Raw genomic sequence first — 67,003 nt, 5'->3', positions numbered from 1 at the left:
ATGAAATCTTGCCATTTGTGGCAACATGGATGAAGCTTGAGCGCGTTATGCTAAGTGAAATAAGTCCTAGATGAGCACTGTATGATCTCTCTTATACATGGAATCTATAAAATAAACAGCAATGAAAAACAAGCACATAGATACAGAGAACAGTAGGGGTTCAGGGTGGGAGAAATATGTGAAAGGAGTAAAAAGGAAAAATTAATAAATAAAGATGTTGCATTACTAATCAACAACAGCAAAACAAAGAGAGTTTCACTCTGGCTCAAATGGTTTGTCACATGTAAAAGCAATTGATTTTCAGTTGTGTAAGTACCCATATATTATCTATCTTGGGGGAAAAAAGTGAGAATAGAGCCTGGCTCATCCACTATTGGGACCGTATAAAACAAGTGTGGTCAGATACATGAGGAGTAGGTACATTTGTAACAATTGATCAGGGGCCTGAGGTGGATACAGAGGGGAGGCAAGTAGAACAGTTTCGGTTCCATGTGTGGTCCCTTGAGTCTGCGGTGACTTCAGCACCTGTCTGCCTACCTGTTCCCTTTGCAACCTGACTCTTCTGTTGGGCTCTTCACTCATATTGCTGCTTTTCCCTCATTAGCAGAAACTGGCTTTCTTTTAAAGCTATTCTTTAAAATTAAAATTCCCTTTTCTTAGGTCTGCTAAACTATTTGCTTTTCTGCTTCCACAAATTTCTTACTCTTGCTTCCACTTCTATTCTGTTTTTGAGTTTATGCTTTTAAGAAGTCCCTTTATTGTAGTTTTTGAGAGCTTTTGGGAGGGATTAAGTGTCAACACATATATTTAATCTGCTCACTTGACTTGGAAGTATGACAGCCAAACAAGTAGACACAATCTAAATGACCCCCGATATTTGGTTGGTTAAATAAACCACAAGGCAGTCATATAATAGAAAACTTTTCAATCATTAGAAGTGATTTCAATGAATATTGTTATTGACATGGAAACATTGAATTCCATGTGGAAAGTGACAGGTTAATAAACATTAATCACAGTGGCTAACAGAGCACTTTTTCTGTCCTCATCATTCTGCTAAGGACTGTAATAGAGTTTTCCATATATTCTCTCTCTCTCACACACACACACAATTCTGTAAGGAAGCTACTATTTTATACATTTTATAGATGAGGAAACTGAGGCTCAGAGAGATTAAGAAATTTCCTCAAGGTCACAATGTCTTTGGTCTTGATTTGAGGAAACTAAAATTGGGTTCAAAACTGACAGAAATAGAGCATATAGGCACTAATAATTTCTATTCACAAGCTATATCATACATCAAAACAGTATGAGAACAAATATTGACAAGGATGCTCTGATCAAGCTTAGCCTCTGGTGCTCCTCCTCTTCCCCCAGGAACAACACAGTGGTCAGCAGCTTAAGAAGGTGAGAAATCTGACAAGTCTGAGAGGCTCAGGGCAAAGAGTGGTCAGGCTTGTTTTCTTTCCTGCTTTTCAAGCTGATTCATGGCCCAGAAATGTATCTTTCCATCCTGTAACGTAAAAATTCTGTAAATTAGTAATTCTGTGGTCTGGCTGTGGTCTGGCTTTGTCCAGGTTCTGGATCCAGAGATGCTTTTTGCGAAACACTTATGCGATTTACTTTATTCTACACCTAAATTATGGGAATCTTCCATTGATGTGCGTTTAGTGGCTCTCCACAAGCAGGCTGGCCACAGCCTATTTTAAAAAGTTGATAGGCAAAATTTATAGTGTATGATTTAATTTCTGTAAAATAAAAAGTGTATATCCATAACCCATATGAAATTCTCTTCTTTGAAATCCCAAGGAACATGTCACTAGTTCTCCTTGGGGGTTGCATTAGGGTACTAGAGACAGTATTAGCAGTTTCCCCATTCCTGGGGATTGTTCTCTCTAGTCTTGAGCTCCACAATGTACACATTTACCAATGTCCACTGAGGAAGGAAACTCTTCCCTTCCTCTTTTAAGTAACCCTGGCCACTGGTCCCTAGACTGAACATACATATGGATTTCTGGTAGTTAATTCAAAATATACAGAGTAAGGTTAGTGGAGGATTGAAAAACAGGCTGCATGTAGGTGTATATAGTTGCCTTGTCTGCTTGCCCTGCAGAAGAGAACTGGCTGCCTTGCCCAGACGAGACATGGCTCCCTTTTGAATTCTCATTAGACTTCCAAAGGCTTTTTCAACTGTTCCTATTTCTTCAGCCTCACCTCCTTTTCTCTCTACCTCTTACAGTCTACTCCTCTTGTAAACTCCATCTCCTCACCTGAAGTTCCACTCTTCTCTCCATTTTGGGAACATTCATCTTCTTGCTCTGAAATCCTCCCATTCCCATTTCAGTCTTTGTCTTATAAATTTCCTCAAGCTCCTGACTTTTTTTTTGCAGGTCTCAGGCAATCTCTTCTCTGCCTTTTTTGATACTGGGTTCTAGGAAAGATGGGCCCACGTCCCATTGCTGTGTGTGAAGCTAGGGTAGGGGGTAAGGGTTGCTGGGATTGTATTTGGAATTGCAGAATAATTTTAAGTATCCAGAAGGAAATCATAGAACTGCTAGGATTACCTTCCTGCCAAAATCTCTCATTGAATCTCCATAAGAAACCTATCTTCCTCTTGTTAACTTGATTTTTAAAAAAATATTTTATTTTTTATTTATTCATGAGAGACAGAGGGAGAGAGAGAGGCAGAGACACAGGCAGAGGGAGAAGCAGGCTCCATGCAGGGAGCCCAATGTGGGACTCGATCCTGGGTCTCCAGGATCACACCCTGGGCTGAAGGCGGCCCTACACTGCTGAACCACCCGGGCTGCCCTGTTAACTTGATTTTATTATGGTACCAGAACTGTCTGCTTATAGACTGTAGGTTACGTTACAAACTGCTCCATCATTAATCTGACTTTGAAGGGTACCATGGCCAGTTGCTTCTCTATAATTTCTGGGCTTGCTTCTGCATTTGAAAAAAAATGAGGGACTGTGTAGACACATCACTCTTATGAATGTGGCAGGATGAAATTTTGAGACACTCACTTCCTCTCCAACTTAGTCTGTAACAAGCATTGTTTCAGAGAGTGTAGGATTTTATACCAAGAACACAACACACACAAATCAACAGTCAGTGCTCGACTTTGGAATCTTTAGAAATAAAGTTTAGGGGGTCCTGGATGGTTCACTTGGTGGAGTGTGCGACTCTTGATCTCAAGGTCTGATTTCAAGACCCATGTTGGACATAGAGATTACTTAAAAAATAAAAAAGAAATTAATAAAATAAAATTTAAACCTCACTGCAGAGAAGGTAATCAGTGAAGTCAAGGGTATTGAAATTCAAGATTCAGGGTTTTTGTTTTTGTTTTTGTTTTTGTTTTGTTTTGTTTTGTTTTTGATCTTCAGAAGTCCAAGCCCCAAAGGAAGTCAGGCATGAAATTTGTACTATAAACAGTGGAATAGAAAGAGAATAGATAGAGAGTCACAGTGCCTTATTCTGGAGACCAGGTGAAGTTTGCCTTGACTAGGAGGGGACAGGTCACTCTGAAGAAAGAGCAACAGTAACATACGGACATAGGACTTCAGCTCCTGTCCCCATCAGACTAACAACTAGGAGAGAGAATGGGTGACTGAGATTTCCGTCATTTTGGGGACTTAAGAGTAGAGTCAACATTCTAAATACTTAACAGCCAGAATAGCACAAATATTGGCCAATTAGAAGAGATACCCGGGGATCCCTGGGTGGCTCAGTGGTTGAGCATCTTCCTTTGGCCCGAGGCGCGATTCTGGAGTCCCGGGATCGAGCCCCACATCGGGCTCCCTGCGTGGAGCCTGCTTCTCCCTCTGCCTGTATCTCTGCCTCCCTCTCTCTCTGTCAATCATGAATGGATAAATAAAATCTTAAAAAAAAAAAAAAAAAGAAGAAGAAGCGTTACCCAATCAATCCAAATGATCATTTTGGTGCCTGTTGGCTGAATAACAGACCTGGACAGAGACCTGGACGGACCTGGGTATTACTGAGAATAATGCCTCGTTCCCATTTGAGAATTCAGGGTGATGGCACCCTTGTACATGTGTTTCACAGGACAGTGGTGAGGGAAGAATTAAATAAAATGAGCCAAGGAATAAGAAAACATGATATACCCCTGAGTTTCTCTTAGACTTCTGAAAGTGTGCAGCCCCAAGGGGGTTGGAAGTAGTTGAGAGCACCAGTGGACTCTAAGAAGCTTGAACCCCTGTTAGGATCTCAGCGGTGGAGGTAGCAGACATAAGGACCAGCTTCCAAGGGGTAGATGAGACAATTTAAATAGCAGCTGATGCCAGCAGAGAGCAAAGAATGCCTATTGACCATATATACTCAGTACACACGGACACCCCCCACCCCACCCCCCACACCTGCACAAGCCCTCTTTGGAATTTAAATGACATTTTGGGAAGAAAATGGAGAAGGGTAGTATCTTAAAAACTACCTGAGTTTGAAATTAAAATAATGGAGCCTTAATTTTACTGAGTTTACTTGGGAAAATGTGATCAAATTTTTCTGCTTTTAGAAGGAAATGTGGATTTATGATAGAAAATTACATTATTTTTTGTTAAATAAAGCTGTATTTTACCTATTAGGTGCCTACTCAGGGGTGTGTGTGTGTGTGTGCATGTATGTGTGTGTGTGTATGAACATGCACATGTATATAAAACCTGGGTGTGAGTTGAGGAGTTCCGTCCTTTGAGATTCTAATTAAAGTGGCTCAAATGCTGTCCATTGGGTGGTAGATCCCATATCCTTTTCCAATCTCTCCCAAAAAGACTCAACAAGAAGTTGAACCCTGCTCTATGAGAGCAGCACATTCCTGCATCATTGGTTTTTGAATATTTTAAGCAGTAAAAATTTTGTTCTGGATGGAACACTCATATATTAAAAAAGATTAAAAAACCCTAAACAACCCAGGGCCATTCTGACTGTGCAGAGGTGCAGGGCCAGGAATCAGCCCAGAGCTTCTCTCTGAATATTTTCATGGAATAAGAGTGCCTTAATAAAGAAAGCCATTTTGAAAACTATTCCTCTACTTACTGCGACACTGGGTGTGTAGGCTATAAATCTTAAAGGCCTAAGTTTAACTCCAAATGGAACAGGAGAATTTGTGCACAAAATGTCTCTGTAATTATTTCTCTTGGGCTTTTGATTGTATCTGGTTCCTTGCCTTAGTAGACTTAAAGAAAGACAAGCAAATAACCAAATATTTTACTCTGGCATATGCAGACCAGACAGCTGTGCAAAAAGCAACTGCCTATGTTTCATTCATTCAACAAACATTTATTATGCTTTAATCAAGTACCAAGCACTGTGCTAGCTGGAATGCAAACTGGTTCCCTGTCCTCTATTGACCGTGACATCTTTACATGAATTCTTAGAACTATAGGTTCTTCTGCTGCTTTGATACCTTTTCACATCAGAACAAGCTGTGAATGTTTGGATGTGCTTCTCTAAGTGTGCAAACTCTTGAAGTTCTGGTGGATTCAGTCCCCTCCAGCAGAATCAACCCAGAAACTCTCAATATCTAGAGCCTGCCCCAGTTACTACATACACATGAAGGAGAACTCTGGTCTAAGACACAGGGACACAAAGGTCAGTCACATCACTGATCAGAAAAGGTGGGCCAGCAGAGACCTTCATAGACTTTCTCTTTGCTGCTTAACTGAATCATCTACCACTTACAAAATGCAACTATTCCTTAGACGTAGGCCCTTTAGATAAATAGTGAAAAAAATGGTACCTTTAAAAATGTCTAAAGTCTGATTTGTAGCAAGTTGTGTACATAGATAGATCAACTACCTCTGCTTGCTAGACTTGTCCTGAACAGCCCTCCTCCGTCTATCCCCATTCCTTCTCCTCCAAGACAACCCTTTCTACGTTCTCAGCTTTTAGGACTTTTTCCTTCATTTTATTTCCATATCTCTGAAGAATATTTTCTTTTTTCTTGATGTTTTTCAGTTTTAAGCATTATCCGCCCTAAAACGTCTAGCTCTCTAACTACCATTGTACTCTAGCCAGGCGCAGAACAATTAGGTCATGATCCTATTTGAACATACACTCACGATCAGTTTCCATGTATGGACTAAGTAAAGTCTTTTCACACCTGACACGTGTTGTCCACCATGATCATCTTTCCCTTCTTCTGCACTTTGTCATGTGTTTTCTTTGCTTAGTTTTTTATGTGTTTATCACCATTTCATCTCTAATTTCTCCTCTTGTTATGTTTAAATACACCAACTAATCCATTAGTCTTATCTTCCTGGGTACATTCTCCCCTAAGCCTCTGGCCTGGCCCGTCTGGACAGGATATTGTGCTTCATGCCTGGTGCACCTTAGTGTACCTTCATCATTATCAGGGATTCTCCTCACCACCCTCTTGAGTTGGAACCAATTTTCTGGATCCTAAATTTTCTGCCCTCTTGTTTTTATAGAGTATTTCTTTTAATAGAGTTTTGAAAATGGGTATATATCTACAAATGTCTTCAATCTACTTTCACATTTGACTGAGAATTTAGTTCCATGTATAATTACCTTTGGAAAAAAATTTCTCTTGGAATATTGTAAACGTTGCTCTATTGTCTTTCTATTGTCAGCCGTCTTGTTAAGAAGCTCAAAGTTACTATGATTCCTCTTTATTTTCTTTGTGGAGGTCTTAAATTTCTTTTTTTTTTAAGATTTTATTTATTTACTCATGAGAGACACAGAGAGAAAGAGAGGCAGAGACACAGGCAGAGGGAGAAGCAGGCTCCATGCGGGGAGCCCGACGTGGGACTCAATCCCAGGACTCCAGGATCAGGCCTTGGGCCAAAGGCAGCGCTAAACCGTTGAGCCACCTGGGATGCCCCTGCCTTTAAAAAAAAAAAAAGATTTATTTATTTATTCATGAGAGATACAGAGAGAGAGAGGCAAAGACATAGGCAGAGGGAGAAGCAGGCTCCCTGCAGGGAGCCCGCGGGACTCAATCCAGGATCCTGGGATCACACCCTGAACAGAAGGCAGATGCTCAACGCTGAGCCACCCAGGTGTCCCTTAAATTTCCTTTTTAAAATCATCCCCAGTATTCTAAAATTTCATAATGATATACCTCAGTACAGGCCTATTTTCACCCATTGTGCTGGATATTCACTGTATCTTTGAATCTGGAAACTCATGTCCTTCAGGAAATCTGAAGGATAGCCTAGAAATGCATTTCCTTGCCTTTAATATTATTTGCTCTCTTTTCCTGAGACTTCTGTTACTTAGATCTGGACCTCCTGGACTGGTCATTCTTATGGGCAGGGATTATTTTATACTCAGATTTTTTTCTCCAAAAGATCATATAGAAATACCAACTTAGAATGGCTTTACATTAAGTTCTTATAAAAATTTTTATTTTATTTTTTTAAAAGATTTTATTTATTTATTCATGAGAGATAGAGAGAAGCAGAGACATAGGCAGAGGGAGAGGCAGGCTCCATGCAGGGAGTCCGACATGGGACTCGATCCCAGGACCCCAGGATCATGCCTTGGGCCAAAGGCAGACGCCCAATCGCTGAGCCACCCTGGCGTCCCAAGTTCTTATAAAAAATTTTAATGTTTATTCTTATTAAAGTATAATGAATATACAGTGTTATATTAGTTTCAGGGGCAAAATTTGGTTCAATAATTTTATATGAGTCAGTGCTCATCACGAGTGTACTCTTAATCCCCTTTATCTATTTTACTCATCCTCCCACCCACCTCATATTCATATTTTTATCTCTTTGAATCCCAGATACCTTATCCTTAGCATTTACTCAGTCAATAATGTTGAATCAGACTAAACTGAGTGAATTCACATTAAGAAAATCCTCTCCTTCTGGGATGCCCTTCTATACCAGGTTCATTTACTGACAGTCTCCCCATATTCTAAAATCTGACCTATTGTCCTCTCCCCTGATTCTTCCAGTCTTTCCCTTCATCACTCTAGTGCATCTATCACTTACCTCTTTGGTATTTATTTAATTGATTATATGAACTCTATGTAATTTTATTTTATTTTAATTTTTTAAAGATTTTATCTCTTTATTTGGAAGAGAGAGAAAGAAAAAAAACACGGAGAGGGGGGAGGGACAGAGAGGGAAGCAGACTCCCTGCTGAGCAGCCATTCCAGGACCCTGGATCATGACTTGAGCCAAAGGCAGAAGCTTTAACTGACTGAGCCATCCAGGCTCCCCACTATGTAATTTTAAACTGTAAACTTCTGGAAGGTAGGGATTTAGTCACAAGCATCTTTGTCTACTACCTACCACCCACATATTATCTCCAATAATCTAATCCAATGCTTACCACTACCTAATTCTTAATAAAAGTCTGTTGAATGAATTAACGAAAGAAAGTAAGGAAATTGATGTCTTATTAAAAATCCTGTCACAGAAATTCCAAGTAGCTAAGGAATGACTTCAGCCAATGGGCAAACATGACCCTCAAGAGTTATAAAGAAAAAAAGCAACCTGTTTATTTCAGCTCGGGAAGAATGAATACAGAAAAATAGGCCTACAAGGCATGATGAAAATAGGTCCCCAAAGACATTGTTTCTGAATCTCAAAACACAGCAGAAACAGCTATTTAAAAATGCCATCTGAATACTTGCTTTTCTGTTAATTTTCCCTGCAATGTGTATATACAAATCCAATTTTGAATCCTATTGGCATTGACTCAAGCAGAGTTCTTGTATTTAAGGAAAATTTATAAGCAATTGTCCAACAAAATTATTTTCCGGATTGTTTTTGCCACTACCTATGTGTGATGAAGCTTAACAGAGTACTTCTAAAGAGGACTGTAAGTAAAGGAAACTGTGAATTGTAATACTTCAGGGAATAAAATTTCTTTATGAAATCAAGAGTGGAACAATATGAAAAGGAAAATGATCCTGGGTACATCACAATAATGCACCAGTGTAGCTATGGAGGTATTTTGAGCATTACCACTATAAAGCGCTGTTGGAGGAGACTCACGTGTGGTTTTTACTATTAACCATGACAGTCCGGGCAGTGTTTTAGCTAAAGTCTGCATGTGCAATTGTTTCCAAAGTGTACATGGGATATGATTCATTGACCTTTCAGGTAATTTGCCTCAATCAAAAGTTTTGGTATAGTGGCATTATCAGAAGAAATGTTTTGGCATCAAATAAAAACCTTAAATCAAAAAATAATTCTCCTTTAATATTCAAAAATATCCTTGAAATGAGGACGGGCAAAGCGGTGTGTCTGTTGCTCCACACTAGTGCTCTATCCATGCTGCCAAAGAAAGAATTTCAGAATTATCCAGATGAATCAAGACAAAAACAAGCCCATACAAACTGGTCTTGGTTAGTTCTAATGAGCAAGTTTTAAAATCTGGAATGCCTGCATAATTTCCTCAGTATTTTTCTCTATTTCTCTATCCATGGAAATGATTTTTTGACTTTGTCTAATTCTCCAAATGCAATTTTTTATTTCTCAACTGTAATATAACATAAAGCCTTAGAACTCTTGTAGCTTATGTGTGTATTATCTTCAAAATAGCTCCAAATTATTGAGACCCTACTATGTGATGGCCATAATTGTATATGTTACCTAAGTACAACATTCCTATGGGAAAGGTATTATTAGACCCATATAACAAGACAAGGAAACCAAAGCCAGAGAGATGAAATAACCTAGCCAAGGTCTGAAACTAGTGAATGCCTAAGCTTAGATTTGAACCTCAGTTTAAAGTTAGTTCCCCTTTAAAAATGCTATATTGCTGCTTTTAGGTAGTTATATATAACACAAAAGAGATGCTGATGCTTTGCTGTCAGTAGTCCCAGCACTATGATTTTATTGTCTAGGAGTTCAGCTATCTCACTGTGCCTGAATCTTTGTAATCACAAGAACATTTTGCAGATGTCTGGCAAAGGCAGGGAAGCAGTTGTGGTTGTTGACATCAAGCTGGCACTTATGGGGTGTCTATCTTGTTCTCAGCTCTGTGCTGAGCTTAATGGGACACACAAAACACTGGAAGATCTAGTCCCCTTCCTTGATAAACTAAACAGATATTGTTTCTTTGAAAATCTTTCCTACTTTGCAAGCATTTCACCAGTGACAGTTGAAGCGATTTTAGATTGTTCGCCAATTCCTGAATTAAGTGATATTGAATTTTGATGAGAGTGTATTCCCTTTTCTATCCTTCAATAACCATCAAGAAGAATGGCTCAGTTTGGTGCTAGTATGTTTTTTAAACTCCTACTAATCTCTTTCGCCAATAAAATGAAAGCAGGTATTTGGCTCAGAGGCTTTAACAAGCAAGAGAGCATTTACTTTATTGGTATCCTCTTTTTATGACATTTGATGCTAACTTTCCATTTACCATAGTGATATAAATTGTTTTTAAATGAATTTAGGCTAAAGAGTAAGTCATTGAAATAAAGATAATAAAAATCTAATAATACGGACATATGCTAATAATAAATTTTAAATAATAATACAAGGATATGGCAAGAAAGCTAACTTTGAAAATCAAAGAGAATTGGTAGGATCTTAGGCGGGTCATCCTGCAGCATGCCTTGGATGAGCCTCTGGCCCGGCTCAATTGCAGGGGAAAGCTGTCTCCAACTTCTGTATAGAATAAACAGAAGTGGAAAATTATTTTTCATAGTAAAGAAATTGTACATTTAAACAATTACTCATATAAGCCTCATTCTCATTGATTAGGTGCTATCATAAATAGAGTGACCGATAAGTGACTTTCGTTGTAGGCAAACTATAAATAATCTCTGGAAATAAATTCAAGTTGTTTATAAAAAGATACAGATAATAAACCTTGACATCATGGTTCTAGCAATTAAAAGAGTTGCATTTGAGGAAATGTAACCAGAATAAGCATGTAATATATCTATTATTTAGTTATAACAACTAAAGAGCATCTTGCCTTCTGTACCAACTTTCTCCTTAGGAAGCAAATCCAGACAACTTAATGAGAGCCTTCCTGCCCAACATCATCCAAGAATATATACCCCACATGAAGCAAACATCCTATTGTCTGTCTTTAAACACTTTCTATATGCTAACACTCCTGTGTCAGTTCTGTGAGGATGGGATTTTTTTTTAAGATTTTATTTATTCATGAGAGACACAGAGAGAGAGAGAGTGGCAGAGACCCAGGCAGAGGGAGAAGCAAGCTCCATGCAGGGAACCCAATGTGGGACTCAATCCCGGGACTCCAGGATCATGCCTTGGGCGGAAGGCAGGCGCTAAACTGCTGAGCCACCCAGGGATTCCCCAAGGACGTTTTTTTTTGTCTCTTTGCTGGAACATGTGATAAACAGTCCTGCACATTTGCTGATTGAATTAATGAAAGCTGCCACTTAAGCTCCTGATTTTATATAATCATTTCAGAAAGAAATCCTTCTGTAATGTTTTTCACTCTTCATCGCTTTCTCTATAGCAGGACTCAACATTACCTCCATGTGTCAGGGTTGTCACTATGCAAATTAAATAAAAACAGAATACTTAGCACGCTGACCTCCTCAGGTGCTAGTGAGCATCATGAAGCTGTTAGCCCATACCAAATAGTCCCAGGTTAGTAAAACTTCCAAACTCTTGCCACTTTTACATTTTCCCTTCTCTTCCACTGTTGCAAGACTGTCAACTATCATTACTGTTAACTGTCAAAGTACCTGATTTTCACAACATCCTGTAAGAATTCTAGGATGGCTGCATCTGGATCACCAGACTTAATAGAATTCTGAGATATGTATGTACACATACAAGTATATGCAATAAATATATATTTTATGAATAAATAAATACATATTTTTTTCTGCTTGGAATTGAGTGCTCTAAAGAGCAGAGGGAAGCTTTTCAATGATATGATTAGTGGAGTACTATATAAGCTTAATACAGGAGCTCTGTGACATCTGTTGAGATGCCTGTGACATCTGTGAGCTGCTGAGAACTATTTTCTTTATGTTTCTATTCCAAGTTATGATCAGTCTAGTTGGAAGTTTCCAGATAAATAACCTCTGAATAAGTAGGGGTGCTGGAATAAATAATAAATAAATACAGCCTAATAATATCTTAAAGCTCATTCATTTTCCACAGTTTGAATTTAAAACTCTGTAAAGATATTTTCTAAGACAGAATGTGTTTTACCCAAGTATATCATTTCAGAGATAATGGGGTCTTCATGTTCTCATCTCCATGTACTTGGTTGATTCCTTTCATTTTGCCATAGTTAATTCTTTCAATTAAAAGTTTTGATTCCTCTTAACATAAAAATCCATCTCCACCAAGAGAGGTAACATTAACTCCCACTGGTGAGTTTTAGTTTAACTTGAAATGTTCTGGATCCTTTTCCTGAAAGCAAGGTTTGATGATTATTATGGACCTATTATATGTCAGGTGGGCCTTCACATGACCTCGAAAATAAAGCAGAAACCCTTCCTGTAACCCACAACAGCCTGCAAGATTCAACTTCCTGCCTCTCTTCTAATCTTCCCGGGCTCTCTCCTCTGGTTCAGAATCTCCCAGCCCCCTTGGCCTCCTTTTATTAGTGCCTCAAAAGTGCCAAACTCCTTTGCATCTCAGGACATCTGTCTTGATGTTCCCTTAGCTCACAGCCATCTGCTCCCTGGCTCTTCCCATAGCTAAGCTGTCACCTCTTCAGAGAAGCCTCCTTTGAACATCTTATTTAAATTACATCTTCCCTCCATATCATCCTCTCTTGTTGAAAATTCTTTTTATCCATTGGTTTTACCATAATTGTAATTATTTATTTGTTGATTTGTTCTTTTTTTCTCTCTCTCACTTCCCCTATGCTTAAAGATCTGTGATGGTAAAACATCTGTCTATTTAGAGACCATCATAAGTCCATCATCCAGCAGAGTAGGCCTTAAACAAATATTGATGGAAGGAAGGAAGGATAGGCCACTAGACTCCTGAAGTCTGGGGAAAGGGAGGGAGATTCAGGAGCTTCTTCTTCTTCTTCTTCTTCTTCTTCTTCTTCTTCTTCTTCTTCTTCTTCTTCTTCAGAAGCTAGAAATGTAAAATTTCATGCGAATTCAATTGATGTTAATGCTGGCAACAAAGTTGGAAATTTTAAAACTTTTTGGTGTCCAGTGTCTAGTGAGCTAAACACACCTATCTAGACTGCCACACTGACAGAAATTTTCATTCCCTTTTCAGTTTTCCTAAAGGCAAAACCTCTTCCAAGTATGTGGTAGTATGTGATAACTCCCTAAAATTCACTCCCATCACGTGGAAATCTAGGTGGCTTAAAATTCAATGTTTCCAAGACAATCAAGATCATTGTTCTGAGTTCTGTCTTTTAAATTCATTTTGGTTGTAAAATATCTCTTTAATATACCTAACTCAGTCATCAGAAAGTTGAGTGCCTAGACAGGCCACTATAATTTTTCTCTTTGCTGGGTTTATAACTTATTTGTGCAGCTTACAGTTGTGTTTTAAACTTAATGCATTTCATCTTTCTTATGTTACTGATTTTCCTTTGGAAAATTGATTTAAAATAACATATATATATATATTTATAGGAAAGGAAACATCAGAATAAGTCTTATTCCTTATTTTCATAGGGTTAATGGCTTGTTAGTAAACTATGCACCAAGTGCCAAATCTGTTCACTTGCCTGTTTTCATACAGCCTGAGAACTAAGAATGGTGATTACATTTTTACATAGTTGAAGCACTGAAAGAATAATAATATTTGGTGACACACAAAAATTTTATGAAATTCAAAATTTAGTATCCATAAATTGTATTGGAATGCAGTCACTTTCATCTTTAATGTCCTATCTATGGCTGCTTTTGCACTACAGTAGCACAGCAGAGTAGTTGCAAAATATACCCATATGGTCTACAAAGCCTAAAATATTTATTGTTGTCCTTTATAGAAATTTTGATTTAGAGAAGTAATTACTAGATTTTGGGATTTCATGGATCAGTAAAATGAAAGAGGTGGAGAGGAGATTAAACAAACACAGAGCTGCCAACTTTCAGTTCACTGCCAATAAAAACACTTAAACAAATGTTGTCATCACCAGAGTTTAATAAAAAAAAAAAAAAAGTACAAAGAAATAAGAATGGACATCCTCTCAGAATAAAGGGAAAGCTGTGCATTTAAGAGGATGGGGCTTTCAAGTTAAACCTAACAAGTTTGAGTACACGGTCCAGTTTTCTCTGTCATGAAAATGTGCAGATTAATCCTTTATTAGTATTATTTTAATAAACTAGCAAGTTTCTAGATTATCCCATTTTCCCGTTTTTTCCTTACCCAACCCACACTCCTGGATCTCACCCTACTGAGAATACTTGTTATGTGGCAATGCATCTCACTTTTTTAGCTTTCATTATTCATCACCTTTATTTATGCATTCCAAGTATCAAATTAGTTTTAGTACCTTTGAAGGCAGAGGCTACAATTTGTCATTGTTTTTCACCATTTTAACATCTAACATGATATCAAGAATATAGTTAGTGCACCTGTACTTTATAGAACTAGTCTCCTTGATGCAGTTCTCCTGGCTCCCACATTGTCTCTTCTGATTTATCCATAGAAAATACTGATGTTGAGAAACAAATAAAATCATCAGTCTTTTCTACCTATGAGAAATAAATGGTTGCTTTCCAAGACATTAGGATGGTCCACTGTTGGCAATACAAACATGGAGAAAGACTCCTTATAACCTCTTTTTATGTAATTCATTTCTCTTGTGGTCATATGATACAGATCACAAGTTCAAGAGCATTTTGCATATTATCCATGTGGCTCAAAGTCACGTAAGGTCCCTATCAAAATGGGTAACTGAGTTTAAAAGCCTGTGACCATCGAGAAAGAATATCAAGAGGAAACTTAATATAGTAGTTGAAACATATAATTTGCTGGCTTAGAAAAAAAAATAGGCCATGATGGCTCTTTAAAAAAAAAAGAAATTAGTGATTATAGGATTCAGCTGCTTAAGCTTTGATTCAGAATAGGACCAAAGAATCCTCAGGACTCCTGTGGAGTTTTCTCTCTGCCTCTCTGCCAGAGCTAACCCTTCAAGGTAATTAAGAAATAATTTCATAGTAGCCACACATGTAGGCAATCAGGCCCAATATAGGAAACACCTGTTTTTACTTCAATTCTGGCCTGCTTACTAATAGGGCATATTTGTCTTGGGACATTGTGTTTGCTTGTGTAATTGTGCATAGCACATTTTCAGATTTTACCACAGATGGATCCTGAAAGCAGTTCTGAGTGAGTGTGTCTGGGTAAACAAGACACAAAAAGCCTTCCTCATCTTCTGTACAAACAGACGCAAGCAGAACGAGGCCCTGCCCTACCCTCTGCCCACACTGTGCATGGCAAACAGGAAGCAGTTGGTGAACAGCTTTGGTCTTTCCTGGCTTAGCAACCAGGTTTCTTTTGTTTGGCTAACAACTCCAGGCCCATCCAACCAAAAAGAGTGGAAAATATGCAGGTCAACAGCCAGACAGTGATAAGTGCTGACGAGTAGCCTTGTCACAGAAGTAGAAGAAACTCTGATCCAGTGGGAGGATGTGCTTCAAGTGTTTAGAGTTTCAGTACTGTGCGTAGTAGCTGCACTTTGACGAGTGTTCTTATGACCAAGGCCCAGAGAAGGATGTTCTGAGAGTCACAAAAGAGTGGGAAAAGCTATTCGAGAACATGGAAAACAGAGAGATAAGGAGAATTGCAAGGAGAGCATGGATAGAGGAGGTTCCAAAGTCCAAAGAACGAGGTCAGAATGAAAAGTGGCGTTCTGTTGCTTGGTTTATATATATGAATGGAAATGAGGTGGAGAACAGGGGCAGTGAAATGGAAAAAGTCATGTTTGCAAAACGTAGATGCATATTTATGGTAAGGGTATTTTAGGCTTGAATTATCTCACCCTTTCCTCAATTTTATACTTTGTTTTGGGTGGATGGAAATAGAGGAAAATATTAACAATATTCATGACTTCTGTATAAATTGTGTCCCTAGACATAATTTTTTAAATAGTAGTTTTTTTGAGGTATAATTCACAGACTGTAAAATTTACCTTTTTTTAAAGTGTACAGTTTAGTGGGGCTCTTTTCATATGGTGCCAGAGTTATGCCCCTAGTTTTAGAACATTCCATCACTGCCTCCCTCAAACTCTATGCCCGTTAGCAGTCACCCTCCGTTCCTCTCCTCCCCCAGCCTCTTCAACTCCTAATCTGCTCTCCATATTTATGGCTTTGCTTGTGGTGGCCATTTCATGGACATGAAACCATACAATATGTGACCTTTGTGGGTAGCTTCTTTTGCTCAATACAATGTTTTCAAGATTCATCGGTGTTGTAGCATACAACATTACTTCATTCCTTGTCATACCTAAATAATTTTCCACTGTATGTGTATCTCACATTTTGTTTAACCATTCATAAATTGCTAGACACTTGGATTGTTTCCATTTGGGCGCTTTAGGAATAATGCTGCCATGAACACTCAGGTTCAAGTTTTTGTATGAATGTACATTTTCAATTATCTTGGGTATGTAGGTGTGAAATTGCTAGATCATGTGGTAGCTGTGTGTTTGGCTTTTTGAGAAACCACCCAGAATTGTTTTCCAAAGCAACTGCCTGATTTTCTGTTCCCTCCAGGAATGAATGAGGGTTCTGATTTCTTTGCGTCCTCTCCAATGCTTGTTATTACCCATCTTTTTGATTATAGCCTTCTTACTGAGTGGTCAATTATGATTCTGAATAGTCCTCCAAAATGGCCTAGCACAGGTGAAGCAGGCGTGGGTCTTTTTTTGAGTTTTATAACATAATCCATATTATTTGGGGGTTGTAGACCAAGTTACTTATATCAAGAATATACATTTTATCCTAATTTAGGGCTGGTTTTACCCTCTGTCAGTAGATATCACTAAATGTAGGTCACGTTTTAGTAATTACCATGGGCACAATATGCAGGTGATTTTATTTGTAAAGTTGTGTTTTGGGCTAAGTGCTGATGTACACCAAATGATGAAGCCGATACCCACATTGATGTAGATAAGTACTCTCTTTGCTGGGACATGACCAACATTGGCTGTAACTGCATGGTACCCAAACAGAATAGCACAAGTAGAAACCCTAGAAATGTCTGATTAGGCCTTTTCCTAATGGAGGTACATTGAGGCAGTACAGCCTAAGGTATTGAAAAGAGGGCTGGCCTAGCAATCAAGGGATTTGGATTTCAGCTATGTGAATGAACTGTACCCGATCTTGTTCCCTGGCACTGACTCTTTCTTACCAGATGAGATGTGACTGTTATTGCTCACTAGAGTCTCTCCCTATATTTCTACTGAGTGCACTTAAGAGTTTTTACGTTATTGCTTCCTTAATTGACTGCCTTTGTCCCTCGACTGTAAGCTCTATGAAGGCTAGGGAATCCCTTCCTTTTCATTTTCAGTGCTTTAGCTCAGTGCCTGACATAAAGTAGCTGGTTATTAAATATTGTGAAGATCTTATACAAGCAATGAACTACAACTGTAACTTGACATTATTATAGAGTGTTATTTACCTAAAGAGTACCTCCCTCTACAGTTACTTATTTGTAAAATATAAATTGGGAGTATTTGTAGTATCTACCTCTCTGTGTTGTTATGAGGACCAAATTAAATATAAATTAGTGGCACACATAAATATACATAAATATCCTTCTTTTGATTCTCACTCCCCACTATCATTTTCTCAAAAATTAAAAAGAGTTGAATGAGAATCTCATTGACATGCCTCCCATTGCCAACATTCTGTTAATACATTTGCTAGCATGATAATCTATTTGCACGGTGTTTATGAAGATTCCATTTATAGAGTAGGTGATATGGTCTTGACACATGTATATAGGAGCTTGATAACAAAGAAAGTTCCTGATTTCATTTATGGAGACAAAATTACATTTGACAACTGTATTTTTCTCTATAGCATTTGTGGTTTGAAACTCAGCTCTCTTTTTCTCTTATACGTTGACGATACACAGTAAAATATTAGGGTGGGTTTAGAAAAGTTTGAGAAAACATCGTGTCCTTTGTGATGAAATAAAATCCTGTGGATTGGTTGTTTTTTGATTTAGAAAAGGTCATCATTATGGACCATTTCAAATTTGCAAAGTAACTTTTTTTTTTTTTTTTTTTTGCAAAGTAACTTTAAGGGCACTCTGCTTCTCTGGGGGACCACATAATGGGGAAAACACTGGCCCTTTCTGGTTTTGTAACTATGTTCTGAAACTCCAACCTTGAATTCCTTATCTCATCCAGGAGGAAAACACAATATTAGTTCCTGCTCTTCTGAAAATATTTTCTTTAAAATAACAAACCTCCAGTTAGGGAAAATGGCCATTACTCAGATTCAATCTATTTATACTGATACTGATTTGTGTTGAAGGACTATCTAACTGGCCTTGTCAGTCATAGTTGGATGAATGGAGCATAGATGATTCGTACCCTGCTTAAACCCCACAGGTAAATTTTACTCCCTTCAAGCTATCTTTGAATTTCCCCTTCCATCTTTCTCACCCAAGACTAAACTTTCCATGTCTCTTCTCTTCTATCTTTCTTGGTTTTACCTTCTATAATCACTAAATTTTTAGTTCACCTCCATCTTACTCTTTTTCCAACACCCTGAGGATTCTGAGGGCTCAAAAAGTAGTAGCATAGGGGGAAAAAAGTAGTAGAATAGAAGATGAGAAGAGAAATCTGAAGGAGAATGTAGAAGCAGAGTTCATTGCAATTGAAGAAGATAAAATGAAAGAGAGGACAGGTTACCAAAATACTTCAAGAAGCATATGGGATATGTTTTCCTGGAAGCCTTGCAGCTAAAAGGTTTAAAGAAAAAGCACCAATGCTGGATATCAACAGTTTTACTGACATTGAAAAAAAACCTACAGAAAATGTTCTGGTAAAAGGATTGTGCTATTTGGCTTTTTAAGAAAACTACTTCCTCTTTAAAATAGGCAATTGTAGACAAAATATTTTTCTAGATTGTTTCCCTTCTATTACTACTTGAGAACTCTTTTGTTCAGCCAAAAATGACAGTATTTACTATCTCTGACATGTTTAAATAGGCTTTCCTGTAAAGAGCAGTTATTTAATTGAATTCAAGGACCAGGCCCAATCTGTATATAAAAGAGAGATTTTAGTAAAAGTCCTAGTGTTTACATAGTTTATTCTTACAAGATAATGTCACTATACTTAAGATTTCTATAGTTCATTCTACTCAGGTCAAGGAGCATTTGGCCAAAATATCACTGAGCAAACCACATATTACATGGCTTTGAGCCATTTGTAGTCCAAATACTTAATATCCATTAATAAATCTTGGGTGGAGTGACAGAATGACAAAAAGTGGGAACCTTTTTTGAAATCCCCTTGTTCAAATATTATTGTGAAATGTAACTCAGTAGAAAGTTTTCCAAAATAAAGTGAGGGAATCTAAATGAATAAATTAATGTATGTTAAGTATTCGTGTAGTTGTTACATACATCAAGAAATGCAACATTACAAGCTATAGATTTATAGGAATCTTGGCATTTGGCACAGTCTGAATGTTTCTGTCTCCCCTCCCTTACCCCTCCCCTGCAAATTCATATCCTAATCTCCAAGGGTGATGCTATTACTAGGTGGAGGCTTTGGAAAGTGATTAGGTCATAAGAATGGAGCCCTCATGAACGAATTAGTGTTCTTATAAAAGATCCCACAGAGCTCCCCAGCCCCCTTCCTCTATATGAGGATACAACAAGTAGTCTGCAACCCAAAAGAGGGCCCTCATCCAACCATGCTGGCACATTGAGCTCAGACTTCAGTCTCCAGAATTGTGAAAAATATATTTCTGTTGTTTATGAGCTCTCATATATATATATATATATACATATATATATATATATATTCTGTTATAACAGCTCAAAGGAACTAAGACAACATCCAATAGAATAAGTCCTCCCAGCTTATTCTTCAGGAAGGGCTTAGCTTTTCATCTTTTGTTATTGCATTTACATTTTAGAAAGAGATTTTTACGTTCTAACAAAAATCCTGCTGGGATTTTCATGAGGATTGCATTGGATTTCTAGGTTAATATAGAGAACAAAGTATATTTATCAATTATTCATTTAAGTCTTATTTTTAATAAGTTTCATAATCATCTCTATGACAGTCTGGCATAAGCTTTAGCAGATTTACTTCTAGGTATTAATCCTATAAAGATTATTTCATAAAATTTTATAATTATAAATGCAAAAGTTTTTAACTTACTGTGATGGATTTTTTTGCCTAGGTATTTGAATTTATAATATTGTAAATACTTTCTCTATTTAAATTTTACTCTTTTTATATTTTATCATTTAGAAAGAAAATTAAGTTTTATGTGTTGATTGTCTATACTGCAAACTTGCCCAGTTGTCTTTTTAGTTCTAAGAATGTAACTGCAGATTCCTTCAGTTTTTCTTTTTTTCTTTTCATTGATTTCTAGTCTCATACCATTGTGGTGAGAAAAGATGCTTGGTATGATTTCAATCTTTTTAAATTTACTGAAACTTGCTTTGTGACCTAATATATGATTTATCTTAGGGAATGTTTGCTGTGCACTTGACAAGAATGTATATTCTGTTGGTTTTGAATGGAATATTCTGTAAATATCTATTAGTCCATCTGATCTACTGTGTCATTTGAAGCTGCTGTTTCCTTGTTGATTTTCTGTCTGGATAATTTATCCATTGATGTAAGTGTGGTGTTAAAGTCCCCTGCTGTTATTGTATTAATTGTCAGTTTCTCCTTTTATGTCTTTTGGTTTCTTTAGATTTTTTAATTTACAAAACCATATATTTATAAATAATTTTTGCTCTTCCTTTTTAATCCTTATAATACTTTTCTTACCTCTACAACACCATCTAGGCCTTCCAGCACAATGTGAAATAGAAGTCTTGATGTCAGACATTCTATTTTTTTTAAAGATTTTATTTATTTATTCATGAGAGACAGAGAGAGAGGGGCAGAGACACATGTGGAGGGAGAAGCAGGCTTCATGCAGGGAACCCAACCTGGGACTCAATCCCGGGTCCCCAGAATCACACCCTGGTCTGAAGGCAGCACTAAACCACTGAGCCACCCAGGCTGCCCAGATGCCAGACATTCTGTTTTGAAAGAGAAACTTTCCTTATTTTTACCATTAAGCATAGTCTATATTATAGGTATTTATAGATAATCTTTGTCCCATTAAGGATATTTTATTTTTTCCTCAGTTTACTATGGGCTTTTGTTTTTTAAACATGATGGATTAGAATCTTGTCAAGATCTAGGTACTCATTGTTATGAATCTCATTGCTTTTAGAGCTTATTAGTGACTAGAGCTAGTAAATATAGGTATGGATACAATCATACATATACATGAATATGTATTTTGTTTTTTTTTTTGTTTTGTTTTTTAGACTTTATTTATTTATTTATTTATGAGAGAGAGAGAGAGAGAGAGAGAGAGGCAGAGACATAGATGGAGGGAGAAGCAGGCTCCATGCAGGAAGCCCGGCACGGAACTCGATCCCGGGACCCCAGGATCATGCCCTGGGCTGAAGGCAGTGCTAAACCACTGAGCCACCTGGGGTGTCCATGAATATGTATTTTGATATCCATCTGTGTGTGTGTGTTCCATTGCAACAGGGTTATTCTAGCCTTTCTTCTTTCCTTCTTTGCAGTTACTTTCTCTATTGAGAGAAACCCAGATCTCATTATCCAGAATATATTTATATACTTATGTATTTTTTTCTCATTCTTAGAATACATAAGGTTTTAATTTTTTTTTTTGAGAGAATGAGAGAAAGAGAGAGAGAGAGAGAGAGAGAGAATGCATGAGTGAGCAGGAAGGTAGGGGAAGAAAGAGAGGGAGAGAGACAATCCCAAGCAGGTTCCATGCTCAGTGCAGAGCCTAATGTAGGGCTTGATCTCACAACCCTGAGATCATGACCTGGGCTGAAATTGGGAGTCACATGTTTAACTGACTGAGCCATTCCCCTAGTTTTAGAATTTCTAACTCATAATCCTGTGAAAAAAAATTGCTAACTAGAGTATTATATTTTTATAGTTCCTTTTGTTCTCAGCCTTAGAATTACTGTGACTATATTGTTTTATAGTTACTTAGGATGCCTTTTCCCCCACCCTTTTCACTGTGATTATATTGTTGATTTGTATTGCAGTTGGATATGTTTATTACTATTTACATTCCACTTGGCGTTTGCAGTTGGTATATTTGTTACTGTTTATATTCCACTAGGGGTTGCTTTCACAATGTAGATGAATTTATTTTTTTATTTTGAAATTAAATTAAAATAAATTAATGTTTATGAAACATTACCATGGTTCCACAAGTCAGAACTTTATAAAAAGGTACCCTCAGATCAGTGTCATTCTGATCATCCCCCTTTCCTGTTTCACTGCTCCCATTCTTGTCACCCCATTCCCACCTAACCCTTGTAGGTAACCTATCTCATTATTTTTTGTTTTATCCTTCCTGTATTTTTTTACATAGATGAACAGATAAATATATTTTATCTCATATCCTATTTCTATTACAGGATAGCATAACAAGCTACTCTTGCATTTGTTTTTTTATATTTAATCTTATATCCTAGAAATCATTCCATTTCAGTTCATAAATAACTTTCATCCTTTTTATTACTGCCACATAGTACTGTATGATTTATTTAACCACTCTCCTATATGTAGAGATTTATAATGCCTACAACATTTTGCAATGCAAATAATACAACAATGACTAACCTTGTATGCATGTATTTTTGTGTTGTTAGAGGTGCAAATTCCTAGGTGTAGGTCAATGCATGTGTAACTTTGTTAGAATTACCAAATTCTTCTAGAATGGTTGTACCACTTTACATTTGCATCAGCAGTGTAGGAGACTTTTTCCCCACAGCCTCATCAAATGAGTGTGTTTTCAATACATTCTTATAGTTGCTGATCTTAGAGGCAAGAAATATTATCTCAGTATTTTTAACTTTATCTAATTGTTAGTAATTCTGAACATCTTTTGACATACTTAAAGACTATTTATATCCTTTTTTTTCCTGTAAACTATATTTTATATCTTTCCCGTTTTTCTATTGGTTTTTAATTTTTTTGTCCTTCACATTTTAAGAGTTCTTTGTACATTAGTCCTTGGTCTGTGATAAATGTTGATAATATTTTCTCTTAGTGTATCAGCTCTCCTTTGACTTTGATTATGATGTGGATTTTTTTTGCCTTGCACAAGTATTTATTGTTGTTTTCAAATTTATTAATTACTTATTTTATTCCCTTGGGATTTTAAGGCATAGTTAGAAAAACTTCCCTTACAATAAGATTAAAGGGAAATTTACTCATGGTGTTCTAGTATTTGTGTAGTTCCATTTTCTACATTAGGTCTTTAATTTTCTTACAGTCCACTGTTGTGTGTGGATCAAATTTTATATTTTTCCAAATGGCGCCTAATTTTTTTCAGCACCATTTATTAATAAGTCCATCTTTCTAAATGCATTAGTATCTGAGGCTCTGTGTCCTCTTTGGTAAAATGTGGATAATACCTGTTTCAAATCCTGGTGTAAAACTTAAATGATGTAACTTATACACTATGCCACCATAGTTCCCTAAGTGCACCGTAAGTGCTAGTTCTCTTCCTATTAAACAATTTACTACCAGTTGATTTAGTATATCAGGATGAAACCTGCATCTGTCTAGAGCAGCGGTTCTCAAATAATATTGTTCATAAAAATCACCTGGGATGCTGCCTAAAATGCACATTATTTGGCTCTGTCCTTTAGATATTCAAACTCAGTAGGTCTGGTGTGGCTCAGAAATCTGCATTATAACCAGGCCCATGTGTGATTTTGAGACCAAAGCCTGAGAAGCATTAGTCTGAGGGATGTGCCTATTTTATCCAACCTCATAGTAATAATTGAAAATATGCAAAAATTATAAACCACCTAGGGCAATAAATCCCTATATTCATAGAACTATTTTACATCAGTTACAGAGCAATTTGTGATAAAAATACTGAAGATTTCAAAAGTAAAAGTGTGATTAGAGTTGATTTTATTTCATTTAAAATAGGTAATTTTTTGAGAGAGATCATGAAGAAAATGAGGAATGTGGATATAAAGGGAACAGTTGCGTTATGTGTTTAGTGACTTTCAGTGTGTTATATGCTGTCCGCCTCTAAACATCCTCCCTTAGAATCTGACAACGTGGGGACACCTGGGTGGCTCAGTGGTTGAGCCCCTCCCTTTGGCCCTGGTCATGATCCTGGAGTCCTGGGATCGAGTCCCACGTCAGGCTCCCTGCATGGAGCCTGCTTCTCCCTCTGCCTGTGTCTCTGCCTCTCTCTGTGTCTGTCATGAATAAATAAATAAATAAATACATTCATACATACTTAAAAAAAAAGAATCTGACAATGTAGAGGAAATAGATGGAAAGATGTATTTTGTACTGGTTTTTCAAGGCTAATTACAGAAAATAAAAGACAGAGGAAATCTCTTCTTGAGTAGATATTTTTTTTAGTTCCAGTTAAGCTAAAAATAATGTGTGCTTGACTTAAACATGAACTTAAATTTTATGCCAGAAAATCTCTCCCTAGCTACTTACTTCAATAAATAGATTGATGCTAAAAGCACATTTGCTGTTTAGAACCCATTATAGAAGAATGCTGCCTCTGTGTCTCTTACTCCATTACTGATATATGTAGCAGGTGACAGGGAGACCATAGCTGTGATTCATTTACGAGTATTGTGTCTAAAAGTAATTTTTGTGGCAGCTCAACCACTGAGTGATTTCAGATTTCTAAATAGATGGTAAAGTACATCAGCGTGATTAAACGCACTCCCACAAGAACAAGTGTTTGTTCTCAATATCATCATGTAGCCTGTACAACTCTAATTTGAGAGTCTAGATGTTCAAAAACACCTGTCACAGTACATTGTACATGATTATGTTTTGTGTGGTGGGATGATGTGTGACAAGCTGAGTCTCTTAACTGAAAAGTAAAATATGAGGCGGCCTCCTTCCTCCAATAAGGCTTCAGCTGCCAAAGTGATTTTTTTCTATTATCAAGGAATTTTTAAATATTAGGTACCAACTTTGCATATTTAGAAAACTTACTTTTTTTTCAGTTGGATGATTTCTCAGGTAGGTGATTTTGAGGAGTCAATATGATTGAGATAAGGACTCCCCTTGCCTCATTCTAATAGGGCAAATAGAACACATTGAAAATCACTCAAGATATTGTACAAATAATATATTTATGTATATACATATGATTTATATCAGGTACTGTTTTCTTATTTGGCAATCATATTGTGGTCTGTTGAAAAACATCTCTTTAAAGGAATATACCTCACATAATACAAGGTGCGAAAAGGGTAAACATATATAGTTTATGTTTTTAGAAATTTCCCAAGGAAAATAATGCTTAAATGATTTTTTTAAAGATGTTATTTATTTATTCATGAGAGATACACACAGAGAGGCAGAGACACAGACAGAGGGAGAAGCAGGCTCCATGCAGGAAGCCCAATGTGGAGCTCCATCCCAGGTCTCCAGGATCACGCCCTGGGCCAAAGGCAGTGCTAAACCGCTGAGCCACCCCGGCTTCCCTGCTTAAATGATTTTAACATTATTACAGAGATGATGTGAATTAAATGTAAAACATGAGTATCATTTTTTATAAATTTATTTTGTTCTATTTCATTATATCCAAATCTGTATCATTGTATCTCAGACTTCTTCAGTGTGTCCTTTTTTAGCAGGACCCAAAATCCCATACCATGCCCAGCATGCCACTCATTTCCCACTCAGTAAAGGAGAAAAGATCTAGGTGAAGACAGGAAAATGCATTACTATATAAGTACACATAAACACAGACACACACACACACACACACACACACACGCACATCACAGACACATGGAGAGAGAGAGGAGCACTTTAATTTAGGAATGGCTGAATGGATTCTTCATACTGAAACCATATAACATAGACACATACAATCTAGTCATTACAGAAATTATGGGTCATAGGCCAAAAATACTGTTGATGCCCATATGTATGACCATGTACTATATATAGCATTTACCATGCTTCCACAATAAGTAGACAGATAATAAGCTACAATGAAAGACAAAATGAACAACTAAAAATGAAGTTCATTTTAACACAGTATTATATCAATACCTGATTTCTGGCATTCAAATTATGTGTAAGAATGAAATAGTCAAAATCTACCACATTTGACAACATAGTGTATGTCAGCTGGTCTTCAGAGTAGGATACTGAATTTAAGTGCTCAGTGTGCTCAGGTAACACTAATTTATCTTGCAAATACCAGACTTAAGTAACTCTAATAGCTCACACAATAATTTAGTCATAACTTTGAGTCCTAAGTGAAAATAAGAGTCTGTGGATTTGCATTTCCCTCATAGAAGAGCCAAGAAGGGATTTTCATTTTGAGAGAGTTGTGAAGTATATTGGTAGCCTGCTCTGACCTTGGAGCTTACTTTAAGAGCCATTGGTTACATGGCAAAGGGAAAGTGCATAGTTTTTTAATAGCCATAAATTAATGTATGCAGATGTCACAAATTATTTGGTTAGTTTCACACTGTAAGATCTTAATGAGATTCAGTGCCCAGTGTCACTGGCTAGGCTGACCTCAGGGCCTTTTCACACAAGAAAACATGAAATTGAGAAGGGTTTGCAGGTCAGCTAGAGCAACTTTCCTCCCAATCACTCTGCAGCTGGATTAAACACACTTGGAGGTCATTGTAATTGTCTTAGGACGTGAGGGTTACAGTAGCTCTAAATGACTTGACTGATGTCACAATCCAGACAGGTCAAATTTTCACTGTTCTGTAATTTCCAAATATCACATCAGTAACTCCCAGACTCATAAACCTCAGATTACCAACTGACAGAGAATAGAATATTTGCCAGAATATTTATCAGAAAATTCATGCTGAAGCCATACCTCACCTTGAACCTAATTACCCCTCTGAGCTACCATTATATTCCCCAGATTTCCTCAGTCTCCAGCCAAAATTATGATCCATTTTCTCTTTTTGCAAATGGGTTACAATGAAGAAAATAATTTTATTTTTTTATTTTATTTTTTAAAAGATTTTATGTATTCATGAGACAGAGAGAGAGAGAGAGAGAGAGAGAGAGAGAGAGGGAGAGAGAGAGGCAGAGACAGAGGCAGAGGGAGAAGCAGGCTCCATGCAGGGAGCCCAACGTGGGACTTGATCCCGGGTCTCCAGGATCACGCCCTGGGCTGAAGGCAGCACTAAACCGTGAGCCACCCGGGCTGCCCTAATTTTGCTTTAAATAGCTGAAAAAAAGACCTCAGATATGGTCAGATGAGGTGATATAATATGAACTGAGATGTCTGGCATGTTGATATAAAAGTGCCTGCTCTGCATAGACTGGAGAATTTAGGATTATCACAGACAATGAAATTTTATTAATATGGAAAACAAATTGGCTACACATCATCTGTTTCCAGTCGGTTCCTGACTCTCACCAAATTTTAGAACAGGCTTGATTGAGATCAAGGGAGCACTTTAAGTTAACCTTTCAAATTGAGAGAGAGAGAGAGAGAGTGTGTGTGCGTGTGTGTAATTTGTATTTGCATATTGGAGTAGTTAAATCTTTAAATTTAGCTTACATTTTTTTCTACTGTCTCTCAGAAGTTTAGCAAAACATACTTTTAACCCTATACCCTCTTTATTCTGGACAAACTATCCTCAGCTATTTTATTATTTGTCTAACACCTCCCAACCTCTACCTTTACTGTCGAATGGAGAATAAAATTTTTTCCTTACTGATGTGCACTCAGAATTTCTTGAGACTCTGGTTTAGACAGGAGAATGTCTTTACCTCTTCCCCTGGGCTTTAGCATCTGTTTGGTCTACCAATAAAACTTACCAACCTTAGTATTTCCGTCTCAGTCCCTCTCATCAAATGGGTCTGGCTGTGTTCTTCCAACATTGTAATAAGAAAGAGCTGCCAATAGATGTGAGTGGAATGAGTTGTTTATAGGAGTTCCAAAGAAGAGAGACACACAATTGTGGTACTGCCAGAAACCCAATGCTATGACCACATGCAATCTGGAAGGATAGCAGATATAAAGGAACCTGACTCAATTCCTCCCTCCCTGTTTATGGACAACATCTTTAATCCCTCACAACTCTCTTTCCATTGCCAGCTCTATGGTGACAGGGATTGATTGATTGATTTTGCTCTTTTGTATGTGGTGGATTTCTAGGACCCAGAATATTACCTGCTGTATTCACATAACATGCATACTATAAACAACTGTTGAGTAAAACGGCATGACTGGCTCAGATGCAGCTTCAGAATCTTATGCAACATGATACTCTAGACAGTCAAAATGAAATCTGCTCACCACCCTTGAATTCTGGGTTCTTGCATGCCAATTTCATTGTGAGTATGCCAGGACACAGATTAAGGAATCAGCAAATTGTTAGCTCACAAAGCAGGTATCTCTAGCACCTCTTCTGGGTCTGATTTATCTCACATTATGGCTCTAGGGAAATACTAAGGTTGGTGACTCTAACATAAGATGGCATGTTTCCAAAATTAAACAACACGGGTGTGGTCACTGTGTCAGATTCCTGGGACTTCCATAACAAGTCTCCACCAACTGCAGATGGTTAAAAAAAGAAAAGAAACATATACTGTCTCGTATCTGGAGACTAGATATCTGAAATCAAGATGTCTGCAGTACCATACTAACTGTGAAGGCTCTAAGAGAGAATGCTTCTTCTCCTCTTTCAGCTTCTGGAGGCACCAGGTATTACTTGGCTTGTGACAGCATAATTCCAATCTCTGCTTCCATCATCACAGTCTTCCTTGTGTGTGTTTTTGTGTCCAACTCTCCTTTTCTTTTCTCTTATACAGACACCAGTCATTGGATTTAGGGCCTACCCAAATCCAATAAGACTTCATCTTAACCTGATTATGTCTACAAAAGCCCTGTTTCCAAATAAGGTCACATTCACAGGGACCAGGGGTTATGATTAGAACATAACTTTTGGGGAGCACAGTTCAAGCCACTCCAGTCACTGTGTGAGCTCCTCCAATAGGAGCTTACAGTTGAGAGTAAAGTTACAGATGAGTAGACAGGAAATTACAGCTAGGTGATGTGTTTTCATAAAGGAAGCATGTTATGAGGGCAACTAGAAGAAATGTCTAGCCAAATTGCCTAAGGGGCTCCGAATTGCACACAATAGCACATAACAGAAATCTGATAGCAGTGGCTTAACTAAATGGGAACTGATTCATATTATGTAACAAGAAATTGGAAATAGGCAGTTCACATCCAGTGCCACTGTTCAGGAAGTCCTCGAGAACCCAGGTTCCTTCTGCTTTCCTTCCCTTCCACTGGGGCTTTGGTTCTCATAGCTACGTAATATTGGCTTCGATGCCAGACATCAGGTCTGCATTATAGGAAAAAATAGAAGGGAAAGAAGCACTTGTGGGCTGAGTCTTGTATAAGAGAAAAAATAGAAGGAGAAGGGAAAGAAGCACTTGTGGGCTGGTGTCTGTATAAGAGAAAAGAAAGGGAGAGTTGGACACAAAAACACATGCAAGGAAGACTGTGATGACCCTTTACATCCTGGAGGCCCTACCCGGTAGACTTCTACTGGTAATTCATTGGCCAGGACCGAGTCACATAGACCTTCATAGTTTCAGAGAGACTAAGTCAGTGAATGTTACTAACTGGGAACATGCTGGTCTTTGCAAAATTGGAGTTCTATTAGTGATGTACAAGCGAGGAGGGCAGCTAGTGGATTTTGCCAAAGAAACTGTTGCAATGATAGAGAAATGCCAAAACTGAGACTTGAAGGTTACTAAGGGTCTCTCAAGGCCGAGGGCTGGGACGGGTTTTCCAGGTAGAGGGCAGGGAGTATTTATACAGATCTGAAAGTGAGAAACGCCAAGAAAGAGGAGTTGACAGACTTTTTATGCTGAATTGCAAGAAGTGAGGTAGGAAGTCACACTAAGAAATGAGTCTAGGTAGGAAAGTAGGGTCCTGTAAGCCATATGTATCATGTAGGGCTTTGTATATAATTAAAAACCAACTTTGGCAGAAGTCTTGAGCAGAAAATGGAAGCATTCTTGGGTAGCTCACACAATTTTCCAGGACTACACGACCATATATAGTGCTGCGCTGCCAGGAAGAAAGTCCAAATTATAATGCAGAACTGATCGTTGTTGATGCTGCCACTGCCACCACTGCTAAGTATTGACCCCAATGGATTCAGGATATTATCAACAAAACCCCACTTCTGAGGCCTGAGAACTTGCCCCTCCTAGAACTTCCTTATTACCCACAACTATATCACCTCTTAAATCAAACTCTTGGAAAGAGGTCTTGATGAATGAAGCTTCATGTGCCTAAATTATAGCTTGCAAGGAAGCTAAATACTTGGCATGTTTTACATCTGACACAAGAAGTGCCTCTTTCTCTCACCAAGAAACTCCCCGAAATATGGAAAGAAGCTTCAGATGCCAGGCAACTAAAATGGCCAAGGAAATCTATGAGGTAACAGAAAGTGCAGGGAGTATGTGGGGAAAAAAAAAAAGACTATGGTCAAAAAGGGGGATGTTTGAATTTAAGATGAGGAACCAGTCCTGAGGTATGACTAGGGTCTTGTTTCCAGGGAATGCCTTTGAACAAGGAGATGGTATCAATAGTGAGATCAGAAACTGTGTTCTGGATTATACCAGACTGCCTCATGGAATGAGACAAATAACTATGATATTTTGTCTTTCTCTACCTGATTTATAAACAAGAAGAAGAAAACTTGTGTTGTTGGGTGAAAAGAAGAGTCCAGGAGTAAGCCTTCCCCTTCCTCTCTGCCCTTTGCACCATGCTGCTGGACCAAAAGCAGCAGACATTTACTTCCCATGGCAGGACAAGTGGTCAGTACTCCATCTCTTATCCTTGTCCTCAAAGCTGTCACAAATAAAACAGGCCAGTGGGGAAATGAAGCAGGAGGACTGAGTGAGTAGCTGGGGACATATCCCAGATCACACCTCCCCAGCTTTTCTCTCAGAGAAGCATCTGTATCTCACATGAGTTCATGAGGATTTATTACCATGGTACTTTCCTCCCTCTTCCCCTAAGGAACTGAAATCTCTAAATCCCACTAAGATTAAGCCCCAGCTCTAGTTGCAGGAAGACATAAATAATGAAAATCTCTAGATCTTCTCCTCTCCATCTTCCACCAAATCATAAGAAAGTAGACTGGGTATTAACTTCCTCGCAGGTTTCAGGCCCAGCAGCTTTTCCTGTTAAACAGTAAGCGAATGCTGCGAAGCAGGCCAAAGGGGCCAAGGGCTCTAAGGTTGCTGGGCGGGGGGGTGGGAGGACCTGCAGAAAAGATCAAGGGGTTGCCTGATTGACCACACAGATTACCTTGGTATATTTACTTGGCCCCTATGTGATAAGAGGAGGCCTGAAAGTTCCTGCACCCTCTAGGAGAGGCATATGGATTGGCAGGAGGCTGCTGCAAAAGAAACTATGAAACAGGGGGCATGTGCCTCAGACTACAACTCCAAGAGTAGGAAGCTGAGAGCTCACTTTCTTGAATGGCCAAACTGAACCAGTTACAGCACAAGGGTCACCAGTGCAGGGAAATAGCAGAACAGGTGCCACAGCAGTGAGAAGGGAGGATCCAGGGGACAGCCAGTGGATCTAAGACTCTGGCTACCCCTGCCATAGGGACACAGTTTCCCTTCTATATACCAGAACGCCATTGCTTCATCTTGGGCAAGAAAAGCGAATCATCCAGAAGGGGCCATTTAAAAAATCCTTCTTTCTTTGCTATTGAACATTAAGAAAAGAGACCTTTTAAACTTTAAAGGAAGCTAAAATACTAATGACTAGCAAGTCTCTTCCCAGGTGGTGGGGGCCTCATAAGGAAAATCAGTTCAGCCATAGGAAATAATGAAGCTGCTTTTTTGGTGCACATTTAGTGAGTAAATTTAAGATGCCAATACCTTTTGCATTAAGTATTATTTTTGTTGATGCCTGTCATGCCTAGTGCTTTTTGTTTTTATTTGTAAGTGGCACCAAATTTACTTTTCCCCACGTTTGTGCTTGTTTGCGTGGCTTGATGATCTCTTAACATAGAACTGATAACTTGAGAAAGTTATCAGTTATATGATGCTAGGTTGACCACTTATCATCACTCCCAGCAACATTTCTAAAGTGATGCCAGCAAATATCCAGGAAGAGATTTTAGCCAAGGCCATGGTCAGGAATTTCTAAAGCCAGAGACAGAAGAGTATCACTCTTTGCCTCCTCATTTCTTATTCTTCACCATTGTTCCCAAACACTTGGAACATTTTAAAATGGAAGCTCCAAGGAAAATTATAAACACATTTCAAAAATATCATTTCCTTGGCTAGCCCCTTTTCTATACTTAGTCTGAAAGACTACCCATATGGGGATCCCTTGAGACAGTCTTCATATCCGTGGCAAATTAGTCCAACTTCCAATAGACAAGAAGATAATTATGCAATTTGATACCTTTCTTTCCTTTCTTACTCTGTCAAGCACGCACGCAGACACTCTGACAACACATCCTCCTGCATATATACTTCACAGTTATCTCAAAATAATTGGACAGCACTTGTCTTAATGTAGAAAGAAACATTTTTAATGCCAGTCGTGATGTGGACAGCTAAAAAAAAGCCTATTCTCAGAGTCCTTTTAATTATGTCCAGAGATCTCAGCTAGACTTCAGTTCTCTATTTCCTTCACAGTTGTTGATCTAGTAACTGAAAGATCAATGTGTCAAAAAAAGCAGACGTTTTCAGTCTTAGCAAACCCCAAAGACTACTTTTTACATTTAATAAGGCAAACATGCACAAAGTCCACTGATAACTTGCAAGACTTCTTTAATCTAGGTAGGATACTTATTAGTTTAATGAGAATTTTTTTTTAGCTTACATCAAGTGATAAAGATATAGAAGCAGAAAGAGAGATTTATTTTTTTTAAAGACTTTATTTATTTGAGAAACAGAGAGAGAGGCAGAGACACAGGCAGAGGGAGAAGCAGGCTCCATGCAGGGAGCCCGATGTGGGAATTGATCCTGGGTCTCCAGGATCACGCCCTGGGCTGAAGGCGACACTAAATGGCTGAGCCATCCGGGCTGCCCAGAGATAGAGATTTAGATAGGCACATAGAGACACAATTTGAGTATCTCAAGACTCTGCTCTGTGTGCATGACACATTCATTTGTTTTTTACTTTTCTAATTGATTAACCAGCCTAGATTAAGTAGTGCCTCTTTGTAAAATAGTTATTTCTTGGGATAATTCAGCAACTACCTTCACAATTTGCTTTCACAAACATTATCAGCAATTACTCCCACAATAGTCATCATTATATTTTGATTTATAGTGCTTCAACATCCAGTGATGGTGTTTAGTGTTCCTAGGCTGGTGGTACAGGCTGTATATGTCCTCAGTGCAACTTCTGAGCTATTTAAGGGACGTTAGCACAAAAATCTGCATGTCCTTTTATCCTAGTCATTGTTAGGTGAAAATATTCATTTTCTCTCACCAATTTGATTCACTTATCCAGGTTGCAATATATAATCCAGACTGGATATACTCAAGGGTTCTAAAATGAGTAGAAAGGGCATCAAAGAAGATTAGGCAATGGGAGGGTAGAAAGGCTTGTAGATTTTCCTCATCAAGCAAAGCTTATAAGGTGGCACCGTGGGACAAGAAACTGGAGGGAATTACTAGACTAGGAGGCAGTGGGATCCAAAGAACTTGTGCTCCCCAGGAATACAAACCAAATGTTTAAATACGCATTTCTGTGCCCCTGATTCACACTGCTCATTTAAGCATTTCTTTCTAAGCAATGATATAAGTATATTTTCCAGATAACTAATTACGTTAGGCAGTCACATATCTCATTTTTGTCTTAATAAAGTTAAATCATTAACATTTTCTGAAAGTTCACCATTTTTATGACTTTTACTGCAAATTGTCTTCTCAAAATAAAGTCATTAATCCCCTTATCTCTGAATAAATGAGTATATTATCTATCCTGAACACATCCTAATAGGAACCAATAGTATAAACATTTGTTTGATTATTTGCTGTGAAAAGCTAACAGAAGATAAAAAAATAAGTACGTTTTATACCTCATTTTACCTTACCAAATTTATATATTTTAAATATTGCACCCCAATTGAAATTAAGCATATTTAATACAAAATCCATTTTGGTCAAATTATAGGGTTGAGATACAAAGTGAAAATTATCCAGTGATTTGTTTCTAGTCTTCTTGTCACACTCAGTTCTTGATTTTCTGGGTTGTCATTATTCTGGAAGGTCATTGGTTCCTGTTATTGGTCAAGGAAAACACATCCTTTTACTCTTTGCTGTTTTATCAGGTTAATTATTTGAGTGTGGTTGCAGATGGTGCTTAATATACCTACACATAGCCATTAAGAAACTATAGTAAAATAGATTACTGTCAAGTAGAAACAATATTCTGTCTTGTTTCCAAAATCTTAATTTATCCAATAAGAAGGTACTCACTGAATACTTACTGCATGTCATGAGCATGACAGGTGACAATGATGTCTTAGGAAGTTGTCTTCATACTCCAGAAACCATAAAATAAATACTGACATTCGAGTTAAAGCACAGGTTAGCCACTGAATAGCTAGATGATCACCGAAAGACTTTAATTTCTTCCCTATTGATTAGGGGAAAAATGACTACTTCAGGGGATTGTTGATAGAACCAACTGAACACATGAAGTGGCATATAAGGCATGATTGGTGGTGATAATAAAGGAGGTGAGAAGTGCAATAAGAGGCTAGTTGGGTGTAACTGTGGGAACAGAAGAAGAAAAAGTATTAGAAATGAAAGAAGTAAAAAGTCCACCCAGAGCAGGATATCTGTCGACAGAACCTAAGCTAAATGCTCAAGGTACCTGGAGGGAGACTGCATTTAGAAGCCTACATACTGACACCTGCCTATCATAGTCTCTTCCCAAGTGACATGGAGACCTCATCTCTATAATTGAAAATTCAGAGGTCAATGTTGACCAAAGAACTTGTTATTGGTGGCTACTCCTGGATTTGTTGTCTACTTTATTAAATTACCAGCCAATCAACTTAACTATACTAGCTCAACCAAGGTCCTTGAAAGTAAATGTGCATAGTGAGGATATTTTGTTTTTTATTTATTTCAGTTAGCATTTTTTAAAAATTGTATTAAGTTTTTTATTTTAATTGCAGTCTAATATTATATTAGTTTCAGGTATACAATATGGTAATTCAATGATTCTATAGATTGCTCAGTGCTCATTATGATAAGTGTACTCTTTGATTCCCATCATTTATTCCCCCCACCCACATCCCTTCTGGTAACCATCAGTTTGTTCTCTACAGTCAAGAGTCTGTTTCTTGGTTTGTCTCTCTCTCAGTTTTTTCTTCCTTTGTTCACTTGTTTTGTTTCTTAAATTCCACATGAGTGAAGATATTTTTGGAGAAAGTTGCTGTGAAGTTAGTCTTTGAAATTTATTTGGTGAATAACTACCATTTGCCAGGCACCTTTACATACTACGGAGGTAGAGGGAAATTATAACAAATTATAAGAGGAAAAATACAGCTGAGACCTAAAGGAAGAATAATAGCTTACAAAGCAAAGACAGAGGCAAATGCACTCCAGGCAGCAGGAGAAGCATATGCAGCTCCTCCAAGGTGAGAGAGAACAGCGCTCTGGGCAGAACTGTGGTGGGAGGCAGGGGGTGGCAGAGAGTGGGAGGCAGGGTTTTGGGCTTATCAGAAGAGGCTGGAAAATTAAGAAGCCACCAGAGCAAACAAGCAATTGCAAGTTATGTTCCAGAGTTTCCGGAATTTGCATTTTTGTCATAAGGGCTTTGTAAAGACATTAACGGTTTTAAGTGTGCAAGTTAACATGATCACATTTGCAGGGAAGAAAGTTGACTCTTTCTGCAAGGGAGAGTGTGAGTTGCAGGGAAATTAAGGCAGGAGTTAGAACAATTAGGAAACTCATGGGGGAGTCAAGGCAGAGAAATTTGGTAGCCAGGACTATGGGAGTACAATAGAAATAGGAAGAAGGGAATTGAATATAGAAGTCAGGTATAGAGAAATCCAGGTTGAATCCCAATAAACTGTTTTAAATCATTTTGGATAAAGAACATTGGGAGAGTCCGTTTGGAGTAGTTGGGATTGGAAGAGAGAAGATGAAATCAATTCTGGACTGGGTTGACTTTTTAGTGCCTACAATATATCTAAGTTTATATGGCTTACAGACCGTTGTATCAGTGGATCTGGTACTCCAGCAAGTAGGCTGGACTGGAGATAAAAATACAAAATTATTAACATTTAATGGGGATTGAAGTTACATAGATGGATGAGATCACCCAGAGAAAGTGACAGAGTATCCTGGGAATGAACTCTAAGCAACAATTACATGTATGAAATGAGCAGAGGTGAAGAACTTCACCAAGAAGACAAAGAAGAAGTGGTTAAAGAGGTAGAAAGAAAAATAGATATTGTGGTGCCACAGAAACCAAGAGAAGAGGGCATTTTAGAAAGGACGGGGTGGTCTATACTGTCAAGTTTCATAGAGCAGTTATCACTGACATTTGAAAGCCATTTGGATGAAATGGAACAGGCATAAGCCATATTAGAAGAGAGCAGATTAGAGAGATTGTGGAGCAAATGAAGGTTGTGGGAATACCTCCTTTAAGAGCTATGGCCATGAAGGGGAAAAATTAATCAGGGCAGTAGTTAGAGAGGGCCCAAATTTTAGACCACAAATAGCTACCCAAAGGACAAGCATGCCACTGCAGCTGGATTCATTGGAGCTAATGGATATTTTTCAGTCTTTCCAGGAGAGAGGTTACACCTAAATTGGCATGTGGAGAAAGAGTTCTCAACCAGAAAAAAAAAGGAACATATAAGGAAGAAGCAGTGGAAGGATGTTGGGATCATTCACATTATTTTTTTTGTTATAAGTAGAAGAAGGGCAAATTGACTTACAAACATTTTGATTAGTGCCCTCTCTGTTTTCTCTGTCTCTCTCCCTCTCCCTCCTTTTCTATTCCTTTCCAATATATTGCGTTTAAGAAGCTTCATTTTCTAGTAAAAAGGAACTCATCAGAAGAAATTGTCAGTAATAGTCATGAACCATAGCATTGTCCTGTTTCCATAGTCTTGATATCCAGTTCTTGTTTCACATTCTACACAATGGCTTTTCTCTTACTTAATAAATCAAACTTACTGGGAATCTACAAAAACCACAGAGCCAAATGACAGGTAGTTCTAATTAAGATAAGAGCTTTCTTTCAGATCCTTTAAGTGCAGCTTTCAGAATGTTTTCTAGCATTTAAAACAAATATGCTGATATCTGATTTGTAGCCCAAGAAAGCCAATTTAAAATTCTCTATTGCCACTCACATAGTCTAAAAATGTAGGTTGGGCTCAATCACAGATAGAACTGGTTATTGCTCTTTTGAAGTCTGGTAAGGAACATTATATTGTAAGTTAGACTGTATTCATTTCCAAAGCAGCAATATCTTAACCTCATCATAGTCATAGCACTTCAGGAACAGCCCTTTGCCTTTAACATTTGTTCACTCTTGGAACAAAGCATCTTTTCCTATAAGGAAATATGTATATTTGTTTTCAAAATGAACTCAAACAATTTTCACTTCTGGAGAATACATGAGAAGGTAAATAAATGGGAAAAAACTTTTAAAAACTTCCAGCGGAAGCATATACCCTCTGGAAGTTATGGAAAGGATTTGTTAATGGTTAAAAATTTCTTGCTCATGTTTGAAGGGAAAGTAATAAAATATCATACCAATAAAAAGTAATAATCACAGTCACTGTGGATCTACAAAACCTTATTAAATATCCCTTGACAGCAATTTTGAAAAAACTCAAAGTAATTATCAAGCCTCATTTTAAATTAAAACCTGGCCCTGATGCCCCACGTCACTCTTACGCATACATGGTAACAAAAGAGACTTATGATGGCTTTGTGTATATTGCTGCAGAGTTAGCTGGCTGGCCACCCTTATGATATAATCTCCTTCCACTGCAATTTAATTAAAACAGTGAAAGATCTGACCTTTGCTGGAGATTTTCTTATCCACAACACTAAAAATATCCCCTAGAAGCAATCTGTCAATATGATCTTTCAAGCACGATCCTGATAGTCCTGGAGAAGAAGAGAAAGGAAATGAGAAAAACCAGAACCCACAAAGGTTAGGACATAGTTAGTTGTCCTGAAACCAGGTTTCTGTAAGATGAATAAGCCACCTAATTACTAGAAGCAGTGAGTGAAAGCCCCCATCTGCTGTCCACATATAATAAGGGCATGATCAATAAGAGTTGCCTACCATCCCCACCCCTCTCTTCCTTTTTTTAAATTTTTATTTATTCATTTATGATAGTCACAGAGAGAAAGAGAGAGAGAGAGAGAGGCAGAGACATAGGCAGAGGGAGAAGCAGGCTCCATGCACCAGGAGCCTGATGTGGGATTCGATCCCGGGTCTGCAGGATCACGCCCTGGGCCAAAGGCAGGCGCCAAATCACTGCGCCACCCAGGGATCCCCCCCACCCCTCTCTTCCAATTATCCTTGTGTCTGTTGTGGTTTGATGACACTGAGAGGCTTGAGAGCCTTCATTTATAGATATTAATGGTAAGTCTTTCTGTCCCATAAGCCCTAGAATTCTGGGCATTCTGTAGCAAAAGATTTCACAATGAAGGAAGAATCCCTCTGTATTGATGGTAACAGGAGTTACCTACACACTCTGTTCTGATGATTGAAACATTCCTGCCTGGTCACAGGATAAATATCATGTGTCTTTATTGCTGTGGTGACAGAGGAAATTTTCTCCTTTTCACCATGGGAATATGGGCTTCCACTTTGAAATATAACCTGAAGGATAAGGAATAGAAATACTGGAGAGAAATAGGGTATAGCTCAAGGAAAAATGGAGCCTATGATGGGGATAAAGTCCTGCTAATCAAGCTAATTATTCAATAGAGAATAGTTTTTCAAAATGTAAAAAGTCCAGATTTGAAGTCAGATAGACCTAGAGTCAACTTCTTCACTACTTTCTAGTCACCTCTACCTAGGAATGACACTAAACACATCTAAGCTCCTATCTCAGCCTATAAAATGGCAATGATACTTATTTTACAGACTTGTCAGGATAATAGGGATAACTTTAATATATCATATGATACATATGTGTTGTTTAACAATAAGTCAAAGCTATTTATACAGTCAGAAAAATAAAAATATCACTAAAGAAATTATGGGTCAAGATAGGAAACCACAGATTCCCCAGTGAAATGTAAACTTAAGTTAGATTCTAATGACCAAACTCCTACTGTCAACCAAATGAATCAGACAATCAGTACACTTTAGTCAATAAAACTAGTGCTTTAACTCTCCATGCTTTAATTAGTGTCCCATGCTAACTGTGCACTTGGAAAACTGAGATGAAGCTCAGGCATGAGAAAAGGCTAAGAGAAACTGTGTTTTATGTATATATATATCTCCAGAGGTGATCTTCAAATCTTTAACAATCAGTAAGGAACAAGTATCAACCAATAAGAATGGGTGTTGACTATAGATAAAATAGCCGTGTCAGTGTATACTGGGTGATTATCAATCTGATACTTCTCTATAAGGTCTAGCATTAACCTTTGTATTTAGTAAGCACTCAGTTAATATTTATTGAATTGAATTTGCACTGTATTGATCTAGTCATTCAAAAATGATAGTAAGTAGGGGAAAGAGTTGAATTGATGATGACCAATTTGAGGATTGGTAAAAGAATCATTCTGATTTTTTCCCCAGGAAGATTTTTCAGTTTTTGCGGATCAGCTTGGGTATACGTCTGACTTAAATTTGATCTTTCATTACTCTTCTTTGAGTAAAAGAATTTTAGATACTTTAATTAATAAACTTATTTTTATTGACTGATTACTAAAATCCATTCACATCTTGGTTCATTCCAAAAGGATATAAAATGACTGTATCTTGATTCCTAGTTTACAAGGAGCTTAGTCAGGATTCTTGGGGTGATACTTGAAAAATGAACAGACAAGTCCAAAATCAGACAACTAACAGACTCAAGACCCATATCTAAATCCTATGATTTCAAGTGCAGTGCTATGCTCTCTCTGCACCATGCAGCCTCTTGGCTGCCTACTTGAAGGCAAAGCCCATCTTTATTTTGGGCAGACTCAAGTCTTAATGACAACTAATTCTCTTAGTTCTGCATCCATCTGCCTAAGCTCCAAACTTCAGCAGCTAGGGTAGCACCTGCATATATGCATACTTAATAAGTCAGTACATGTGATTATGAGGCCTCTTGTCAGTCTTTTTATATTACCAGCACTCTCTGATTCCTAGAAGAGGCTGGAATTTCTCTGATCCTTTTCCTCTCTTAGGCCTTTGGTGACCATTACCAATGGCTGTGCTCACCATCACAGCTGTTAGTTTCCTCAACACATACCAGTTGACACATACCTTCAGCCCAGCTTAATGATTTAGTGTGGTTATATTGGACTCATCAGAAAAATGAAAGCCATCCTAATTTCAGTTGTGATGAAACATATATACTTTGCTCTTCTACATCTGTTTTTAAATCAAGTAAAAACTTTAATAATTATGTTCAGCAGAGGCATCTGGAAGATGTGTTGATACTTGTTGGCAGCAGACACCAGATGGGTTATTCAATCTGGAACAGATGGTAAATTGATATTAAATAATGATAAGCCTGGACTTTTCTACCATTCATGATTCTCATTTTCTATTGAGAAGTTTACCATTTTGGTTTAACTCAGTTTTCTAAATTCCTCTTTCTAAACCATATGGTTTTAAGAGGAAAAGAGAAGACATTTTCTCTTTAATCAGAGAATATCTCACACCCTCAAGTTACCCTGGGATTGAAAAATGAACTCTAATGAGCTCATATTATGGTAAAGCTAAGAGGTTCATCATTTTTTTTATGGCCACAGATCTAGGATTTTTCTATCCCTACTCTATTAATGTTACCCTCTTCTTTCCCCTTGTATCTCCTCTTGTTCTGTACTGTCAACTAAATTCCTTGGGGGAACTCTTTGCAAAGGAAAACTGCCAAAAGATAATAAAAGCTGCATAAATTTCCAATATCCAAATGTAACTCTCTCCAAAGGCAGGGGTGAAGTAAACAAGTGAGAGTTAAGTCCTGAATGGGACCTCTACCACTTCTGAAATTGAAATCTTCAGCTATATGTGTAGACTAAGGAAACTGAGAGAAGAAAGAGTTTTCTGGTTCTGTGGATCTTTTGCCTCATATTAAGAGAAATGGTCACAGGGTCACTGAGAATAGATCATGGGTCCACTTAGTGTCATGGATGATAGATTGAGAGCCAAATTGGTAACATACATGGACAGCACAAGCACTGTCACAGTAATGCTGTCCATGTTGACCAGTCAAATCTTCAACCCCTTTTCCTTTGGAGATGGGGAAGCTTCTAGGAAGGAGTATAATTCATGTAGAGAGAAAAGATGGTAACTGCCCACATGGAGTAATATCCTAGGGTTCTAGAAAGCTACTACCATATCCATAATTCTTACTTAACTCCCTAATGCCTAGAATTCTACTAAAATAATCTGTTTAGCATTTTATAGCTAATAAAATATAATTTTAAAATGATCAAAGCTGATTTGGTGGCTTGAAGAAGAGAATTAGGAGAAAACAGGTACCAAAAGTCTGAGTTCAGGGAGAGTGATGGAGAAGACCCATCCAAATCTAAACAGTTCAAAACTACGATCATTGAAAAAGATCATGTTTTGGTTTGGGCTGGCCTTAGAAGTCAGAAAAGGTGGAGCAGAATCTCCTTAGTAATTATCTTACTAGTTGTTTAACTTCATTGACAACCCAAAGTGGAATAGAGGTAATAGAGAACTCATTTCACAGAGGCAGGGAGTGAGCTCAGGAGTGTGTTTTCTCTCAGTTCCACCTCAGTCCACTTTTATGTATTTAAAATAGACCACTGAGGACTGATGAAGCATCCTCATTTATGAACTATCCATCTTACCAATCACTGGGGATAACCAAAGAGCATACTATGACTAAAAGATATCCTTTCGATCTCCTGCCTTTTCTTATATTTTTTTCCTCTCATTTTACCTAGAGACAGCTGCAGAAGTTAGATGGATGGTTCCTAGGACCACTGCAGAGCTCTCTAGACTTTTAGAGAAGTCTAAAATAAATAATATTTATGAAATTAAACAAAAAATACAGACTAGATCAAGTCATAGGTATAAAAAGCCATTACAAAGATAAACAGCATCTCCAAAGATAGGAGAGAAATAACTAAAGATGCCATCATGTCTTCTGGTCAAAGTCAAGGAAGGATGGGAACTGAGTGTCAGTGGGAATTCAGAGGCTTGCAATGGTGATATATAGTCAGAGACTTCTGTACAGACCCAGAAGTACAGTCTCAGGAAGGGAGGAGCACTCCTTTTCAATGCAAGAGTAACCCATGCTCCTGAGAAAGAGGTAGCCAGCTCTCTGAATTCCCAGCTCAAGGAACAGTTGTCATGTGTTATTGCAGACTCCTGAGAATACACTCCAGACAGAGACACTATTGTAAGGTAGGATTTGGGTTCAAATCCCTAAATCGTAAGGTAGGATTTGGGTTCAAATCCCCAAATTGTAAGGTAGGATTTATGTTCAAAATCCCATGTGCAATTGTCTTCCTTACTGAGTAGAACCAAATCATGCAGGCCTAGATAAACAGGATTTTTCAAATTGTGCTCCAGGATTTTGTACAGTTAATCTCACAGGCTGCCTTAGGGAGTGTAAGAAAGTTGAGCAAGCAGAGCCTCCCCCTTTACCTCATTAAATTCCCGTCCGAGTAGCTCACTTTCATCTGTATATTACTCTGGAGTTCTGTGTAGAATCTCCTGGGGACAGATTCTGCTACTAAAAAAATGTAAAAAAACTCACTGACATTGATAACTCTAACTACATTGTGCCCCTTGGATTCTTCCCTAGGGCTCGACCTTGGTCCCAGGTGGCCTCCAGTGCAAGTCCCTTGGTATCTTATAGCTATGACATAGACCTCTTAGAGATTGCCTAGGGAAGGAAAAGCACAAGGCCATAAAATCTCAGAAATTCAGAAATACCCAATCAAAAAGTAGGCATATTGTGCAGAAGGCAGGGGTGTTTTACTTCTTGACCCTTTCCAGTGAAGACCAACCTATAGATCATCACCAAGAATGGACCCCTTCCTCCAGTGGAGCATTAGAAAGTACATGAGGCTGCTTTTGGCTGTTATAATATTGTGGAGTATCATTTTAATCCTTAGTAGGGGCCACGGATGCTAAGTTTCTGTAATATGTGGGACAGTTCTATGTAATGAAGTTGTACCTTCCCACCAGAATGCCAGTACCCGTGACATACTCTCCAACATAGCAAAATCACAGGAAATGCCTAGAATTCTTCCAAGAGGTTAGAGATCATAGATATTTGTCTCTTATATAAGTGGGTATATCGTACTGTCAACACATAAGAACATTATACATACAATTGAATCACCATTTTCTAATTCCATATTTTCTGATTATTATTTGGAAACCCATATGGATCTGCTGATGACTGTTCCATTCCCCACATCAGGTATTGACTCACTGTGAATTAATACATTAGCCATCCAGTTCTTCAGTATTGATATATCATGGACTTGGGTTAATGTGCATTGGTCCATGAGACAGATCTGTTCTCAGACACAAAGGACTCCTACATGACAGATAACCCACAAGGCTTAAGGCCTACTGGTCTCTCCTTACAACATCCCTGCCTCAACATGAACTTCCTTTCAAACTATGGCATAAACATTTCTCTTGAAGAAAGTACTTAGACAAAAGCAGATTCAAAATTGAATTCTGGGGATCCCTGGGTGGTTCAGTGGTTTTAGCGCCTGCCTTTAGCCCAGGGCATGGTCCTGGGGTCCCAGGATTGAGTCCCACATCGGGCTCCCTGCATGAGCCTGCTTCTCCCTCTGCCTGTATCTCTGCCTCTCTCTCTCTCTCTCTCTGTGTCTCTCATAAATAAATAAATAAAATATTTTTTTTTTAAAAAAAGGATGGCATCAGAACACAGCACTGACCACATAATATTAAACAGCCTACCACTGGTGAGGGCCTGATAAGTATCACCAAATGATTATTAACTCCCTACATACTCTCTTGTGTGTAGGACGTTATATGTTAGGAACAAAAATGCAAATACTTTTATATAAGATTTTTCTCTAGCATTCCATTAAGCATTAATAAGCTTCTCTCTCTTTTTTTGCTTTTATGTAACTTATGAGAATTTTATACAATATGACTAACTCATAAAATTTTAATAAAATTGGCCACATGGCTAAAAATATCACCTGTTACTGTAATTATAAAGGCAACTTTCTGTTTCAGAGTTGAACCAAGTAGAATTAGAAAAAATAGCCTCTTCAAGAAAAGTTATTTGTTTACTAATTTAGTGTGTAATGGGAAGGATTGCCCTTAATTCAATAGTCTAACCCAGGGTTGAAGTGAATGTAAAAGATTTGGAAGATTTTAGTCCTTTTTCCTGGGAATTTGGTATTCTGTGGCAAATAAAACTTAGATATTTCTTCTTGAATGGTAAGAAGTCATTACCAGCATTTAATGTTATCCAGAATAAAAAAAAAAGTCAAAGAAGTGAGTATTTGCAAAATTTACACTGATGAACCATATTTATCCCATTTTCTTATTTTTGTTACATCCTACCATATATTTCCAATGTGAAAAAAATGCAAGGTCTAAAAATAACAACTTAATAATAACTGACATTTTTAAAATGTTGGATGTGAACATGGCACACTTGCCAAATGCTTTACAGATTGCAGAGTGCCCGGTGAGATGTATTAGTTCTTTTAATCCAGAGAAGCCTGCAGAAGAGTGTTTCCAGATGGAAGTAGCAGATTCCTTAGAGTAGATTTTTCTTGGGGAGGGTTCCATTTCCCAGACTTTTGAAGTTATGCAAATGTTTGGGGAGCAAATAGTAACCTTTTTTTTTTTTTTTAATTTTATTTTTTGGAGGAAGGATGCAACAAAACCTTCTGTGACCTGACAAAGGCGTTTCCTCCAACCCTGGCACTAGGAAAAATTTAGTAAATTTACTTAGAGAATAATGTTCCTTTGGGGAGAAATAAGCATAGGACCCCAAACTACTTTTGAGGTTTAACTCTACATAAACTTCTACAGTGAATGGAAATGGCACAAACTGAGATTTTTCAGGTATGAAAAGACACCAAGGACCCCCAAAGAGCAGTTTGGCTTGAAAGAAGGGGGCATGGAATGGCAACCTGGTTCAATATCAGACCGGGCCACCTTTGTACAGACGTGACCTCAAAAGACCTTGATCGTGCTTAGTCATTGGATTCAGAAACCTCCTGGAAAACCCCTTTAGTTGATATGGCACATGCTCAGCTCTCCAAAGCCATCTGTATGGATTGAGTAAGGGAATGAGAGGTTTTGAGAGGATAATTACAAACACTTGTCCTGCCTTTGCAAATATTGATCTAGGTTTCAACAGAGACTTGTAGGCACAATTTCTATTCTGCTTTTAAGCTAGATTGAAGTAGATCTGAGGGTGACTTAGGAGTAACCTAGGTTCAGTTTTACTGAGGTCAAGCCCCTCTTCTTCCATGAATAAAGAAACTCACAATGGTACCAGGGTTGCCATTTACACATATCCAGAATGGGTAGCACACAACCACACAGAATAATGTCTTCATTGATCACTAAGGGAATGGTTCTGTTGATGGTGCAGATTGTATATAATTCACTACATTTCCAAAATTATATAATATTATACATGCACACACACCTCACAGAAATTTCTAATAAAAAAAAAGGAGTAACAATTACTTCTCGGTCTCCTGGATGTACCGTGTGTTAGGTCACCATGATCACCTGTGAGTCATGGCTAGTAGTGGGCCTAAGACAAAGATTCAGTTTGCACGCCTCCCTTCTCCCTTCTTGTTCTTCCAAGCCCTGGTCCTCTTCCTCAAGCTTATCAATAACAGCAGTGTCTAGGGAATGTGGACCCTGCTGTCTGCTGACAGTTTGTGCTATCACTTAGATAATAGGCCTCAGTAGCCTGTTGGGGATCCTCTCCTCTCTTCACACAGCCAGGCTTTGAGGTGGCATTTCTGTCACATGGAGACAGAGGCAATTAAACTGACAGTGGCTTATTAGTGCCACTTAGTTCAGGAACAATGAATTTGAGGCCCTAAGAGAGAATCTACTTTCTTTGAGATGGACTTGATGACTTCCAGACGTCACGTCTATGTCACTTCAGCAGTAATGAAGAAGAAAATGCAGCTGCAGATCAGACTTTGGAAGATATGACATCTGAACATGTGTGCTCTCTGGTGCTTCAGACATCCACGAGACAGAGCTGAGTCCCCACAGAGCCTACCACTGGTGAGGGCCTGATAAGTATCACCAAATGATTATTAACTCCCCCTGCAATGGCTTTTCATTGCTCTTGGGACAAAGCTCAAAATACCTAACATGATCTATTACGCTCTGTCTTATCTAGGCCCATTTACCCTTCTGGCCTTCTCTCTTTCCATCCTCCCGCCTGCTATACATAGAGTCCATAACAGGCCACTATTCAAAAGATTCAAATATTGAGTAGATCTTAACCAAAATTTTAGCAGAGAGGTGTGTTCATATGCATGTGTCCTTGTGCATGTCTAAATTGACAAATTGACATGCTGATCCAAAATGCATATGAAATGTAAATGACCAGAAATAGCAAGTTGGAGTCAGTCTTGACAAAGAACAAAGCTGGAGGAGGCGTTGTACCCCCTATCAGGACATATTATAAAGTGATAGCAACAGCGTTGCACCAGCATAATCATAAACAAATAGGCTAATGGAACAGAAATAAGGAGTCTAGAAAGAGACACACATATATATGGATACAAATGATTACAAAAATCATGCTCCAGGGCAGTGCAGGAAAGCAACACAAGTGTTGCTAAATTTTTTTTTAAATTAATAAATTTTTATTTAAGATATTTGACATGTGATTCCTTCGGCCACCAATCACCATAGTTCCACCAAAGCCAGAGTGATGATCTTCAAAATAGCACTTTTAAAACAAACTTTTGTTCAATCCACAGCCGTCACTGTCCAGAGGTCTTCCTGGATCTCCACTTGAATATGGACATACTTCAAAAACTCCCCACTGTAATCTTTGAGGTCCTATTTCTTTAGAGCCCCACTTAGGGTCTAAACAGATAAATGATCTTCCTGGTTCTCAAACATCCTCTAAACATGAATGAGTTCAAATCGTATTCACCCCTAAACTATCACACCCTAGAACTGTACAGATTGTTGGGATACGCCAATACCTTTAAGTCCAGACACTGTTTTCAAGTGAAAAGCCTTAATATTCATATTCCTATCTCTTCCTTTTCAGACCATTGTATCCTCTGTCCCATGTTTTTGGATTTTGATGCTCTCTTTTTAGACGAAGCAGCTTCTTCAGTATATTCCTCTTGTCCTAAATACAGATTCATTTTCTTTGGTATTTCAGAACTTACTATGAATTCATTATTGTCCACCAATTTGATATCACACCCATCATCATTTTCAAGAGTTGTTGCAGCCTCTTCCACTGTTTCTGACTCTTCAATAGGAGAGAGAGATCCATCATCATCCAAGTATTTCTATCTACGACTGTCAAGATCTTCCCTTTTTAAATCTTCACCAACATTCATTTGTTTCAAGGATTCCTTGAGATAGTATTCATACTTCAATTTTTCAAGGTAGTTGAAAAATCCTCTTGCCATCGCTTGCTCAAAGCTTAAAATCTTTCTCCATGGTAATGGCTTTTTTACATTCTCAGATTCTAAAAATGGGAACCCAGATCCTTTGCCTTTAACTTGTTTCTTATTTATTTGGGAGCGTCTAGTGGTTTTTCTTCCTTCTGGTCTTCCCCCTTGGTCTTTCTTTTGGCTTATATTTCCTCTTTTTACGTTTCTTTTTTTTGAATCTTTCAAAAATAGCTTTTAAAGTCAGTGGTCTTGGTTCAAAAGAGGAGTCACTAGATGAATCCCTTGCTTCAACACCTCCAGATGAACAAACTTTCTAATAGGGTTTCTTTGCCCCTGTTTTGGTGAGTAAGGGACACACTGAGTCTTAAATAAGCTGCTACCAGAAGAATTATCACTTTCATTGTCAATTTCTACAGCTGAATTATATGCCATTACAGGTTGAGAAAATTTGTTACTTATTCTCCCCCAAGTCCTTTCCAAATTGTATTCACCACTTGTTTGCTTCAGAGTTCTCAGCAACCACGCCAAAGGAAAGGAAGTGTTGCTAAATTAGTTGCATATCTATACAGGAGAAAATAAACTGAATCCATACCTCAAACTATACACTTAGAGTTTATACAACAAACCATACAAAAACCAGTTCCATAGGAATTGTAGACCTAAATCTGAAGTGAAAAACAATAAAAACTTTTAGAGGAAAACATGGGGGTAAACAAAAATTCCTTCAATAGGACACAAAAAAGTACCAGATACAAAAAACCAAAACCGAAACCAAAACACTTCTGCTTATCAAACAACACCATTAAGCTAGTGAAAAGGCAAGCCGCTCAGCAGGAAATATTTGCAATACAAATAAATGCCTGGCAAGAGTCATAGAATATATGACTTCTGTAATTCAATAAGAGAGAGATACACAAAACAATAGAGAAATGAGTACGAGATTGAGACCCCTTAAAAAGAGAATACGGAAATGTATGAAAAGGTACTCAATAGTCACCAGAGAGGGGCAGCCTGGGCTTAGCTGGTGTTAGCTGGTTAGCACTGCCTTCAGCCCAGGGCCTGATCCTGGAGACACGGGATTGAGTCCCACGTCAGGTTCCCTGCTTGGAGTCTGCTTTTCCCTCTGCCTGTGTCTCTGCTTCTCTCTCTCTCTCTCTCTGTGTCTCTCATAAATAAATAAATAAAATATTTTTTTTTTTAAAAAAGGATGGCATCAGAACACAGCACTGACCACATAATATTAAACAGCCTACCACTGGTGAGGGCCTGATAAGTATCACCAAATGATTATTAACTCCCTACATACTCTCTTGTGTGTAGGACGTTATATGTTAGGAACAAAAATGCAAATACTTTTATATAAGATTTTTCTCTAGCATTCCATTAAGCATTAATAAGCTTCTCTCTCTTTTTTTGCTTTTATGTAACTTATGAGAATTTTATACAATATGACTAACTCATAAAATTTTAATAAAATTGGCCACATGGCTAAAAATATCACCTGTTACTGTAATTATAAAGGCAACTTTCTGTTTCAGAGTTGAACCAAGTAGAATTAGAAAAAATAGCCTCTTCAAGAAAAGTTATTTGTTTACTAATTTAGTGTGTAATGGGAAGGATTGCCCTTAATTCAATAGTCTAACCCAGGGTTGAAGTGAATGTAAAAGATTTGGAAGATTTTAGTCCTTTTTCCTGGGAATTTGGTATTCTGTGGCAAATAAAACTTAGATATTTCTTCTTGAATGGTAAGAAGTCATTACCAGCATTTAATGTTATCCAGAATAAAAAAAAAAGTCAAAGAAGTATTTGCAAAATTTACACTGATGAACCATATTTATCCCATTTTCTTATTTTTGTTACATCCTACCATATATTTCCAATGTGAAAAAAATGCAAGGTCTAAAAATAACAACTTAATAATAACTGACATTTTTAAAATGTTGGATGTGAACATGGCACACTTGCCAAATGCTTTACAGATTGCAGAGTGCCCGGTGAGATGTATTAGTTCTTTTAATCCAGAGAAGCCTGCAGAAGAGTGTTTCCAGATGGAAGTAGCAGATTCCTTAGAGTAGATTTTTCTTGGGGAGGGTTCCATTTCCCAGACTTTTGAAGTTATGCAAATGTTTGGGGAGCAAATAGTAACCTTTTTTTTTTTTTTTTAATTTTATTTTTTGGAGGAAGGATGCAACAAAACCTTCTGTGACCTGACAAAGGCGTTTCCTCCAACCCTGGCACTAGGAAAAATTTAGTAAATTTACTTAGAGAATAATGTTCCTTTGGGGAGAAATAAGCATAGGACCCCAAACTACTTTTGAGGTTTAACTCTACATAAACTTCTACAGTGAATGGAAATGGCACAAACTGAGATTTTTCAGGTATGAAAAGACACCAAGGACCCCCAAAGAGCAGTTTGGCTTGAAAGAAGGGGGCATGGAATGGCAACCTGGTTCAATATCAGACCGGGCCACCTTTGTACAGACGTGACCTCAAAAGACCTTGATCGTGCTTAGTCATTGGATTCAGAAACCTCCTGGAAAACCCCTTTAGTTGATATGGCACATGCTCAGCTCTCCAAAGCCATCTGTATGGATTGAGTAAGGGAATGAGAGGTTTTGAGAGGATAATTACAAACACTTGTCCTGCCTTTGCAAATATTGATCTAGGTTTCAACAGAGACTTGTAGGCACAATTTCTATTCTGCTTTTAAGCTAGATTGAAGTAGATCTGAGGGTGACTTAGGAGTAACCTAGGTTCAGTTTTACTGAGGTCAAGCCCCTCTTCTTCCATGAATAAAGAAACTCACAATGGTACCAGGGTTGCCATTTACACATATCCAGAATGGGTAGCACACAACCACACAGAATAATGTCTTCATTGATCACTAAGGGAATGGTTCTGTTGATGGTGCAGATTGTATATAATTCACTACATTTCCAAAATTATATAATATTATACATGCACACACACCTCACAGAAATTTCTAATAAAAAAAAAGGAGTAACAATTACTTCTCGGTCTCCTGGATGTACCGTGTGTTAGGTCACCATGATCACCTGTGAGTCATGGCTAGTAGTGGGCCTAAGACAAAGATTCAGTTTGCACGCCTCCCTTCTCCCTTCTTGTTCTTCCAAGCCCTGGTCCTCTTCCTCAAGCTTATCAATAACAGCAGTGTCTAGGGAATGTGGACCCTGCTGTCTGCTGACAGTTTGTGCTATCACTTAGATAATAGGCCTCAGTAGCCTGTTGGGGATCCTCTCCTCTCTTCACACAGCCAGGCTTTGAGGTGGCATTTCTGTCACATGGAGACAGAGGCAATTAAACTGACAGTGGCTTATTAGTGCCACTTAGTTCAGGAACAATGAATTTGAGGCCCTAAGAGAGAATCTACTTTCTTTGAGATGGACTTGATGACTTCCAGACGTCACGTCTATGTCACTTCAGCAGTAATGAAGAAGAAAATGCAGCTGCAGATCAGACTTTGGAAGATATGACATCTGAACATGTGTGCTCTCTGGTGCTTCAGACATCCACGAGACAGAGCTGAGTCCCCACAGAGCCTACCACTGGTGAGGGCCTGATAAGTATCACCAAATGATTATTAACTCCCCCTGCAATGGCTTTTCATTGCTCTTGGGACAAAGCTCAAAATACCTAACATGATCTATTACGCTCTGTCTTATCTAGGCCCATTTACCCTTCTGGCCTTCTCTCTTTCCATCCTCCCGCCTGCTATACATAGAGTCCATAACAGGCCACTATTCAAAAGATTCAAATATTGAGTAGATCTTAACCAAAATTTTAGCAGAGAGGTGTGTTCATATGCATGTGTCCTTGTGCATGTCTAAATTGACAAATTGACATGCTGATCCAAAATGCATATGAAATGTAAATGACCAGAAATAGCAAGTTGGAGTCAGTCTTGACAAAGAACAAAGCTGGAGGAGGCGTTGTACCCCCTATCAGGACATATTATAAAGTGATAGCAACAGCGTTGCACCAGCATAATCATAAACAAATAGGCTAATGGAACAGAAATAAGGAGTCTAGAAAGAGACACACATATATATGGATACAAATGATTACAAAAATCATGCTCCAGGGCAGTGCAGGAAAGCAACACAAGTGTTGCTAAATTTTTTTTTAAATTAATAAATTTTTATTTAAGATATTTGACATGTGATTCCTTCGGCCATCAATCACCATAGTTCCACCAAAGCCAGAGTGATGATCTTCAAAATAGCACTTTTAAAACAAACTTTTGTTCAATCCACAGCTGTCACTGTCCAGAGGTCTTCCTGGATCTCCACTTGAATATGGACATACTTCAAAAACTCCCCACTGTAATCTTTGAGGTCCTATTTCTTTAGAGCCCCACTTAGGGTCTAAACAGATAAATGATCTTCCTGGTTCTCAAACATCCTCTAAACATGAATGAGTTCAAATCGTATTCACCCCTAAACTATCACACCCTAGAACTGTACAGATTGTTGGGATACGCCAATACCTTTAAGTCCAGACACTGTTTTCAAGTGAAAAGCCTTAATATTCATATTCCTATCTCTTCCTTTTCAGACCATTGTATCCTCTGTCCCATGTTTTTGGATTTTGATGCTCTCTTTTTAGACGAAGCAGCTTCTTCAGTATATTCCTCTTGTCCTAAATACAGATTCATTTTCTTTGGTATTTCAGAACTTACTATGAATTCATTATTGTCCACCAATTTGATATCACACCCATCATCATTTTCAAGAGTTGTTGCAGCCTCTTCCACTGTTTCTGACTCTTCAATAGGAGAGAGAGATCCATCATCATCCAAGTATTTCTATCTACGACTGTCAAGATCTTCCCTTTTTAAATCTTCACCAACATTCATTTGTTTCAAGGATTCCTTGAGATAGTATTCATACTTCAATTTTTCAAGGTAGCTGAAAAATCCTCTTGCCATCGCTTGCTCAAAGCTTAAAATCTTTCTCCATGGTAATGGCTTTTTTACATTCTCAGATTCTAAAAATGGGAACCCAGATCCTTTGCCTTTAACTTGTTTCTTATTTATTTGGGAGCGTCTAGTGGTTTTTCTTCCTTCTGGTCTTCCCCCTTGGTCTTTCTTTTGGCTTATATTTCCTCTTTTTACGTTTCTTTTTTTTTGAATCTTTCAAAAATAGCTTTTAAAGTCAGTGGTCTTGGTTCAAAAGAGGAGTCACTAGATGAATCCCTTGCTTCAACACCTCCAGATGAACAAACTTTCTAATAGGGTTTCTTTGCCCCTGTTTTGGTGAGTAAGGGACACACTGAGTCTTAAATAAGCTGCTACCAGAAGAATTATCACTTTCATTGTCAATTTCTACAGCTGAATTATATGCCATTACAGGTTGAGAAAATTTGTTACTTATTCTCCCCCAAGTCCTTTCCAAATTGTATTCACCACTTGTTTGCTTCAGAGTTCTCAGCAACCACGCCAAAGGAAAGGAAGTGTTGCTAAATTAGTTGCATATCTATACAGGAGAAAATAAACTGAATCCATACCTCAAACTATACACTTAGAGTTTATACAACAAACCATACAAAAACCAGTTCCATAGGAATTGTAGACCTAAATCTGAAGTGAAAAACAATAAAAACTTTTAGAGGAAAACATGGGGGTAAACAAAAATTCCTTCAATAGGACACAAAAAAGTACCAGATACAAAAAACCAAAACCGAAACCAAAACACTTCTGCTTATCAAACAACACCATTAAGCTAGTGAAAAGGCAAGCCGCTCAGCAGGAAATATTTGCAATACAAATAAATGCCTGGCAAGAGTCATAGAATATATGACTTCTGTAATTCAATAAGAGAGAGATACACAAAACAATAGAGAAATGAGTACGAGATTGAGACCCCTTAAAAAGAGAATACGGAAATGTATGAAAAGGTACTCAATAGTCACCAGAGAGGGGCAGCCTGGGCTTAGCTGGTGTTAGCTGGTTAGCACTGCCTTCAGCCCAGGGCCTGATCCTGGAGACACGGGATTGAGTCCCACGTCAGGTTCCCTGCTTGGAGTCTGCTTTTCCCTCTGCCTGTGTCTCTGCTTCTCTCTCTCTCTCTCTCTGTGTCTCTCATGAATAAATACATTTAAAAAAAATAGTCATCAGAGATATGCAAATTAAAATTTTATTTTTTATTTTTATTTTTTTTTCAAATTAAAATTTTAATGTGATTTCTCTACACACTCACCAGAATGGCTAAAATCAAAACGAGTGATAATACCAAGTCCTGGTGAGAATGTTGCACAAATTGAATTTTTATGTATTGTAGGTGAGAATGTAGATAGAAACAGCCAGGTTAGGAATTGTTCAGTAATATTTATTTAAATATTTGGATTTAAACTGATTATATGCAAGACCTGTGACATTGTAATTGCAGTCCTAGGTGTATATATACTCAGCAGGAATTTCCTACATATGTAGGAAATGTGCATAAGAATATTCACAGCTGTACCGTGTAATAATCGCAAATTAAAAACGACCCAAAATGTCTATCAACAGGAATATGGATTAAATAAATTGTGTTATAATCATACAATTGAACAAGATACACAACACAGTTGAATAAATTACAATTACATAAAACAAAGAGAATGAACCTCATGGTGTTGGGAGAAAGAGGCCAGACAGAATAGTACATGCCACACAGTGCAATCTCTTATAAAAAGTTCTAAAACAGGCAAAACTAATGTATTAGAACTGAGGCCATGTAGTACCTCCTGAGGGGCTAGGAACTCAAAGTAGGCACAGGGCTGTCTGGGAGGATCGAATATTCTGGGCCTTGATCTGGCTGTTGGTTACACAGGTGTATCCAGCTTATTAAAAAAAAAAATCACCAAGCGATACATTTGATTTGTGAACTTTTCTTTATGTATGTAATGTTTGAATAAAATAATTCACTTTTTAAAAATGAAGTTTAGGAAGGAAAGTTCAAAGCTGCTACCTATTCTTGTGTGAGGGAGGCCCCTACTCTTCTAAACTGCAGCCAAGGGAAGCTGCAGGGAGCCCTATTTAAAAGAAAGAAAGAGGGCAGCCAGGGTGGCTCAGCAGTTTAGCACCGTCTTCAGCCCAGGACATGATACTGGAGACCCGGGATCGAGTCCCACGTCAGGCTCCCTTCATGGAGCCTGCTTCTCCCTCTGCCTGTGTCTCTGCCTCTCTCTCTTTTTCTCTCTCTCTCTGTCTGCGTCTCTCATGAATAAATGAATGAAATCTTAAAAAAAAAAAAAATAGAAGTTCAGGGATCCCTGGGTGGCTCAGCAGTTAAGCGTCTGCCTTCAGCTCAGGGTGTGATCTTGGAGTCCCAGGATCGAGCTTGGAGTCCCCACATGCAGCTCCCTTCATGGAGCCTGCTTCTCCCTCTGCCTATGTCTCTCTCTCTCTCTCTGTCTCTCATGAATAAATAAATAAAATCTTAAAAAAAAAAAAAAAAGGAAAAAAAAGAGATCCCTGGAGAGTGATAATTGTTAAGATTGGATAATGGGTACATGTGATTTCATTATATGATTCTAATTATGTATGTATTTTAAATTTTCCATAATAAGTACATTTTTCCCAAAAATCTATATAGGAATATAAATCCTGATTTGCATCCAAATCAAATCGGCAACCACTGCAGTCTCTTCATCCTCTATTACATTAGTTAACCCCCTACGGAAACATTGTCACCAAAGCTTTTTACTTATGCAGGAAAGCTCTCCTCCTGGTCACTTGATTCTGGAGAGTTCCCTCTTGTGTATTCTGTTTTTCTCTCCTTGGAAATAAAGATGTTCGCTATTTTCCCCTGTCAAGATACCCACCAGCCAATGATGTTCTTTTCCATCCTGGTGTCACTACCTAATGAAAGACTGAATGACGAATATAAACTTCAGTCGAGAGCACGTAGAGAAGTAGATAACTAAAGAATATGAGCTGAGAAGAGGAGACTAGATGTCTGGCTAATGAGAGGCCCTAAGCCAAATCAACCGAAAAGGAAATGATTAATTATGGGAGTGTAGCAGTAGAGATGCCCCCAAGCAGTTCAGTGAAGTGAAATGACGTAGGTTAGAGAACAAGATAACAGACTGATTGATTCAGGAATGGGAAAGATATATTTTTAAACATGTATGTCACATACAGATGGCCCTCTTTTTACATATATATAATTTACATATATTATATATATACATATAATGCTTTAAAAGGTCAATAAAGTTATAGATAAAAGCTACAGACTATTTTATTTTCTATACACCAAAATATTCTTCCTAAATCAGGGGGTAGAAACAGAGCTTTACAAAAACTGATTTATTTTTAAAAACCTGGGAGAAAATAGTCACCAATCAAGAAGTCACACACCCCTATATGTAAAAATATCTCTGAGTTAGTTTTACTTTGCAATTACTATTTTTGTATACCTTTCTATACCATTTTTATACCATTTTTATTTATATTCAGGGTTGAACTTTAATTTTTCTCCTCTTCAGCCTGGAGGAAGTGCTGTGCCCTTCCAGGTATGAAATAAAGGGAAGTTTTCCTTTGTCTTGCAATATAATTCTACTCCCCATCTTGCCTCTTCACCAGAGAGAGAATAAGAGAAAGTGGGCTTAATGTCCTCACTAACTAAATCACCACTCTCCAGTTGGAGGCTAGGTAGGCAGCAAAAAATAAACCTTCAAATGTAGCCCAGTCCCTTGGAAATTCTAAACCAGTGTGTAACCCCACCAACCCCAAGCCTCATGCTGCTCCAAAACCCCAGCCACTGTTTTTGAAATATGGCAGGGTGGAGGCTTAATATTATACAGGAATTAGCAAAGTGTCCTTGTTTCTTTGCAATGAGGGAATTCCTTGAAGTTATTAACCAAGAAAAAACTCAAAATATAAAACATGCCTCTGCCTCCTATTTCACTGGTGTCTAGACTTCTAATCACTGGTGCATAGAGTTACAGGACAGCTCAGGATTGGGGCAGTCCAAGAACAGCAAGCCAAGCAACGAGGCTGAACCATTGCCAAGAGAATAAGAAAGGAGCCTCAGGGTTTCTTCAAGGATACTGGGTTCCCTTGTGGCAGTACAATACAAAAGTAATGGTGACTTGTGCTGGGCAGTTTTCAGCATATATTGAGGACTCATCCATATCCATACTTGAAAAATATCCTGAACTTAAAATAAAATACAAGTAATCAATTACACGAGTTGGGGTTGAGATTTTATCTTTTTCTGAAAATAGGAACACTCCTAATATAAAAACATAGGGGCAAGGAGAGCTTGGAATGGCAAGAACAGAATCAAACCGGAAATAGTCCTCTTAACCACACCTGCTAAACCTTTTTAGCCACTTCTTTAGTGTGGAAGAATTGGGTGAAATTAGTGTGAAAATGAACATCAGCTCCTTTATGATATTTTGCTTTTCTGTATATAAGTACTTTAACTGCATAATAGCATGTTCACAAATAGTTTCAATCCACGATGAGTTCTCACACATTCTGAGCTACTTGGTTTTAGTGCTGTAGGGAGAATACTTGGCTATAATTGGCAGCAACAACAGGATCTAGATGTAGCTGCTTCCAGAACTGATGTCATCAACAACCTAGATTCTTTCCACCTTGTGCTCCCATCCTCAGCATTATCAATTTTCATCTTCAAGCTTGTCCCCTTAGGGTCACAGGATGGTGATCTCAGTTTCAAGCATCACTTCTGTATGTGATTATATCCCAAAATAGGATGGCCAATTTCTCCTCGGGTGTCTCTTTTTCTTAGAAATTTTTCTAAGAGTTTCTTAAGATCCTGCCATATGTTATTGGTTAGAACAAAGGCATATGCCTAAAGTGTCAAACTAATCACTCTTGAGGAGAATGGGATTACAGTCCTGGTCTAGACTAATCATGACTTGTCCCTCGGAGCTGGGCCACCTTTCTTATGTGCCAGGCCTCTTAATATCTAAATAAAACTAGGGCTCTATTAACATAAGCAAAGGGAGGATCAGTTGTTGGAATGGCCACAAATGCCTTCTACCTCAATTCATAAATTTCTATAATAAGAAACCTACCAGGTATTACTACAGGTTGATATTGGGACTAGGCATATAAACATTGTCTATAATAATGACAGTCCTGTTTCCCATGGTGTGGCAACCAATACATCGGCACAATGTAAGCAAATCTTTTCTGAGTAGCCATCATGTTCTCGTTATGATAAGGTACAATGATGAAGTCAGTCAACCCTCAAGGAATTTGCAATCTACAGAGTCTGAAGGTATAGTAAAGATTTTTGTCAGCAAAAAAAAACAGTAAGATGAGGCAGATTTTTAAACAAATGTATAAAATAGAATTCACTAAGATGAGAAAGCTTATAGTCTAGGCAGGAGGTGGGATCAATGCTAGCAAATCAATTAGAGAATAATTAGGTAAAGCAGAAATAGTAGATTAGGTTGCTTTGGAATGCTACACTGATGGTACATTTAACTTATTTGAAGAGCCTTTGGAAATTTTTGAGTATAGTCATGACATGACCAGATGCCTCTGTTGAAAAACATGACAGGGACAAGGAAAAAAACAAACCTGTGTCTAGCAGAACCATTGTAGTAAGTATTAAACGTATAATTTATGAAGCACTATAACCTAAATTTGGGTTGTGATAGTGTTTATAGTACAGCATGTTGGCCTTTTGGCTAAGATCAAACGTGGTAGTGGTTATAGAAATAGAGGATGAAAGAGAAATAGATTTTAAAGGAACAACAGTCAGAGTTTCTGCAAAAGACAGAAATCAAGATGAATTCAATAACTAGAACCCAGATGACAAGAAGTACCTTTTAAAAGTCCTCCCAGAGAAGCAGTGGTCCTGACCTGACCCCATGAGGTCGTAGGCAGCATGGAATGGCGTAGAAGGAGCTTCAGAGTGTGGTACCAAGTGTAAACAAAAGAAACTTAACAAAGTCATAACTAAAATAAAGTTAGGTAAAATACCTAACTGAACTGTCAGCCTGAAAATTTAGGCAGAGAGGCTAGATCCAGATAAAAGCCACGAGACAGACCCCAGGGTTATCAGACAGGGAAAGAAGTCACTGACTGTAAAGGCCTGGGGCAGATGTACAATACAAAATCATACAGTAAAAATCAAACTTACGTACGTCAGTAACATAGTAAACTCACAGGGACTAAACTCTTCACTTAAATACTAGAACTATAAGATTTTTTAAAAATCTTATATGTGAACAGTTAACCAGAGAGGTGCCTACAAGATAGGTATGGCAAGGCATAGACCAATCAAAAGAACACATGTGCAAAAAATTAAAAATAGAACTACCGTATGATCCAGCAATTTTACTTTTGGATACATATGTTAAAGAAATGAAATCACTATTGCAAAGAGAGAGCTGTACCCCCTTATTCACTGAAGTATTTTTTGCGATAGCCAAGACATGGAAACAACCTAAGTGCCCAATGACAGATGAATGGATAAAGAAAATGCATTATTTATACACAATGGAGTATTATTCAGCCATTAAAAAAGAGGAAACTGCCATTTGTGACAACATGGATGGATCTTGAGGGCATTATGCTAAGTGAAGTAAGTCAGAAAAAGACAAATACTATATTATCTCATATGTGAAAGCTGAAAAAACAGAACTCATAAAAGCAGAATAGATTGGTGGTTGCCAGGCACCAAGGGGTGGGGGAAATGAGATGTTAGTCAAAGGGGACAAACTTCCAGCTATAAGACGAGTAAGTCCTGGGCTGTAATAGCTGCATGGTGACTACATTAACAATACTGTGTGTCTACTTGAAAGTTGCTAAGAGAGTAGATCTTAAATTTTCTCATCATACACACACACACACACACACACAAATGGTAACTATTTGAGGTGGTGATGGATATGTTAACCTTATTGCAATCCTTTTGCAGTATATATGTATCACATCATCACGTTGTACACCTTAAACTTACACAATGTTATATGTCAGTTATAGCTCAATAAAGCTGGGGAAAGAAAAAAAAAACAAAAGAACACTTTGTAACAACATCAATATCTGACAAAATTTGTTTTAAGGCACAAAGGCATTACTAGGAATAAAAAGAGTAATCGCACAATCGTAATAGGTTTAACTCACCAGAAAGACATAAAAATACAATAGTCATAAAAATGCAAAAATGTGCCAGAATTAAATTTGTTTTCTATATATGTTAAATGAATGCCATTTTTTTTTTTTAATGTGCGAGGTATAAAGTTCAACAAAGCAATGAACTGGCCCCTGTATTCACCACCTGGTTTAAATAATATTGAAAAAGAAATGTACAAATCCACCATCAGGGTAGGAAAGGTTAATACACTCAGTAAATTTTTAAGACAGAACCATCAGTAAGGGCTTAAAAGATGTGGAAAAACACAATTATTGTAGCAAGATTGATCTAATAATCCCACTGTGTATATTTAACCCTTTCTTTCCCACAGTTCCCATAACACAAATCCTGGTCTTCAAATTCTGGACTCTGCCCCTGCCCCAATCAAGAAAACAGCACATAGTTCTACATTCTTGCCTTGGTCCACATTGCGGACCAGCCTCCAAAGGGATGGACTATCTTGACGTGTATTGTCATTTATTTTTCTCTGGTTGTTTTCTCTTTGTTCGTATTATTTGGACTAGGTTATAAACTGATTGATGTCAGAAATATGGTTCCAAATTTAGCAGGATCTCAGCCCAGGACTGAGTTCACAGCAGTTATTTCTTTACTTTGTTCTAATTCAAGAAACATAATTTTAAGAACTTCTTTCAGTTTAAATCCCTTTATTTTAAGATTAAATAAATTTCTTTCCTTTTGCTATCTGCATACTTTATAATATAGATGCACCATAATTCTTCATTCTTCCTTGAGTTGTTTTCAGTTTTTCTGCCACCCAACATGCTGGCGCTTTTTATTTCTGCAGCCTAAGGGAGATTTAGGGGCTTTTTTTTTTTTTTTAACTTTAGAAATTAGTTTTTCATTGTCTTAACTAAAGGGTTATTGTACTTCCCACGAGTAACACAACTGAACAGCCTGCCCTCTGTCTTTGGGGTACTCTTGTACATTTTAACATTTGTCAATCGTTAAAAATGTGGAACCTGGTATGTCATTGTTGCTTTCGTTCACATTTCCATAGTTAAGAGGGCTGCTGAGCCTTTTCATATGTTAACTGTAATGTATACGTCCTTGTCTGTGAGTTATGTATATTCTTTACCCATTTTCCTATTTCTTGTCTCCAAAATACTTCTCCCCAACATACTCCGATAGGTGAGGCAGAAGCGGAGGGGTGGCCAGCGCCTACCCCTTTGGGCCTGTGTTGTTAGAGCTCTGCCTCCAACCTCCCTTTCCCTTTGGCCCTGAAGACATGGATGGGTCCATCTCTCTGAGAAGTTGAATACTCCTGTTAAAAAAAAAAAAGAAGAAGAAGAAGAAAAGAAAAAAAAGAGAGGAGAAAGCACTTCCCTACATCACATAATCCTCTTCGCTCTCTGCGAAGCCTGCTGCTCCTGCTGCACAATTCATGTGGGATTTCTCTTCAACCAAAGAGCCGGCTTAAAACCTACCCGCAGAGACCCCGTGGTCGGGAGTGCCGATGTTCGGGAACCATCTGCTTCGTGTCGTGCTGCTCTATTGAGACACGTGGACTCCTGATAGTCTCACTCGAGGGAAGACAAGCCCCAAGGGTAGCAGCCCAATGACCCGGCTCCCGCCCTCCCCTACGCATGCTTTCATCCCACTTTTCCCCACACGTCCACAACACTGGCCTTTCTCTTCCTCTGCCCTGCACCCCACTTTTTTTTTTAATTAATTTTTATTGGTGTTCAATTTACCAACATACAGAAAAACACCCAGTGCTCATCCCGTCAAGTGTCCACCTCAGTGCCCGTCACCCATTCCCCTCCAACACCCGCCCTCCTCCCCTTCCACCACCCCTAGTTCGTTTCCCCGAGTTAGGAGTCTTTATGTTCTGTCTCCCTTTCTGATATTTCCCAACATTTCTTCTCCCTTCCTTTATATTCCCTTTCACTATTATTTATATTCCCCAAATGAATGAGAACATACACTGTTTGTCCTTCTCCGATTGACTTACTTCACTCAGCATAATACCCTCCAGTTCCATCCACGTTGAAGCAAATGGTGGGTATTTGTCGTTTCTAATGGCTGAGTAATATTCCATTGTATACATAAACCACATCTTCTTTATCCATTCATCTTTCGATGGACACCGAGGCTCCTTCCACAGTTTGGCTATTGTGGACATTGCTGCTAGAAACATCGGGGTGCAGGTGTCCCGACGTTTCATTGCATCTGAATCTTTGGGGTAAATCCCCAACAGTGCAATTGCTGGGTCGTAGGGCAAGTCTATTTTTAACTCTTTGAGGAACCTCCACACAGTTTTCCAGAGTGGCTGCACCAGTTCACATTCCCACCAACAGTGTAAGAGGGTTCCCTTTTCTCCGCATCCTCTCCAACATTTGTTGTTTCCTGCCTTGTTAATTTTCCCCATTCTCACTGGTGTGAGGTGGTATCTCATTGTGGTTTTGATTTGTATTTCCCTGATGGCAAGTGATGCAGAGCATTTTCTCATGTGCTTGTTGGCCATGTCCATGTCTTCCTCTGTGAGATTTCTCTTCATGTCTTTTGCCCATTTCATGATTGGATTGTTTGTTTCTTTGGTGTTGAGTTTAATAAGTTCTTTATAGATTTTGGAAACTAGCCCTTTATCTGATATGTCGTTTGCAAATATCTTCTCCCATTCTGTAGGTTGTCTTTGAGTTTTGTTGACTGTATCCTTTGCTGTGCAAAAGCTTCTTATCTTGATGAAGTCCCAATAGTTCATTTTTGCTTTTGTTTCTTTTGCCTTTGTGGAGGTATCTTGCAAGAAGTTACTGTGGCCGAGTTCAAAAAGGGTGTTGCCTGTGTTCTCCTCTAGGATTTTGATGGACTCTTGTCTCACATTTAGATCTCTCATCCATTTTGAGTTTATCTTTGTGTATGGTGAAAGAGAGTGGTCCAGTTTCATTCTTCTGCATGTGGATGTCCAATTTTCCCAACACCATTTATTGAAGAGACTGTCTTTCTTCCAATGGATAGTCTTTCCTCCTTTATCGAATATTAGATGACCATACATTGCAGGGTCCACTTCTGGGTTCTCTATTCTGTTCCATTGATCTATGTGTCTGTTTTTGTGCCAGTACCACACTGTCTTGATGACCACAGCTTTGTAGTACAACCTGAAATCTGGCATTGTGATGCCCCCAGCTATGGTTTTCTTTTTTAAAATTCCCCTGGCTATTCGGGGTCTTTTCTGATTCCACACAAATCTTAAAATAATTTGTTCTAACTCTCCGAAGAAAGTCCATGGTATTTTGATAGGGATTGCATTAAACGTGTAAATTGCCCTGGGTAACATTGACATTTTCACAATATTAATTCTTCCAATCCATGAGCATGGAATATTTTTCCATCTCTTTGTGTCTTCCTCAATTTCTTTCAGAAGTGTTCTATAGTTTTTAGGGTATAGATCCTTCACCTCTTTGGTTAGGTTTATTCCTAGGTATCTTATGCTTTTGGGTGCAATTGTAAATGGGATTGCACCCCACTTTTCATACTTCACATTGCTAACGGCAGGGAGCTTCCCGCTGGTTTGTAAAAGGTGGGAAACCCATGGGAAAGAAACCTCATCCCGCCAGGTGCCGCAGATGCACCTGCCGCAGGCTTTCCCACCGAGGGAGCGGAGTGAGCCGGAGGCTGCGGGAGGCGGGCCCGCGGGTTGGGGGTGGGGGCAGCCGTCCGCCTTGATGAGGATGCCACCCTGGCCAGCGCCTGGCCTCTCTCCTGCAGACGCAGGACCCTTGATACACGCTCCGCTGCTTTTTGTCTTCAAGGCCTACAGTTAGAGACCTGCGCGTGCAGGTGGTTGCGGTGCAGGGAGGTCGTGGAAACCTAGCCGCCAGCCTCCCCACTCCAGCCCACCGCTCGCCCTCCGTCCCCCCCTCCATCTGGCCCTGTCAGAGTCTCCAGAAAGGCTTCGGCGGCACGTCCAGTGCAGCAGTTACTCTTTGTCTCTTCTCATTTCCCACGCGTGGTGGCAGCGTATCCTCGGATCCTCAGAAGCCCTCGGGAGGCTCCCCCACGAGGATGGCAGGATGCGCTCCCATAGTTCAGCCCACACCGAGACCGGCTGCAAAGGTCGCCTGGTAGCTGCGTTTGAGCAAATATTAATTTCTCCGGGAGCAGATTTTTAAATATAAAGCATATCCTGAGAATCGAGTTTGGGTTTAGGAGACTTCTTTTTCTTGCATCTAAGATGTATTTTGTATTTTGTCTCAAAGGAAGATGACTCCCTGAGCAGTTCCTTTTCCCTTCCCACTCTTAAGAGCTCTATTGAGGTATAATTCACCCAGCACACTCATCCATTTTAATTAAGCGTGCGATTTAAAGAGTTTGGGTGAACCTACACAGTTGGGCGGCCATCACCCCAACCGAGTTTTAGAACAACCGTGTCCCCTCAAGACTTCTCTGTCTGTAGCTTGGAGTTGAAGCCGGTATCCACCTCTAGCCCAGGCAACAGTTGATCTGCTTTAGGTCTCTATAGTTTGCCTTTTCTAGAAATTCCACGTAAATGGAATCACACAGTATGTGGTCCTTTGTCTCTTCTTTGACTTGGCATAATGTCTTGGAGATTCATCCACATTGTTGCTTGTATCAGTATTTTGTTCTTTTTTTTTTTTTTTTGATGGCTGGATAGTATTCCATTGTGTGGATATGCTACATTTATTTTCTTTATCCATCTACCAGCTGGTGGACATTTGGGTTGTGTCCAGTATTTGTCTATGGTGTCCCCACTGTGAACGTTTGCATATATGTCTTTTGGTGGGCATATGTTTTCTTTTCTCTTGGCTAAATTTCCAGATAGTAGAACTTCTGGGTCATATGATACAGTAAATGTATGTTTAAAACACTCTAAAACACTGCCAAACTTCAAGCAAATTCTTTTTTTTTCCCAAATTCTTTTTTTTTAAATTTTATCCATTTTTGTTTTAATTTTTATTTATTTATGATAGTCACAGAGAGAGAGAGAGAGAACGAGAGAGAGAGAGGCAGAGACACAGGCAGAGGAAGAAGCAGGCTCCATGCACCGGGAGCCTGATGTGGGATTCGAGCCCGGGTCTCCAGGATCGCGCCCTGGGCCAAAGGCAGGCGCCAAACCGCTGCGCCACCCAGGGATCCCTTTTTCCCAAATTCTTAAAGAAAATATTTACTTCTGATTCTCCAGGTTGCCGTGAAATGACCCAACCTAACAGAATAAATCAAAATTCTGAGCATCATTTGGCAAAATTGTTAGCAATGAAATCATGGGGAATAAAAGTAATAGAACTAAGGAAAGGGAATACTCTTAAATCCTGTTCCATTTCTATTCTCTTTAGCCAAAAGGCCTCCTTTAGAATTCTGCTAAGGACAACAACAAAAGTAAAGAATTACCCCTGGCTATTAGTCCTTTCATCTCCTCTTCCCTTATGCTGCCTCCGTGGGCTGCAGCTGAAGGTGACATTTTCAGATTTCTTCGGCTAGAGAACTCAGCTGAGCATCCTGAAGGGGCAGAAACAGAGGATCCCAAGGTGCACCAGCCTTAGTAATCGTACACCACTAGCAGGGTAGAAGCTGCTAGAAGGTGCTTCATCAATAGATCACTGAGGGGCTTTCTGGGGCTCGACCTCCACCAGCCCCGTGAATGCATGCAAAGTGAGAGGCCATAATTTCCCTGATATTATAGTAACTGCGGATTCTGGATCCCTGGGATCTAGACTCTGCCCTGGTGGTTTGGGATAAGAAAAACACAGCCACAGACAGAGAAGAGATTTTTCAGTTCCAGTTCTGCTACTTACAAGTTTTATGATCTTAAACAAATTGTTCATATTAATAATTTGCAGTTTTTGTCTCATGGGGTTTTTGTGAGAATTAACTAGGATACTAATAGAATGTGTATTGTGTAAATTCTTTGATGGCAGGGAATCTTTATATGGATCCCAGGAGCATAGAACCGTGCCAGATGCTTCGTAGATGTTCAAGAAATATTTATAGAATACCTAAAGTATTTAGCATAATACCTGGAGAGATTATTTATTTATTCACTGACTCAACCTTCTGTTTAATATTTATTGAGCACCTACTATATGTTTGTCAAGAGCTAAGCTGAACTGCCAAGTACCAGGGTAGCTGATTAAGACAGCAAGTCAAAATAAAACAGTGAAACCTTGAATCACTGTGCTAGGATAAGCAAGAGGTTACACTAGAGAAAACACCACTTTCCTCACTGTTCCATTTTCCCCCGTGGAATGACATCAGTGAGGGTTAGATCAGATCAGACATGGAATACTGTCTGACTCCCAAGAGAGTCCGGGCCAAAAGATTCCTGCCCTCTTATGGACCTGGTGGCCACGGGGCTGGCAAGGAGGAAACAGAGGGGAAAGAGCTAGAAGTAAAAAAGTACTCTACTGAGTAGAATAGGGAAAAGTAGAGTCCTCGAGTTATCTCTCCCCCACCCCTCACTGGGCAATCTCTGCAGAGACCCCTGAGAAGACCTCTGTGTCAGGGCCCCATAAATAAAGAGACCTGCAAATGGAGATCACCTGCTAGGAATAACAGGTATGTGTCAGAGCATGAGCAGCCGGGTGGCCAGGGGGCCTGTGAACTTGACTGCACTCCCATCAGAAAATGCAGCACACAGGTATGCCCCCAGACTCATGTGGGGAGGACGACTTTTCTCCATAAGGCCTGCCAGATGGAGAAATGTCTATGAATGGGCCAGAAAAATCATACACGGGTTTTGGGCCAGGAGCCAATCTCCTCAAAGTTGCTTTTGGAGTAGAAATGGTCTCTGTCCTCACAAAAGCATGTGGACTGTTGAGTATGCAGGCTGTGAACAGGTAAACAAATACTACATAATTGGCAAATTATGACGAAAGCCCTGGTGTCTTTTGGGATGGGGACCACGGTCCAGAGAGAGAGAATAATGTCCCTGCATTAGCCTGAG

General features: G+C 38.5%; 2 pseudogenes; both read right to left on the bottom strand.

Moving 5' to 3' along the window:
* Positions 1-47,162: 47,162 nt before the first annotated feature.
* LOC121488799 lies at positions 47,163-48,391 on the bottom strand (annotated as a pseudogene).
* Positions 48,392-52,388: 3,997 nt separating this feature from the next.
* Positions 52,389-53,325, bottom strand: LOC121488798 (annotated as a pseudogene).
* Positions 53,326-67,003: the final 13,678 nt, after the last annotated feature.

The sequence above is a fragment of the Vulpes lagopus genome, chromosome 4 (assembly GCF_018345385.1).
Source record: "Vulpes lagopus strain Blue_001 chromosome 4, ASM1834538v1, whole genome shotgun sequence".
Classification (NCBI taxonomy): Eukaryota; Metazoa; Chordata; class Mammalia; order Carnivora; family Canidae; genus Vulpes; species Vulpes lagopus.
Note: the sequence above shows the minus strand (reverse complement) of the source record. Positions and strands in the feature narration are given on the sequence as shown.